This window comes from Caloenas nicobarica, chromosome 3 (genome assembly GCF_036013445.1).
Source record: "Caloenas nicobarica isolate bCalNic1 chromosome 3, bCalNic1.hap1, whole genome shotgun sequence".
Taxonomy (NCBI): Eukaryota; Metazoa; Chordata; class Aves; order Columbiformes; family Columbidae; genus Caloenas; species Caloenas nicobarica.
In genome coordinates, this window is record NC_088247.1 from 106,016,001 (window position 1) to 106,086,655 (window position 70,655).

General features: G+C 42.2%; 3 protein-coding genes across 11 annotated transcripts in view; 2 read left to right on the forward strand and 1 right to left on the reverse strand.

The window, feature by feature from the left end:
* Window positions 1-8,512: 8,512 nt before the first annotated feature.
* On the forward strand, window positions 8,513-35,815 carry STON1 (stonin 1). 9 transcript variants are annotated; one of them, XR_010605916.1, is made up of 5 exons: window positions 8,513-8,570; window positions 19,826-21,819; window positions 26,687-26,761; window positions 26,923-27,894; window positions 31,110-31,182. XR_010605916.1 is itself a non-coding variant. In XM_065630944.1 (5 exons), exons 2-4 carry the CDS (start codon window positions 19,875-19,877, stop codon window positions 31,760-31,762), a joined length of 2,223 nt encoding a protein of 740 aa, XP_065487016.1. In that variant the 5' UTR covers window positions 8,513-8,570; window positions 19,826-19,874; the 3' UTR covers window positions 31,763-31,794; window positions 34,006-35,815. The 9 variants fall into 9 exon arrangements, 8 of the variants coding, with proteins under 8 accessions (XP_065487016.1, XP_065487017.1, XP_065487013.1 ...); XM_065630944.1 differs by lacking the exons at window positions 26,687-26,761; window positions 26,923-27,894 and adding exons at window positions 31,688-31,794; window positions 34,006-35,815 and having other exon boundaries at window positions 31,110-31,312; XM_065630945.1 differs by lacking the exons at window positions 26,687-26,761; window positions 26,923-27,894 and adding exons at window positions 31,688-31,775; window positions 34,006-35,815 and having other exon boundaries at window positions 31,110-31,312.
* A 6,800-nt stretch (window positions 35,816-42,615) lies between these two features.
* On the forward strand, window positions 42,616-54,467 carry GTF2A1L (general transcription factor IIA subunit 1 like). Its single transcript, XM_065630950.1, has 9 exons — window positions 42,616-42,645; window positions 44,555-44,656; window positions 44,945-45,068; window positions 46,622-46,677; window positions 47,914-48,007; window positions 49,285-49,883; window positions 51,407-51,697; window positions 52,447-52,536; window positions 54,360-54,467. Exons 1-9 carry the CDS (start codon window positions 42,625-42,627, stop codon window positions 54,465-54,467), a joined length of 1,485 nt encoding a protein of 494 aa, XP_065487022.1. The 5' UTR covers window positions 42,616-42,624.
* A 5,998-nt stretch (window positions 54,468-60,465) lies between these two features.
* LHCGR (luteinizing hormone/choriogonadotropin receptor) overlaps window positions 60,466-70,655 on the reverse strand; it is a 25,051-nt gene continuing 14,861 nt past the window's right edge. The window contains exons 7-11 of the mRNA XM_065631831.1: window positions 69,036-69,104; window positions 68,298-68,372; window positions 66,924-67,109; window positions 64,270-64,350; window positions 60,466-61,714 (exon numbers count right to left, since the gene is read on the reverse strand). Of these exons, the coding sequence (XP_065487903.1) occupies window positions 60,466-61,714; window positions 64,270-64,350; window positions 66,924-67,109; window positions 68,298-68,372; window positions 69,036-69,104 (1,660 nt within the window). The remainder of the gene's footprint in view (window positions 61,715-64,269; window positions 64,351-66,923; window positions 67,110-68,297; window positions 68,373-69,035; window positions 69,105-70,655) is intronic.

A 70,655-nucleotide genomic window follows, 5' to 3' on the forward strand; every position in this document is an offset into this window, starting at 1 on the left:
TGTGTGCAAAGATGCCTTTTCTGAGGAATTTCATCTTGCAGTGAAGATACTATTTTATCTTGTTTTAATTCTCTGGATCAAATTGCTGAACTTTTTAGTGATGCCGCTTCTCATAGGTGTCTGCATTCAGAAAAAGGTTTTGCTTATGCCATTTTTGAAAGGCCCAAGTAAAAATATGCTTTGATGACTGAGTGTTTAAAAATGTGCACATAAAAAGTTAAATATATTTGTTGTCTCAAACTGTTTTTACAATAGAATATGCCTCCAACATAAAAACGGAAATTATTAGAGAATGTATATGCATTTAGGTACAATTGCAATGTATGTTAGTTTGTCAGCATTTTTTCCTTGCGGTATCTATTTGGAAATAAATTTGGGTGTCCCCTTCACCAATCAGCAGTAAACATGCTCAGGAAGAGGCAATTTTGAACACTCAAACTGCCTTCAGGTTTTCAAGGAAATGTTTTCAAGTAATTTCCAGGGAATTGTAAGCTATCAATACATAAAAATAGAATCTTGGAAAAAAAAAAACCCACAATGTTACTAGAACAGTAGCCAAAATACTGTGAAGGGGCAAAGTATATTACATTTAACTCGGTGGCATTAGAAACTGGAACAAGTGGAAAGGCCCAAGCAGCTTGTGCTTATCTGCTAACCAGGTGGTTCTGAATCAGTTCCTGAATATTTCAAGTGCTCTTAAATATCTGAATTTACTGAACAGTATAATGCTATGAAAAAGCTGAAAGCTGTCTTCAACATTGCAGTGAAGAATTCATCTTTTAGACAAAGTCTTCCAGAAGGAAGAATTTGAACTACTTTGTTTATATGAAATGTTTTCTGCAGACTATTATGGAATGCACAAAATCTGTGCAAAGAAATTGTACTGTTACTGGAATTAATGTTTGAAAATTCACAGTGTGAATACTCGACTTAGTTGATTAATCAGGACACTAATGACAAACTGTAAATTAGGAAAATCTTTAGAACAATAGAGTGTAAAACCAGGATTAAAGAAAAATCGTAATGCTAGTTACTTTTTTAATGGACAGTTCATTCTGACACACAAGTTTTTAAAGCATTTTTAGAGGGCTTCATTCATTTCTCCATAATGCTGGGCACCTCATGAATAATCTCATCTTAATAAATAACAGACTAATTCAGATAACAGCACTAGTTCCTATTAATGGTGTTAATAACTGGATCTTCAAAAATTCTTTCTGAACTTTGCTTTAAACCCATTCTAACACTTTCAAAGATTTCAAAATGTTCAGCTATCCTAGATTTCTGAAGATACATCTCCAGTAACTATTTTGCGTCTTCAAAATAAATATTTGCTATAAACAAGAATGAATTTAACTTCACAGAATCACAGAATGTTAGGGATTGGAAGGGACCTCAAAAGATGATCTAGTCCAATCCCCCCGCCGGAGCAGGAACACCCAGATGAGGTTACACAGGAGAATGTCTCCAGAGAAGGAGACTCCACAACCTCCCTGGGCAGCCTGTTCCAGTGCTCCAGCACCCTCACTGAGAAGAAGTTTCTTCTCATATTTAAGTGGAACCTCCTGTGTTCCAGCTTGAACCCATTATCCCTTGTCTTACTGTTGGTCGTCACTGAGAAGAGCCTGGCTCCATCCTCCTGACACTCACCCTTTACATATTTATAAACATGAATGAGGACACCCCTCAGTCTCCTCTTCTCCAAGCTAAAGAGACCCAGCTCCCTCAGCCTTTCCTCATAAGGGAGATGCTCCACTCCCTTCATCATCTTTGTTGCCCTGTGCTGGACTCTCTCCAGCAGTTCCCTGTCCTTCCTGAACTGAGGGGCCCAGAACTGGACACAATATTCCAGATGAGGTCTCACCAGGGCAGAGTAGAGGGGAAGGAGAACTTCTCTCGACCTACTAACCACAGCCCTTCTAATACACCCCAGGATGCCATTGGCCTTCTTGGCCACAAGGGCCCAGTGCTGGCTCATGGTCATCCTGCTGTCCAGCAGGACCCCCAGGTTCCTTTCCCCTACACTGCTCTCTAATAGGAACTTCAAGCCTCTGAAGAACTACTGCTGCATGAGTTTTGAAAGTACTGAAGAAGCACCAAGTATCTTGACTATCTTAAAAGGCCTTAAGGTCTTACAGGTCAGAGGTTTCCCTGCCTGAAAGATTAACTTCCTAAACAGGAGTCTTAGGCTCACATCGTCATAAGCTGCACAAGGATGTTATCTCATTGCTGTTTAAATAATGATGTGATTATTTTAAATTGTTACATACATAACTATACAACTGTGATTTAAATACTGATCATCTTAAGTGTTGACTTAAAAATGGTGGTGTTTGTGATGTCTTTTGCTAATTCCTTCGGATTAAATCTTAACTGGCTCAATATTTCAGCATCAACGCAGCATCAGCATCAAGCTGTAACACTTTGCTTTCCCACCTTTGTTGAAATGTATTGGCTATTTATACAGGGTATTTTCCCTTTTTTTACCAAGCCAGCTTCATTTCTAACTTGTAATCCTGTTGCCCTTTCTATTTTGCCTTCCATCACTGACAGATGAGTTGAATTTTTGGTGGGAAAGGCCTTTGGCACAGCCTGTTTACTTGATGCTGACCCTGTCACTTCAACAGTGCTCACTACAACCCCAAAGAACAGATTTGCTCAGACATGGCATCAGTTGCGAACAGGAAAGGAAATAAACTTTTTATCCACATATCATTAGACTGGAGAAGTTATTTACTGGTTTGGTCCAGCGATGTGAATGCTTTTTTAAAAAATATAAATCCAACGATATATTAAACTTTGGAGAATAATCTGGCCCTATAAACTGGGCAAACCTGTTGTTCTTACATACATACTGTATTAAAGGTAATTTGAGAGCACTGTCTTAGCAACAGTAGGGCCATAATAAAAATAAAGCTTATTGCAGTAAAAAACCTGTAATTGCTACCAGAGGTCTGATTGCTTCCTCCCACAAAGGCTAGATGCCACTCTATTAAGGATGTTTGTTCTGTCTTATTCTGCATTTTCTGCTGCTGTTACTACTTCCAGCATTACTCAGCAGTGAATTAAAAACATGTTTGTTTAGAAGAGGCCATGTTTGCCCTAATTCCCGAATATTTCCTTTAATCAGAGAGTTAGGAACTTGCTCTGTTGTGTCTGCGGAACTGCTGACTTGGTTACAGATGGGGGCAGAAGAGCTTTTGGGGACCTTTATAAACCAAGACCTGGCGGGGGCCATGAAATCCACTCCATGAAAACTTGCCTGGGGGCAGTTCTCATTGTCTGGCTCTGCTGTGCGCTTCAGCAGCTCCGACATGTCAGTGCTAATTCAGAATCATTTGACTTCTTACAGAAGCTTCCAGTGCAAATACTTGTATCGCTGCAGTACCCAGGTTACGCAGCTGAGCCACAAAATAAGAAGCACACGATTCTCATTGGGCTTAATTTGCATGGCAAGTGACTGTGCTAACAGCCCTGTAAAGATTCTACTTTCAACCTTTTTATACGTGAAGTTGTAGAGACAACAGTAGAAATCATACCTTTTCTGTACTGGTTTTAATTCTAATTCACCCTGTAACTCCGAAACTTTATAAACCAATGAGGTCTTAACTAATGAAGTAGCCTTTGAAATGCAAGCCTGCTGTGAAAACGATATTTATGGTCTCCCATAAGCAACACAGCTTGGTCCTGAGACGAGTTAAAACCACAGAATTAAAGAGTCCAGGTAGCTGATTTCCAGTCACTTTCAGCACTATGGATTTTTTTGTGAGTTAACTTGGAAGCTAGTCTGTGGTGGCACGTAGCATAACGTAGCATAACGCTAATTGCTTCTGAAATGAGTATGAGTGGACCTTAAATCTCTGCATACCCTCCTTTCTACTACAGAAAGAGTCGTCATCCTTGTCTGCCCTCCCACTAAAGCTTCAAGTTTCCTTCCCCTCGGACTTGGAAAGTCTCAACATGTGCTTGAATAGTAAATGCAGAACACTTTATTCAAGAAAGATTATTTTAATTAAGTTATAAGCTTGAAAAAGCCTGAACTGAGAACTCCAGTGCAGTTTCCTTAACTGCAGCCTTTGGCCTAAGGAGCAGCTGTAGTACTGGAATTGGTCCTGCACCCCTTAGGTGCCTTCTGCTTACTGACTTTCAAATGGCATTTACCATACGTGATGTTGGACACAGCAAATGTTGGCCTTGGGACAGGGGTAGTCAATTTTACCAAAAGCTCCTTTTGACATGTGGAAAGTCTGGGTTATTTGCAGTCCAAACAAGTTGACAAGGACAAGTTTCTTCTAGAGTATTAATCTAGCCCAGGAGGTCAAGACAATTTGAAGCCAGCAAGCACTCAATCTCTCACAAAAAGAGCATGAGTGTGCTAAATTTCTATAATCAATTTATATGTAGTGAATGTACAGTACTTAAATAGTGAATATACTTAATTAGTGAGGGGTTTTTTTAAACAGCAGTAGTACTGAGTGAAGAAATGAATTTATTAAATGAGAGGGAGAGAAGAATTTGACTCTTCTGCATTTGGGTTTGAATTCTCAGTTAAGACAGACTTTTGCAGAAATTTGTTGCTAAAATAAAAGGTAAAGGGGTAGAGCAAAGAGTTAAAATAGGTCTAGAAATGAGTGCTCCTCTGTCTCCAATTCAGAATATTTCGTTCTAGTGAGAGATGAACTGACAGGCTTAACTTTTGACAAAATACTCATGAACAGTAAACATTTTATAAGAAGGGTAATATACTGCAAATCATATTGAGATCAGCATAAACATAGTCAGCAATGTAAACTGACTTTGTTAGCATTGTAAAATGTTGAATGAGCTTAATAATTGCCTGTAGCAATAAATAATACTGTATGTAAAATACTCTTCAAACTGTATTTACAGTAGAAATAATTTTAATAGTTCTAATTTGTTCTGCATATCCTATTCATTAAAGTCAAATTATATTAAGGGCTTTTAAATTTCAGTATCATCTTTTTATTTTTTTTTTCTCTGCTGCTAGAGTTTATATTGCACTGAATTATTTTCAAGGAAGAGAAAATTATAGCAGAATTTACTGGAGAAGAGTCTTCTCTTGAAAATGTATACACTTGTCTCAGCAAAGGAAAAATCTGATCTAGTTTTAGACAAATGCTGACCTTGATAAGGAGATAAGAGAAATTAATACCTCTCCCACTTAAAAACCATTAGACAGGACTAATGTAGAAGCTAACAGGGGAAAAGACTTGTGGAATGTTGTGCAGGAGTATATGAGTGTCTGAAGGACCCATTTTGGAGTATGTAGAAAATATTAGAAATTGGAAAGTATTTCTTATGTCCTGGTATTTTGACGAAACAGAAGGTATTGATCCTCTGGCCTGCTCTGCCAAGAGGCTGAGTGTGCCCTGGGAGAAGGCACAAGACTCCCTAGGGTGGAATTCCAGAGAGAAGAGGTTGGGATCAGGTTCTGGCACCTCCAGGGTACCTGCTGGGCTGAGGGCGGCACACGGAGCTCCCGACCCCCTGCTGCCAGTGCTGTGGCTCGGCCATCCCGGCCCAGAGGCCTCAGGTTGGCAGCACTGGAGAAACACATTTAAAGAAAGAAAAATGGAAATTTAACAATTCACTGGCTTGTAAGTTACAGAATAAATGATGGTGAAAAAATTCTAGGCTATCAGAAGAAAAGACCGCTATCCTTTCTTTCCCCTCTCCTGTCTGTGTAGGAGATCCTCAGATCCTTCATGTGTGAGCTGTTGCTGTCCCTTATGTCACACTGAAAAGGAAATATGAACAACAGCAGTATTCTGTCAGAAGCTGGTAGGTAGCCCTCAGGTTAAATTATGTGTTATCAATGTAAAATTCATTGGGAGCATAATTTTAACAACCAGTATCTTACCTGGTTTGAAATGATAAACACTCATGAACAAAGACCTGGCTAAGTATATTAGGCACTGAATTTTTTCTTTTTAATTAAGATGATAAAAATGGAATCTTTTAAACCAAGAATTAGTAATGTTTTTTTTCCTAGTGAAATTCTTGTAATGGCATTAAGCTTACAGAGGAATTTATTTCTGTGAAACCTCTACTGAACATTTCTATTGCAAACGCAGACAGCCACAGCCTGAATAATATTTCCCATGCATAGGGCAAAGAAGTAGGATTGCTTAATTTTCAGAGAAAACCTGAGGAAACATTTCGGAGATGTTAAGTAGGACAAAAGAAAGCAATTTATGAAAGCACATCCCTTCTTATGCTCTTCAAAATACAAGGGAAAGTTCAACACCACAGAAAAGCAGTGGAGCTAAAATGGACAGGTGATGCCTTACGAAGGATTTTGGAGGTGTTAGACAAGAAATGGGAGCTCACCACTGTAAGTGAGCTGTCACCACTATCAATAGCTTCTCATATGGGCAATTAGAGTACATGCAGTCCCTGGCAGCTCTGGTCCATGCCCCTGGGAACGCTCTGGAGGGTCTGATAGGTGGTTTTGCCCTCTTCCTCTTCATCCTACCTGTGTGTTCTGTCCTTTTGGGAGCAGACTTTCTGTGTGGTCCTTGCCATCTCCCGTAGGTGCCCTCTCGTGTAACAGATAAGAATGAATTTCTGTTACTTAAGATAATGTGACTGTGTCGTCCTGTTGGTAATTAAGCCATTTTCCAAGCCTTGTGCTGTGTTTATTTTAAGGAATTACTCTTGCCAGAGGAACTCTGAAGCAGGAGATAACCTGTCCCATCTTGGAGCTGGGAGGTGTTTGCTCTGAGAGGGCTCTGCAGAGGGTGAGCAGTGGGTGAGACCTGACCTGGACTTGGTCATCCCACATTGCAGCTTGGTCTGTCCATAGATCTGCTGGTTTTTTAGGAAGCCTTGGCAATTTTGGTGGCCTACCTTGAAGAAAAAGAAGTGATGCTTTACAGAGATCTGTAGGGTTTTGTCGGAAATGCTGTTCTTCAGCGTTGACAGAAATCTTTGCCGTCTTGTGCTTTTCAGGGCCGCTGCTGATCCCAGCTTACACCACTGAATTTACTGGAGCCTGCCTCTACTCAACTTCCAGAAAAGCCTGTCTGCTTTGGCATGACTTTCTGACAGCATAAGAACTTGTAAAACAGTCTCGCCAGCTTCTCACCCCATAAAAAATCAGCCTTGGCTTACCTCAGTCATGTGGCAGTGTCTTCTATCCTCACTGGAGGATGCCCACCTGCTTCTTCCAAGCGTGTTCCCCAAGAGGTCCCCATCTCCATAAAACAGTGGTAGTTTACCTCTAAGTGGCCTACTCTTTCAGTAGGTTGCCCTTCCTCACCCCTCTGTGCCTGCAGCTCATATTCTCTTACTCTTGAGGACAACAGTAACAGATTTTTCTGGCTGGTCTTCTACCCATAAACTTCTTTCCCGGGGCTGAGTCTCATCTTCATTAAAGCACGGGTACTTTTTTCTTCGTTGAAACGTGCCTTTCCTGGAGCATGAACATACACTTTGGACACCAAGAAATCCTTTGCCCTTTTTTTGACAGTGCGTGCCCTTTTGGAGATAGGAACGTTGACACTGCAGAGAAGGAAATGGCTATTCTTACACAACTTAAAAGATCACCCTGGCTTAAGATTTTCAAAGAAACCAGCAGCTTTATATGTCTGATATAAACTAAATGGCTGTGGAGCTTTACTCAGGCTTTCCAGCCAGCACAGTGCTAGCAGAGAGACATCTAGGAAGGGTGCACAACTGAAGAGAGATGCTGGAGTCCTTGTCCTCATTAGAGTCGTGAGGCTCCTCCAGAGGAAACTTTTGAAGGAGAAGTCAGCTTAGGAAGGAATGAATTGAAGCTTTTCCCAGGAACAGCTGTCCTTTGAGCTCTGTGCCCATCAGTCATTGCCAATTGCTGCTTTTGTCCATCTTGGTTTGTTCAGCCTGGAGAAGAGGAGACTGAGGGGAGGCCTCATGGCGGCTGCAGCTGCCTCACAAGGGGAGGAGGAGGGGCAGGCGCTGATCTGTTCTCTTTAGTCACCAATGACAGGACCCAAGGGAATGGCAGGAAGATGTGCGAGGTGAGGTTCAGGTTGGACATGAGGAAAAGGTTCTTCACCCAGAGGGTGCTGGAGCACTGGAACAGGCTCCCCAGGGAGGTGTCCCGGCCCCAGGCCTGACAGTGTTCAAGAAGAGACTGGACAACACCCTCAGACACACGGTGTGAACCGTGGGGCTGTCCTGTGCAGGGACAGGAGTTGGACCCGATGATCCGTGTGGTCCCTTCCAGCTCAGGACGTTCTCTGATCTTTGCTCCCGCACCTCTTGGCTGGTTGAGGGACGAGCTCCGCCCTCTCCTGACCTGCGGAAAGGCAGGGCGGGCCTCTTGCTTCCCTGTGGACATAGTTACGACCACACGCACACACGAAGCAGCCTTAACTATAAGTACGAGCAAGACACTTCGCTGCCGTAGCTCCCGTTGCCGCCCCTCGAAACTCGCCCCTCGAAACTCGCCCCTCCGCCGCCTTGCTGCCACAGCGCCACGGCGGGGGCGGGGCTTCATTCCCGCCCCGCCAGCGCCCCCTGGCGGGCCGGCGGCGGGCGGCGCTCATGGCGGCGGCGAGCGGCCGGTAAGCAGCGCGCCCGGGAGGGTGGCGGCGGGCGGCGGGCGGCGGGCCGGCCGTGCCCCCGGGGGAGGCCGCTCCGCGGTCCGGAGCGATGCAGCGGGTCCCCGGGGCGCGGGGGGGGCTCGGGCAAAAGTGGAGTTTTCCCGGTAGTTGGGGCGCAGACTGAAGTCCTGGCGTGAAATGGGCCGGTGGATGGGGCTGCTTTGTTTTGATTAAGAAAGGGTTTCTAAAAAGTATATATTTAGCTCTTTTTTTTATTATTATTCTCTTTTTCCTTTTTTTTCCCTGTTCTTTCCCCCTTCCCCTTCTTTTTCCTCTTTTTCTTTTTTTTTTCCCCTTTCCCTTCTTTTTCATCTCTTTCTTTTTTACCTTTTTCCTTAAAAAAAAAAAAAATAAATTGAAGTAGAAGTGGTGAAAAGGGGATGGCCTTGCACGGGATACCCGGAGCTCTGAACCGCTGCGGAAACTGGTGGGGTTTGGGTGACGGGCATCCCGCAGGATCCAGCTCCCACGTCTTTTGCCTTGTTAGGGAGGAAACCGAGGCGGGTGAGAAGTTTTTTCATTTAGTCCTTGGAGTTAAATGAATTCCTGGAGCCTTTCTCATGTTTTCTAGTGGTTCAGCTGATGTTAAAGTGTGTGTTGTCTCACGGTGTTTGCAATGACCGCTGCAGAAATCCCTCCCGTACATACAGCGGGGCGCAGGGCTTTGGGAAAACAACTGGGGCGGATGCAGAAGGATGTGCCTCACGGTGCTGAAATGATTAGACCACACTTAACCACATACACCCTTAGTGCAAACTCTGGAGATGTTTTTGTCAGGCATATTGTAGGCAAGAAGGAAGAGTTTTCACTTTCTAGTTTTAAACAAGTACTCATTGAAGGAATGACTTTCCGTGAGTGTGGTGGGGGTTTTTTTGTGTGGTCTTTTTTTTTTTTTTTTTTTAAAGTTGCAGATGTTCTGGTATTTCTGGCAAATAAGAGCACTGCTGAAATGCGCTAGGAAAAATGCTGACCAGGGTATTTTGTAGCAGCCCAGCAAAATTCAAGTTACAGAAGTCTACACTTACCTTCCCCAGCAGGAATGTTTTTCCTCTGAGGTGGAGCACGCCAGAAACTCTTGCCGATTTCTCTGCAAACTGGACTTGGCTTCTTTTTGGGCGAGTTCTAATGACTGTCTAGGGAGGAGGGAACAGAAGTTTTGGAGCCTGAGGCTCTTTAATATGAACTATTCATTTTGCCGTTAACTCGCTTTTCCCTGTCTGGAAGCTGAGACTTTTCTATGTGTGTAAAACAAGAGGGGAAAAAAGGTAGCTGAAGACAAAATATTGAGTTGCGTGGTTTGGTGTTAGGAGGAAAGATCAGCTGCCTTCCTGAGGATGTGTGTGAGCAGAGGAGAGCTCAGCACTGCTCTGTAACTAGCGGTAGTTGAGCACTGGTGAAGTTTGTGCCACAGGAGTGTGGCTGGAGGTCAGAGCTGTAAATCACAGCACTGGGAAATGCTGCCCGAAGGCAGGTACCAGGTCCTTGTTTCATGCTCAAATTTCGTTATTCTCCTTCTCCCCATCTTCTCCTGCACAAATAATGTTATTTTCCCTCGCTTTAAAAATTATTGGGATTTGTAACTGTAATGGCCCGGCTTTTTGATATCGCTGCCCAAATCCAGATCTCTAAATAGCAAATTACTTCTAAGTTTTTCTGTATGTGAATGTTAACTCTAACATGAAATGCACCCAATTACATGAATAGTGATGCACTATCATGGACAGTGTCGTACTTCATGTTTTGGTAAACAAAGTTCCTCTAGTCCACCACTCCTTATGTTTTTGATTGGTGTAAATATGAGCTGGAGTGTCTTGCTTCAGAAAGCCAGGCTGCCCACACATCTGTCTTAAAAAGCTTTTGGAGAAGAACTCAAGTGAGGCTTTTTTGGGCATTATGAGTTATACTTTCTCATGCAACTGTCATCAGTTGCTATTAAAAATACCTCACTCCAAATAAACAAAGGAGGATTAATAGTGACCCTCCTTCTCGTTGGTGCTGGTATTCTTATAAGGCTTTAAGGCAGGGAGAAGGGGAGTAACTGCAGTTAAGAGAGTTGGTCTGGGAGAAAACATTACTAATAGCTGTCAGGCAGCACTTCACATGTCCAGAAGAGCTTTGCAAATTTTACGTTGCGTGTTGGTCTCCAGGAAGGTACTAGTGATGTTTACTGGGCACTGAAGCATGAGGCAGATTTAAATGAGGATTTAAAAACTGTTTCTGAACAACAAAAAAAGTGTATTGTGTTGTGCAGTGAAAATTCTAAAGCTACTATTTCCATTAGCTTCCCTGCTTTTTATTATTCACTGTTGAGATTCATGGCAAGAGTTTTTGAAGTGTACTGTTGCGTTGTGTGTTCTTTGTGGCATTTCATCCATCGCTTTCCTTGGACACTGCAAGCACAGGCAGAAGGCCAGGTTTAAATTTATTTCTGACCATGACCAGTGTAGTATTTTGACATGATCTGTGTTCCAAAACGGTCAGGCCTTTTTTCTTTTTTTTTTTTTTTTTTCATCCAGAGGGCTGCTTAATCCTAAAAAAAAATTAAAAGGCTGTTGATTTTACAGAAGTGGAACAGCCACCCGTAACTGCATTTCTGCTGCGTGGTGGCATAAATCTCTGCCTCTGGTCAGGGGGAGGGGAGAAGGAGGGGTTTGGGATGTTAAACTCCTTGCCAGAGCCCTCTGCAGTGCTGCCATGACCAGAGAACTTTTGTGGGATGTTTGTGCATTCCTAATAATAACATGTTTCCTAAACATGGTTAAAAATTGCTTCAGTAGATGCAGTAACATTCCATTAACTTAGTGACCTGCGGAAGTACTTTAAATAAAAACAGATTCATTTTCCTGTCTCTTCCAGGCCAGAGCACTATGCTGAGGGCTTGTTGTTTGGTTTTTGGTTTGGTTTGTTTGTTTGTTTTAATTTAAAAAAAACCCCAAACCTTCTGTACGGTAAAATGCCAGCTAGTGTCAATAGTTTACAGGAGACTCTTCTGTGACTGTCCATTCGGTCTCCGAAATCTGCCTGCGGAGCGTAAGTTATGCAGTCACTATGGTGATGCTGAAGAGGAGCGCGACTCGGGATAAAGCAGGACTGGCCGAGCACACTGAATGGCAGCGGGAACAGAAGCGCCTTTCAGGGGTGCACCCGCGCTGCTCCCCGCAGCCCCACAGCCCAGCAACCTCCTCCTTGCCCCGTCCATCTCCTGACCGGGGGTTTCGTTTGCAGGGAGAAGGGCCCCGTGGAGAGGTGTGTTGTGTGCGTGAGAGAAACATGCGTATGCGTGGAGAAGTGGATTAAAAATGATTTCTACAAACCATTTAAGGATCACAGGCTTGAAACCAGCACTTTCTAACATCACCCCCCAAAAAAAGTTTTCCCAATACACAGCTACATGTAACTATTTTGTTTTGAGAAGGTGAAATCACATCTTGCACACAAGTGGTGTATCTGAAAAGGCACTGTGATATCCAGGAAAGCAGAAAATAAAAACACTGCGTAGTTAATATTGATTTGATAATGTTTTTAATTATTTCTTCCAAGCAATGTGAGTTTACTTCTGATAAAGGTGTTCAGTATAACATTTTGTGGTTTAATTTGAGCTGGTAGAAATGCTCCTACTGCCTCTGATAGCAGATTCAAGTGCTCTCGAGGTTTTTCCTGACCATCCCGTGTGCCAACAAATGGAGCACAACGGTGGGTACAGCCCGTCCTGCCTGCTCAGTCGCCAGCCTGGCAGCCAAAGATGCGCAGGAGCACATGCTACCAGGCACACGTTACTTAGACCTGGCACAGCCTGTCACATTCCAAGATAGGAAATCCAGCTGTGGACAGGAAAATACTGGACAATTGAGATGAGTCTCTTCCAGAGGAACTAACTGAGAAGTTAGAATCGATGGACTCAAGAAACATGGTTAGACTTGTGTCGAGTACTGGTGTTCGCCTTTCTTGTGGTTAGACCTGGTGATATACCAGAGATAAGCGCATTTTGTTGTCACTTTTGTTACATTTAAAAACAAACAAAAAAAACCCCCAACCATAACAGGTTATAACTGTACCTGTTTCTGGTACCACCATAATTATCCAGAGTTGGTGGTGTGGTGCAAGATGCAATTGCATCTTCTTGAAACAAAATAGCTACATGTAGCTGTGGATTGGGAAAACTTTATATATATATATATATATATTAGAAAGTGTGCATTTCAAGCCTGTGCTCCTTAGATGGTTTGTAGCTGGAAATTGGCTTTTGATTGACTTCTCCGTGCTGTTGCCCTCATTGATTCATGTGCTTTGTAATGTGCCTGCATACTGAACTATGTCACAGCAAGCAGTATAGGAATTGCTGCAAGTAACTTTATAATTCCCCTCCCGTGAGCAAGGTGGCCCCAGGGTAAGAGGTCTACTATTGTTTTTTGCAGCTCAGTGCTTGGCTGCGTGCACTGATGGAGAGACTCTTGAGTGACTTCCAAGAGCAGCTTCTGGTCTCCATTACAGTATCTTTCCCAATGACACTTAAATTAGCTGCCTATATGCTTATTTTATCTCCTTCTGAAAGTTCCATTTGTGATAATGATCTCTGCAAAAAAGCCTGGAGAGGGATGGTGGTGCAGATCCCAGGTGACTGTGTTGGAGTGATTTATGAGAATCTCTTAGTTCCTGTAGAAAGCATATTTGGCATGTCCCTGTAAAATCCTACAGGCGCTTCCAGTAAAATGTTGTCACTAAGCTTTCCTGCCTTGATTTCTGTTCCCAGCTAAGAAAACACTGAAGGAGCAAGCTGGACTGACTCACCCGTGGTGGTGTGAGCGCTGGAGCGGCGCGAGGGAGGGTGTGGGAATCGGTGCTTGCAGTACATGGGGAGATGGGTTGAAGCTGATCGTGTTACACACAAGACCGGTCATGCATGAGGTTTTGTTGTCTTTTTGAGGCAGCTTTGAAATGACCTCACATCTGAGTAACTTTGGGGAAGGTCTCTTAGAATGGATGTAGACATGAAAAGGAGTTTAATTACAGTGCATAGCAGCTGAGGTTTGGGTGATTATTCCATGGCAAAAACGGGAATTTTTTTGAATAGCCATGCTAAATTTTCATATAAACTGGAAGGTCTTCACTGTCTAGCCTCCTTCTGTTGTGAATAAGAGCTACTTCTTTGGGGAAGACCCACTTCAACCACAGCCCAGCAGGCTAGAATCTGGCAGCGCTGCTGCTTTTCTTTATTTTCTTTTGAGACCTTCCTGTAGGTTTTCCCTCCTGTGTGAATCTCCCATCTGCTGCAGCCTTTGAAGCATGAGAAGTGTCTCTGAGAGGCAGGGGAGCTGGCGTTTCTTCAGACCTCCTTGGTCAGGCGCCTCTGTGTAGCATCCCTCCGGCGTGCAAACCGCGTCGCTGCTGTGGCCCTTGGGACTTGCCCTTGTGGTGGGTAGTCCCCATATCCCAAACTGTGTGACACCATCCTCTCCAGAGGCTGTTTCAGCCTCTGCCGTATCCTTTTCCCCAGAGAGGAAAGGAGGTGTTTTCTCTGCTTGGGAATGTATTGTGAAGTGTTTTGTTGGTGCCCTTAAAAAAGTTAGTTTTTTTCATGCATGCAAGTACCAACCAGCTTATTTGTAAAATCCCCTTTGATTCAAGGCAGACTCGGGTAATAGCGAGAGGTGTTTGCATGAGTTACATCTGCCTTTACTCTGCGGACGTGCACGCTGTCAAAAGCTCAAAGCTTTTAATTCCTCCAGCTCTTGGGACCAGAAGTAAGGAATTCCAAATTAAACAGATCAGCTGCGGGCTCTGAACTTCTCCCAGCTGTGCCTGTGTCCCAGAGAGCATGCAATGTAAATATAAGTTCACGTTACACTTTGAAGTCAGTGTATATTTTTTGACTGTTACACCAGTTCCTTATTTTCTAAAAGTAATGAAATGAGTAATGCAGTGGGAGAATTACTCTCTGCATATATCCCAAATACTAGCGAAAGCCAAGAAATTCCTATTTCCTGACATTTGTGCCTTTTGCTTGTGTTTCTTTCAGAGGTATAGGTTGGAGAACTTTATTTTTCGGTCTAGGAGACATCAAGTAGAGTTAAACAAAAGTGCAGCCATATGTAGTCTCAAAATAAAATTTGAGGCAAATCAACATAAATCAAGCAGTATTTTATGTATAAGGTATTCTTCAAGTTTTTTGCATAGTTAAGTAATAAAAAAAGAATATGACTGTAAAATACAGAGATAGATCTACCATATTTTACTTAGATATCTCAAGGGCTCACAAATGTTTAGGTTATTTTATATACCATATGTGCTTTATTACTTAAACTGTGGAGAATTTGTGCTTTCCTGTGAGACTATTGCGCTTTATGGCAAAATGCTTAAAGAATTGTCTACATAGCTGTACAAGAAACAGTAACAACTCATATGGTATAGTTAGGGGACAGCTTCACTGCAACATTTATGCACGGTTTTGCGTTAAATTTCTGTTTAGCCTATGCACAATGGTTGATGTTGTTCCTGGAAGTATAATGTGTAGTAGCATATGGGGTGCATAGACATTCTGGAAGGGTGGAAATAGAACAGCCAGGTGTTGTCCACAAATGGAGTAGCTCGTGCGAAGAGCTCAGCTTATTTTGAAGGGATTATTTAACTGTTTTGTCACACTGTGTGTAGGTAAACCTGCTTTTTTTTTTTGAGCTTGAAACAATTTGTGAGGTTGATATTTGCCCAATAAGACCTCACCATGGAAGTGGCACATGTAAGATACGTGCTCAAGTGTTACGAAGAGAATTTATCCAGAGGACGTATAGCTTAGTAGGTTTGAAGCCACAATGGCCTCTCTAGTTAGAGGGCCAACAAGGAACGCGTTTACAAAATTATGTTTTTCTGTGTATTCTGGAATGTGAGTATTGTCCATTAAACATTACATTCACTTGCTTTATGCTTTGCAGAAGGGAGGTCTTTCCCTGCTACTCCCCGTGAACCGACCCCATGCTCCTCCAGTATTTAAAAAAAAGGACCTTTGTGTTTAAATCCACAAGGATGTGCTGGGGGGTTTTAGCTGGTGCCAAACGTTGGGGAAGATCCTGGTAGTGGGATGCTCAGGGGGTTCAGTCACACACTGAGCTGGTTCAGATGCTGCTGCTTCCCTGCGTGGAGGAGGCGACACAAGGCCACGCTGTCAGGGACATTGCTGGGTGACAACTCAGCATCCTCAGCTGGCTGATGACCAGGCTGTACCTGGATTAAGTGTACCAAAGTCGATTCCTTGAATTGCACCTTGGAGCAAGTAGGAAGTTATTATGACTGTTTGACCATACGAAGAGATAACAATACTCCCCAGCAAGGCACAAAAGTTGAGCAGTATTTTCGCTGCAGATTTGATCTGGGATTTTTGGAGCAACAAAGGACTCAGTAATAGCTACAGCCTATAAAATCTCTCAATAATAGGGTAGGATTTCTCTTGCTTACATCCTCAAGGTATTAAAATGAAGAAATTAAGCTGCAACTACTGTTCATTAGATGCTTAGGGACTGAGTTAATCTGATAAATGGGAAGACTGTTTTCAGGAAGAAGATTAATTGAGATGAGTCGCAGCTTTCGGGTTCACTGGAATAGATGGATTTAGGATCAACTGGTATTTCAGCCAGCCTTTTTGTTTGCAGTTTCCATATTCTAAAAATGGTATTTCCTGTCGCATATCTGAACAAGATATCACACGTGCTTGTAATTTAGATGTTATGGGCTGCATAACATATGTGGTAATAGAGAGCCTCTTACCCAAAACGTTTGGGTTACATTTACGTGGGTCCCATGGGAGCTTTTTGGAGTCAAAACACATCCATCCTAAAGTCTGAGGTTACTGCCATTTCGAGGAAGAATTCTTGAGGAGGAATTTAGGAGCACTTTTTAGAACAAAAAAGAACTTGAGAGAAAAGACTAATTTATGGTGTTGTGCACATGTAAAAGCAGCAGGGAACAAACTACATAAAGTAGCATAAGACTTTTTTTTTTCTTTAATACTAGATGAATGGTGCTGTCCATAACACATGAGAGAGTGCATTTCCTTTTATTAGCATGACATTATAAAAACAGCTTTTAAAGATCCGTTTGGATTTTTTTCCTCCATTCCTAGCAATCTGTTTGAGGGATCAGTGAGCAATAACAGGGGAACTGCTCTTTGTTTCAACACTAACTTTTTGCATGTACGTTTTTGTTAGCATCAGTATCATAAAAAAGCAAACAAAAAACAAACCAACCCCCCCAAAAAAAACCAAAACTACACACACAAAAAACCCAAACCAACCAACCAACCAAACCCAAAACAACACATTTCTGGAAAAGCAATGAAAGGTGAAAGCTGCAGCCTCTGACAGGTATGCAAAGGGTATTGTAACTGCAGATGAGAGCTCCATCTGCCAAAGTGGTTTGCTTCATAGACATTTATTGGCTGAAGTTAAATATTTGGCAGGTGAATTTCAAACATCTTTTTGTTTTGTAACAGGAAAAAAAGCCTGGCAAATAATCTGTAACATCACGTTTTAAAAAGTGAATAGCAACAGACATTGGGGGGGTGGGGGGGGGGGAAGTCAACATCTGGAAATAATAAAGGATGCTGAAAAACTTCATTTTTAGCAAGAAAAGGAAACAGGCTGTGGAATGTGTTCTTTACTATGAACAACATTTGTATTTACTTACATTTACTTACATTCCCATTTAATGTTTTCTTTTTCACTGGCACATCTCAGTGTTTTGTGATTTGCCCCTGCAGCCTAGCTGTGGTCGTACCGAATGGCTGCGGAGCCTCACGCCGAACCCCTGCATCGCCCCGCAGCCCCTCCGGGGAGAAAGGTGTCCCCTGCCCCGGCTCAGCACGGTTTTCTCTCTCGCTGGTGGTCCCTTCTTTCTTGCAAATGCCGGAGGTTTTAGTCGCAGCCTTTGAGGCCGCTTCCTACTGCTCTCTATTTGCAGAGTGCCCCGCGGCCCTGGCTGTTAGAGAAAAAGCCGCGTTCCAAGTTCGCATTGCATAAGCTGTCATTAACGCACGGGGCTTGTTAAGATGAAGCAAGATCTGACAACTTTGAAACTTCCCGATGTAGAAGTAATCCATATATACTGCTGAAGGAGCAGTGCCAGCAACCAGAGGGAAAGGATGAGCAGGATGGAATGGGAGGAAAAAATGATAACCAAGTCAGAGACCAAATAGCTGTGATTTCTCCTTGCATTGCTACGCTTTATTTCGATGAAGTGATTGTGTGGGTGAAGGATACACTGGTAGTTGTGTGTGTCTGAGCTATGGTAGTCGTAACTTGTTTGCTCCTTTTCTCTCTCTCTGTAAGTGGAGAGGAGAGTGCTTATAAAATAACTAGCATAGTACAAATATTTTCACTGAACAAAAAGGTCAAGGGCTCAAAAAATAATGAAGGACCAGAGCCCTTCTGTGTGTGAGCTCTTGCTTGCTCGGCCACAGAGTGCGCGGGCTGTGCCAGGGTTATGGTACTTTCTTAACAGCTATAAACTGTACAAGAAATAATGGGGAAATGGTAAAAATAATGACTCGTAGCATAAGATTTCCCTTGGCTGAACTTCAGCATCTCTACAAACAAACTGTTCTCTAAACACTACAGATAAACAGGGGCTTTTGTGGTTATGCGATTATATGCTGTACTGCCATGCAATTAATAAATAGGCAAACTATGGCTGTCTGTGCCTGAAGGGGAATGGCTTTAAGTCATTGTTACCTAACCTTAATTAACGGAATAATGTATGTGCAGGTGGTTTTGTCCGCATGAACTCTGCCTGCCTTGTGCTTTCAGGCAAATGTGAATGTGTTCCGACATAACAAGAATAACTTTTTTCAAATGAACGATGTTTATCTGTGCCCTGTGGTGCTTCATTGTACTCAATTCCTCCTCCGTTGTTAGCAATTTACTGCTCGCTTCCTCATCAGTCAGGAGCAGTGGGGAGGAATAACTTCAGGGATGACATATCCTACATGAGGATACAGTGAGCGTTTACGTATCAGTGCATGATTTAAAACCACAAAGGCACAATTATTTACTGTTTGCAGGCCTGTTTAGTGGACATCTAGCCGAGCCCTTTACCAAAGATACTTTATTTGATGAAGTGTAGTTTATTAATTTCTTTAAAGTCCTGTACTTTTTCCAGGCCACCAGCCAGTTCAATGCTTAGCAGATGTGTTTGTTGTTACTTGGCCTTGACTTGAGTTTCACCAGTGTTTTATCTCTGGTGTTCACTTGTAGTCTATACCCTTCAACGGGGATGTATCACTCCTTAGGGCTAACTTTTTCTTGTTTGTAAATAAAGTCTAAAGCTTTTCCAGCCCCTCTCTAACTTTACTCTGAGGTGTCCATTCCCTAAAAGCGTAGGCCAGGGTTCAAGGAACTGACATGAAGTTATTCCTGCCCAGGTCTGGAAGGCATCTGGGACCAGTCTGCGCATCCCGCTGCTGGCAGGAGGCACCTCAGATGGCAGCATGGAGCAGGTTACGAGTTGTGAGCAAGTTCTGGTGGCTACAATACACCCCCTGCTGCCTTTCACCTGGGGATGCTCATGCAACTGCCCCATCGCCTGTGCCTGTTGCAGGAGGAGAGTGTCTGCCTTGGAGAGACCTCAGGAGCTGGCCCCTCAGTGGCACGTTATCTCTGTGGGCTGGTGTTGCCCTGATGACTGTAGCATGTGTACCTTTGCCATCAGCACTGAGCGGCTACAGCTTTTCAACAACAAAAACAAAATCCCCCCTCATCCTCCTAATTTTGCTCTTGGAAACAGCTGCACCATTCATAGTAAAACACTGTTTTGTTTAATGGTGGGGTGGAGGGGAAACCTCACCTGGAGCAGAGGCCTAGTATGAAATAGCTCTCTATATTACAAGCTACAGATAAGCCGTATAGTAGAAAGTATTACACAAGCGGTCCTGTACCGCTGGGGGACTTTCTGCTCTCTCTGATCCAGAGGCTTCAAACATCAGGTGCTCTGAACAGCCCACAAAGCTTAGCTCTCCCTTGGATCCCCAACCCAGGACAGCAGCAGGGATTCATGGGCAGTTTCTGTTGTTTCTACACGGCTGTCTGAGATTATACATGTAAAATACAAAGTACTCTGGATTTGTGAACTGCATGCATGTTTTAAGCTTTTTGTGGTTTGAATCTTTAAGGGTTGGGTGTCTTTGTTTTGTCTTTCAAGAAAATTTAATTTGACTGTCTGTTGTTTCTTCATAGATAATTTGCGGGTGATACATGTGCAAGTGCCTCATGTTTCTCCTACAAGATGTGTTCCACAAATCCGGCAAACTGGGTTACCTTCGATGATGAGCCGCTCTTCCAGTCACCTCAGAAATTGGTTGATAATCAGAGTAGCTGTAAAGCCAATGGCCTTAAACTCAATCTCTCTAGCATGCATGAGTCTTCAAGTAGATCATCTTCTACAGGCAGCACTCCACTCTCGTCTCCTGTTGTTGACTTCTACCTAAGCCCTGGACCCCCAAGCAACTCTCCACTTACTACACCTACCAGAGAATACCCAGCAAGTCCATGCATCCCAAAACCTGGGATTCACATCCTTTATCCCATCTCTGAATGGCCTTCAAACGCTAACCATCTTCCATCACCCGTGACTTGCTCATCCCTAACCCCACAGAAACCCAGCAGCCTTCCTTTGAACACCTCACCCAAGGACCATCCAGTTAAGACTTTGGTTTCCAAATCAACAGATGAAGGAAGCCCTAACCCACCAGGAAGCTGCGAGGAGTCAGAAGAGTTGTCCTCAGCACCCGGGCGCTTCCCGTACTTCCAGAGTGACTATGCTTTTTCCAGTCCTTTTTGGAAGGAAGGAGGCTCACTCAGCACATCACCAGCTAATGTTAGCACGCACAGGAAGGACAAAGCACTCGACAAGAGCATCTGCTGCCCTAAAGACAAAGAAACTTGCCACGATCAGAAAAGCCTTAACCAGGGCTCCTTCAGCTACATCTGCGAGAGGCTTGAACACCTGCAAGCTGACAGCTGCGACGCCACGGGAAGCCCACCTGAACCCAGCGCTCATGCGTGGCACAAGCCCTCCCCTGCCGTCCCACACAGCCTCTTCAGGAGCCAGAGAGTGAGTGGGTGGCCGTTCATGCTGAGGATTCCCGAAAAGAAGAACATGATGTCATCTCGGCAATGGGGCCCTATTTACCTTAGTGTCCTAGCTGGAGGTGTGTTGCAGATGTATTATGAAAAGGGCCTGGAGAAACCTTTCAAGGAATTCCAGCTGCAGCCGCACTGCAAGCTGTCCGAACCCAAATTAGAGAGCTATAATGTCTCAGGAAAAATCCATACTGTGAAGATTGAGTGCGTGTCTTACACAGAGAAAAGGAGGTATCATCCCAAAGTAGAAGTGACCCATGAACCAGAGGTTGAGCAGATGTTAAAGCTGGGTACCACAGATTATAATGACTTCATTGATTTCCTCGTAACGGTTGAGGAAGAGCTGATGAAACTTCCTACCATTTCTAGACAAAAGAGGAATTATGAGGAGCAGGAAATGACTCTGGAGATAGTAGATAACTTTTGGGGGAAAGTCACTAAGGTGGACGGAAAACTCGTAGAAAGTGCCGTCATCACACACATTTACTGCTTGTGTTTCGTGAATGGAAATGCCGACTGCTTTCTAACCCTGAACGACCTGGAGCTCCAGAAAAGGGACGAGCGTTACTTTGAGAAGGAGGAGGAGAAGAAATGGATCGATATTCTTGATTGCCATTTCCATAACTGTGTCAAAGTGCAGGAATTTGAGCAATCGCGAATTATTAAGTTTACGCCCCCGGATGCCTGTAGGCTGGAACTGATGCGTTTCAGGACACGGTATAATGGGCAAGACCTTCCCTTTTCTGTGAAGGCTTTGGTAGTTGTTCAGGGGGCATGCGTTGAACTTCAGGCTTTTATAAACATGTCTTCAACCGCTCTGATTCCAACACGTTTACCCTCTGCGAAATACTGTGAAAACGTTATGATACGCTTTCCCGTTCCCACACAGTGGGTCAAAGCACTTTGGACCATGAACCTCCAACGGCAGAAGTCCTTAAAAGCAAAAATGAATAGGAGAGCATGCCTTGGCTCCTTACATGAGATTGAATCTGATCCTGTAATACAAGTCTCGGTTGGAACAGCAAAATACGAGAGTGCCTACAGGGCTGTTGTGTGGAAGATAGACAGGCTTCCAGATAAAAACTCAAGTAAATAATTTGCGCTATAAAATGATGGGCTTGGGTGCACGTCTTCACTGTTTTTATGGTTGTGTAACTCCATCAGCTTCTGTAGTTTGGATTTTTATCTGGGCGGTAGTATTGGTAGAAGCTGGAGTAACTTTTTGGGAAAAAGAAAATACAGCTTTATTTATTTATTTATTTATTTTAAAGCACATTTTCCTAACTTACTTGATGGGGGCAGATGTATTATTTTCAGTAATTGTAAGGATGCAGTATCATGGAAGTGGATCTCCTTGTTCTAAGTAAACCTCAAATCCATGGTAAGAAAGAGGGAAGGGTTTATGCTTCATATGTACCAGCTGGGTAACGGTGGGATGGGAAGCAAATGCCAGTAGCCACCCAATGTTGCAGAGTTGATAGAAACGGTGGTATTGTAACTGCTGCGTCTTGGCTTTCTAGCACTTCTTAAGAAACGGTAGGTATGATACATAACTAGATACGTAACTAGAAGGTGTTGTGGTCAAACTCCCTGTAACAAGTTGAGTGTGCTTTGCAAAGGCTGTTATCGATTACCTCCTTTATGAGTTTGTGCATTGAGATTGTACGTTTATGGCAATAACTGCACTGACAAAAAATGCCTCTTTCTCTCTGATGGTGGTACCTCACTGAAAACCTGCAGCACTAAAACCACCTAAGTTCATAGTAGTACAAGTGGGAGTTAATTTCTCACTAAGTAGTTCATTTTCCTTAATTTAATGGAGAAAATATGATTTTTGGGGGGAAAGAAAATGTAAATATGTGGTTTTAAAGTTCCAGTTTTCAGTCACGATACCAAAGTAATAGCCCTATATAGTACTTTTTAAAGGTATAAAAATTCTTGAGGAATATATTGTTCTGCTTCAGGTTCTGTAGAGTGAAGGCATTTGGATATGCATTATGTGTATTTGAGGCTTTGAGGATTTGTGTAAGACAAGGGCATCTATTAAAGCATTTTGCCTAAAATATCCGTAAAATCTGTGCTTTTAAGAAGGGACTAAGTGTGCAGTATGGATTGGCCTAGTCTTGAAGTATCCTAGCAGTCTGGACTAGCCACCTCTTTGAAATGTATAGAAAAGATATAAGCTCCTTAAGTCCTGGTTTCAGGTATGCCAGCACTATATTGATGTATCCACTCACTGGTTCTGACAGCTAGATGTGTGTCCATGCAAGAGTTCTCTTTCAAAACTATTAAAAAAACCAGTAAAGGCAAAAAAACTCCTGAGGATATTTTTTTCTTATTTTTATCTAATTGTGAATTTTAATTGATGTGATCTGTTGTTTAGGTAATTATGACTGGTTTGTTTTTACAGTTTGATATTTGAATATTTCTCACTGATATTTCAGTGACAAAAGTAACAGGTCAACAGAAAAATTGAGGCAGGAGCAAATGAAAAGGGAGTATTATCCTGAGCCTAAATATGAATTAGATTAGTTTTGGTATTAAAAGAGCATTTGAAAGCATCCTCATCAACATGCTAATGTGGCAGTTCTGAGAGAATCGATAATTGTGTGGCTCCTGGTATTTTTATTAATGATGTTGTATGGAAATGCTGGTGGCTTTTGCACATAGACTGGGTCTTGCTTGAGCCATGAGGTCTCTCAAACCTTGAGCAATTCTGCATTTTCAATTTCTATCGATGCGCGCCGCAGGAGGAACAGCACAAATGCCGCTACGGTCAGATTCAGAAATGACGTCACGTTAGTGCCATCTCATTTTTTCCCCTTCGTTTGTTTTGGAAGAAGCTGTGGTCGGCTTGGACCTGTGGCTAATGCCATCTGGTTGCTCCTGAGCTGGCTGAGCCCCACGTCGTGCTCGCTGCCGGGATATCTCGCGCTCTGCTGGGACAGGACGCTGGTGGCTGCCAAGCGATGGGCAGCGGGAGAGCGGAGGAGACGCAGCATCGGCCAACACAGGGCAGGCAGCCAAGCCAGAATGAATGGTGTGGGGAGGGAGATGACAGAGAGAGGGAAGATAAGGGGAGGCAGTAACGGAGGGGTTGGGTAGACTGGAAAATGGACAGGGAGGGCAGAGGAGCTGATGGAGAGATGTAGGAGAACCGGTGGACCGAAGAAGATTCTTCAGGTCTTCAAAATCTGTACGTATGTGGAAAGGCTGAGGGAGCTGGGTCTCTTTAGCCTGGAGAAGAGGAGACTGAGGGGTGACCTCATTCATGTTTATAAATATGTAAAGGGTGAGTGTCATGAGGATGGAGCCAGGCTCTTCTCGGTGACAACCAATGATAGGACAAGGGGCAATGGGTACAAACTGGAACACAGGAGGTTCCACTTAAATATGAGAAGAAACTTCTTCACGGTGAGGGTGCCAGAGCACTGGAACAGGCTGCCCAGGGAGGTTGTGGAGTCTCCTTCTCTGGAGACATTCAAACCCGCCTGGACGCCTTCCTGTGTAACCTCATCTGGATGTTCCTGCTCCGGCGGGGGGATTGGGCTGGATGAGCTTTTGAGGTCCCTTCCAATCCCTGACATTCTGTGATTCTGTGATGTGTGTCTTGCACTCCAGGCTCCAAGAATTTGCACTGTGCTGCTGTGGCCCGTGTGTCTTCCCAAGGCTTATGGGACTGACTGTTTGGGTGGCTTTTAATATTCTTTGCTATTTAATGTAGGTTTGCTTCTGCAAAATAAGTCAGCAATTTAGTCAGGCAATTTTAAAGAGGATTATAAGTCTTCCGAAGTCTTTAATTCCCCACAGTTCATTCACCTTAAGATTTGATGTGCACAATTAACTTCAGATTTATGTTATTTGAAAGTAAGAACCTTCTTTTTTTTTTTTTTTCATGGCATTCTACAGCTTTACATTATTTTTGACCAGTAGCCTAAACTTTTGACATTTGAATAATTCCCCTGGCTGAGATCTGCAAAATCATTTGTATCCTTGAAACGTTCATGCATTCGAAAAAATATTTTTGTAGTAATACTGACCAGTCAAATTTTAAACCTCACTATCAAGTTTTCTGTATGCAGTTAAGAGTTTAAAAATAGAGTTGTCCCAAGGCATGCCAAAAATCTGGAGACAGTCAAACTCATAGAAATATGTAAACTTTCATAATACATTTATTACAGGAAGAAAAATATGCTGAGACTTTTGCTTTCAAAAAGCCTTTGTCCAAGGCTTAAAAAAAAAGAAAAAAGGAAAGGAAAAGAAAGGAGAGGAGAGGAAAGGAAAGGAAAGGAGAGGAAGGAAAGGAGGAATGGAAAGTTTGCCTGTGGTTACATTTTAACTCATTTATAGACATCAAACTATGTTAGTATCATCTAGATTGTACTAAAGTGCTCCTTTGGAAGAGTGTTGATCAAGTGAAGTTGATGTGAGCTGCAAGATAGCCCAGATTTTTAAAAGCTGCCTCAGATATATAAATGGAGAGTTTGGAGCCAGTGTTAGCATTATTTAAAAAACAAAAAAAAAAAGTTAAAAAGCCATAGACTTTGAAGAGTTGATCCAATGAAATTTCCGCAGATTGAATCTACATTTGTGAAATCAGGGCATCATATAAGAAAATGTAGACCATGTTATGATTTCATCACAGTTACTGGGGCCATGGGGCCAGTCTTTGCACTGGATAAACTGTATGTATTGCCGTTGTGTAAAGCAACAGTTCTTCAGCTGATTATTTCTCCTTTTCTTCTGCATGTTGGAGCCACAGTGAGGAAGCCGTGGTTAAGCAACACAGAGAAATGGAGCCAGGGGAGCTGGTGGCTGCTGGCAGCCTCCAGCATCAGAGCGTGGACTCAAGTGTGGGAGGTGATCTGCCTCCCAGTAATCTTCATCTGCTGCTTTTCTTGTTTGCTAAACTGCCTGGGTGGAAACGCCAAGCCATGACTTTGTTATGTGGGCTCCATCCCTGCCCAGCACCTCCTTCTGGCACCAGCACCGCTGCAAACTGCTCCTTGGCTGTGGTACCCTCCCACTCCCCTATTTCCTATGCATTTCTCCCAGAAAGCTGGATCAATGCACCCCTTGTTAACTTCTAACAATGTAAATTCATTCTTAGCAATTGTTGATGTTTTCATATTCAAAATAAGACTTAGAACTGAACCAATTTCAGCAAAAATAGAATTACTACTTAACTAAAATAACTAGCACTTTATTTTTGCCTAAATTGCTTGGCTTCATGAGCCTTTCTCAGATCAAGGTTGCTTGAATGCTACTCATACAGGTGAATAAAGGATAAATAGTGTGAGTAAATGCAGCAAACTTAGATTATAAATTGTTTGTGAAGTGCAACCTGCTAAATGACAGTTTGAATCTAGTTTCATAGTTTTACTGATGTGTTTGTTTTGGCTTGGATCACTTTTAGGAAATAAGAGCTAAATTTTCAAGTCTTAATGAGCTGCCTAGACACCTAAACCCCAGGGCTTCTGTGTCCTGAGTTAGCTAGTAAAAGCTCAGTTATCTCCCCAAATAATCTGGTTGCCTTTCAGGAGTGATTTCATTCCATCAGGCCAGATGGTCATGTCTCCATGATGCCTGGTGGGCCACATTTTGGATAGCTGGGCTTGCATCTGAATATGTTGTCTTAGCTTCCACTGGGCAGCTGTACAGACTTAGACCATGCCTGCTTCATTCACCATGTATTTTAACAGCACTACCTTTCCTCTTTTCTGGCTTATTCAGCATTACAGGTTTGTTGTTGTTTTTTTTTTGTTTTTTTTTTTTTTGCAAAAGGATCTTGTACATGCAGCCGTTCTTCCTTCTTCTAACCACAGGGTAATACAAGGTTTGGGAAACAGCAGTTTAACAGAGCAGAGATGACAAGGACTGGCCAGTTTTAGGTGAAAACTAAGGCAATGTTCACTGTCTTCCAAAGTGTTGGTTGATCACTTTATTGTCTGACAGCCGATGGGAAGAAGTTGCTCCACGCTCCTACCACAACCCAGCAGTGGGCAGAGGAACTTCTCCTCAAGTGAAATGGTGAGTATCTCCTTCTGACATTGACATTGGTACAGGAGATAGATGCGCGGGGGGAACCCTCTGTTTTGGGAGTAGGCAAAAGGGTCCAGTGGAGGCTGTTCCAGAGGACCCAGGGCAGTAGCCTTACCCAGATCCTCAAACTATCATCTCTACCTTTGCAGATTACCACCTAGGGGAAAGAAAGGACCCCAGAACTCATTGGATCCCAACACCAAGGCCACCTCATGGGTGTCGATTAGCTGGAATACAAGACCAGAGATGCTATATGGAACTGAACCACATCTGTACCACGTCTAACACAAGAGCCCGAAGCAGCAGGCCAGGAGGAATGGCCCATTTATGCCTGGGCTCAAGCAGACATCTATCAGCCAACATTTACCATCAGATAACCTGTCCAGGAAAATTTCAAGCAGTGCTTATTTCTGGATTCCCTTTCTCAGAAGACAAAACAATTCTCCAGACAATTCCCATTGCTACTTGTTTCTACATGGACCTCCCCCACAACAGGAAGATGCTGAACTTGATCTCCAAAAGCCCTTAGATCTGTACCCTTTTCCTACTACCACAAATGGACTCCAAGTAAGATGCTACTGCTCTTTGACAAATCCTTTCTCCTCAGATCCTTGGTCAACCATAGCCCCAGAGGCAGAGCACGCCACTTTACAGGCTTGATGTGCCAGCTTAGCGTTGCAACTGCTGCTGTGAAGGACCCTTCACTTGTTGCTGCACATCCCAACCCAACAAACCGGACAAAGACCAGGTCAAATAAGTGTGTTGCCAGGCTGCATCCCAGCATCACCACCGGAGAGTGGAGCAGGTCCCGGAATCCAAGAGGAGCACAGCTTGAGTGGGTTGTGGTACCACAAGCGGGATGATGTCTCTCAGTTTGGCTGTGGAATGAGGTGCTGCTTCTGGTCACCATTATCCTGGTGGTGCTGTCACCACAGGTGTTGCTGGGATGGTGGCAGATTCAAGGATGGAGAGGCCAACCCCCACAAAGGGCTCATTCCACCATGTCCAAGAAGTCTGGAAGAGGGACTGTGGACCAAGAGAGTGCTAGTGCAGGAGCAGTGGGCTTGGACACAGGAAGACATGGCCAGCAGCAGATTGTGGACAAGGCTTATGTCACAGAGGTATACAGATCTGCCTGTCACTGTGTACATGAGTGACGAAGTGCCATCTCCTCCTTACACTTGTTCAGTCCTCCTCCAACTTCCTTTTCTAGGAGCTGGCAGGTGTTTGTAATGTTTGTTTCTGACCTTGTTCCCTCCTCTATTTCAGTAATAAACTCCTTAATGTTATGGTTTCACCTGTCTCTGTTTATTGTATTATTGTCCTGAGAACTTTAGCCACGCGCCACGTACCCCTGGCATTGCATGCCTTTGGCTAAGACCTTCACGAGGTTGCAAGCTTGGGTATCTTTGTGCTTTAGTGCCTTGAAGGACCCCATCCTGTAGTGTGCTCTGCGCTGTGAGTAATGTCTTGCACACGCTGGGAGCGCGGTGTTAGCACAAATCACAGCCGGTACCTCCTACTCCACCCCCATACCAGCCTTGCCATGTATCTGTGTGGCTGACTCTGAGCCTGATTCATGTGCAAGTGAACTAAGCCATAGGCTTTTACATAAAAAGGAGGTGACAGTACTGCTGCTTTTGGTCATAGGCCATGGTTTGGGTGGTGGTGGTCATTTAACTGTAAAGCATTGTGCTCTGGCTGGTGCGGCAGGTAGGTTGCAAAGTCTGCAAGGAGGGGTAAGGTTTTCTATCTGATCTTTCCAGCTGTCCTGCTTCGTTAGTTTTCCTTCCTTCGGTGCTGGCGATTGCTGGGCACCTACTTCTTCCCAATCACCTTAAAGGCACTATTGTACTGGACATATTTAGGGGAAGCTTCATTCCCAAAACTCAGGACCTGCATATTTTTTTGTTGTTGTGATCCTTACCAGTCCCTTTTATAGATTTGCCCTTGCATTTATAAGTGCAAGCTGTATTACCTCTTCCTATGATTTCTGTAACCAGTTCCTGATGAGCATGTATTAGAGCCGTGCTTTGCTAGAAAGAAGCAGCTAGTCCCGTGTGGGGAATGGCTGCTGGCTCTCCATGTGATACATGTTTCTTGAAAGATGCCTGGGAGATTTGGTGGCCAGAGGCTGATACTCCACCATGGTGCAGGACTCTAGCTGGTGTGTATATAGCATTATTTTCTGAAATCCAGTTCAGGTCATCTATGAACGTCACAAGTAGTTATGTAAAGAAGCAGCATTTTGGATAAGGAGGGAATGCAATGTACTGCTGGAAGCAAGCCTGCAGGGGATGCTTGTAAATCAGCCTCTTAGGGATTCCAGCTGGTGGAGGAATGTACTTGGCCAGTGATGTGCCCCTTGTCCAACACAGTGGCTGTAAATGCTGCTGTGTTTCTGTGTGCGTGCCTTTGGGGTCAACCAAACAGACTGAGGAACACTTGCAGTCAGCAACCAGCTTTTTAAGCTACTGGTTGTTGTTGTGCGTAAACATGGAAAAAAGAAAAGGGGAGAAAAAAAGTTGGAGACCTCCCACATCTGAACTTCAGGGGCTGATAATCTGAAGGACGCTTCCTTTCTCCCATCCCTCAGCATTTTTTCCAGGTAATCAAGTTTTAACTCTGCCACTGAGTGTAACAGCATGGAAGAGGGAGGGAATTATTAATTATACTAATTATATAATTAGTCAAAAGGAAAACAAAATGTTAAAAGTTTAAATGAGTATGATTAAGGCAAACATGAATTTCATGCTCTTTAAGCCTTGATTTTTAGGGAAATCTGTAGGTCAGTTTGTTGAATTAGACTTCGTTCTGGTGAAGTCGGAGACACGTGTGTTTGACAGAACTCTGCCCATCAAACTGCTCGAATGCAAATTATCTCCTAAAATGAGAACTGGCTTGTGCAGGCTGTGAGGCAGGTTGCAGAGAAAACCTGCGGCACAGACCAGAGGATGCACCCAGCCCAAGGCTCCCAGGAGCAGCGGAGATGTAGCTTTTTAAATTTATTTTTGCCTTGCGAAATGCCTGTGAGCCTATGGAAGTGGAATGTTATAGCAATTTTTCCCATGGGATGGATAAAACTTGGCATATGTTAACTCCATCTTCAATATATTCTTCATTCTGATATGCAATTGATTCCTGCCACTGGAGAAAGTGAGTGCGTAAAGAATGGGACATTTTTGTCTGAACTTTGAGATGCTGTTAGTATAATGGATGAAAACTAAATATACACTGCCAGGCTTGCTTCTGACAAAATACGGCCAATCCTTTCTCTGAATTTTTCCTGCCTGCAGCCAAGTGGTAGCTAGCTGTCTATGCTGATGCTTAAAATCCTGGAGAGGAGGGGAAACAGAGAATTACTGCTTTTTGCCTTGAAGAATTCGGAGAGGCAGCTGTGACATAAATGATTCTTTTCATTATGTTATACTGCTTTCATGCACATAGTGAGCCTGCGGACCTCAGTTTCTTTGGAAAACAGGCTTTCTACCCCAGTGTTCCTGTATGCCAGGAGGAGTAGAAATGCTTTCCCTTACCGTTGCCAGATAAAAAAAATGCTAAAGCAAGCGATCCCTAGAATCTAAGGCTGGATTAGAGTAATTTAGGATATGCTGCAGTACATGGGCAGTCCTTCAGGACTCTGCTTTGTAACATGACAGTTACTTTAGTAATACTTTTTTTGGAAGAAATGGGGTATGTTCTTCTCCCATCAAGCTAGAAAGGGAGTCCAGGTATCCCTTATCCTGGCAGCTGGGAGTTATCTTGTTTGAGCAGCACTCTGAGCTGTACCTTTATCTTCCTGCCATAGACACACTGTAATAAATGATGATACACAAGATAGCTGTAGTACTTGAAATAAACACTCCAGTAAAATTCCTACAGCAGACAGCTCTGGAAAGGGTGGTTGTTGGACACAGGGAGGCATCTCTGCCTTGGCTAAGTTTGGGCCGTCCAGTTTTTGTTTTCCTACAAGAGTAAGCAATGTATTTTTAAGTGAAAACTGAGATTCTTCACTAATAGTCTGAATTTAGCAACCAATCTCAAAGTTTGTAATACTCTTCTCTTAATCAGAAGCTGTGAGGATCTGGTAAATCTTGTGCAAATTTATTTGTAAAACTGCAATGATTGTGAAAAATGTGCTGAAGCAGAGAAAAAATGAGTAAGGGGCCACCTTATGCCCAAATAGTAGGAGATTACAGATAGAATAATCTTGTGTCATAACAGCTTTGCATTAATAAAAGATAAAGCTGTGCTCTCTTGCTAGCAGCTTAACCTTGCACTGTAAACAAAGAAAAGATAATTGACTCATGATGCTTTTTTTTCTTTCTTTTCCAAGGTTCAGATCATCCGCACAGCCTGTCTTACAAACTAGAACTCGGATCAGACCAGGAAATCCCATCTGACTGGTATCCATTTGCTACTGTCCAGTTTGTCATTCACGATACCTGTGCCTCAGGAACAGAAGTCAAGTCACTGGGGATAGAGAGCGATGTGCAGCCCCAGAAACACGTGGTTCAGAAAGCTTTTTACAATTGCCAGGTATTTTCAGGGCTATGTTTTTTGTGTGTTCCTCCTCTTCTTCCTCCCCACTCCCTCCACACAGTATTTGCAAGGCGAATGTGCTTTGTATTCTAACCATATCTTGCATGCACTTGTGATAATGACTGTGAGCAAAAGAATCATTAAAAAATAATTCCTTGTCAGATCAAAGATGATGCTGAAAAACAGAACTGCAAATGCAACATTGTTTTTCCTCAGTTGAACGATTTTTGGGAGTAGTGGTTTTGAAGTCTGTTGGGTCTGGAAACGTTTTGATTCTGTGTCAAAGCTTTTATTCCTGCAGTTGCTTCAGTTCACACTTTCAGTGCCCAATTATTTGCTAATTCTACCTGTTTTTTTGTTTTGTGACTACAGGTGGAAATTGAAAAGAAGTGGATTAGGCTTGATGGAGAAGATCCAGATAAGGCTGGCAACTGCCTGATGCAGTAACAGAGGACAGGAGGCATGGTCACAGGATATTAGTAGGAATCAATTTACATAGGAAATTCTATTGTTAGAACAAGTACAGTGACCTAGTTTAGGATAAACGTGGTCATAGAATTTTTCTGGTTTTTTCTGGTGCTTTTGGGTTTGATTCTGCAAACCAGTACTGGTTTGACTGGCCTGCGTTCAAGTAAACTTCCTGTCATGGGAATAGTGGTATGAGTAAGGTCTCCTTGTAAAGAGTTGCAAGATGTGGGCACTTAATTGACTGATTGTAATATATTATTTTCCTCTTGCATATCTATGACTTAGGAATGATCTCATACTCCGTATTGAAACCTAATGGTACTACTCAAAGACTTCATGTCACTTGGACATATAATATTCAGCAATAAAAACTGCCAGAGTGCTTACGTGCACACCAGCATCTGTCCAGCAGGAACAATTAGATTTTTTAGTGGTGTTTGAAAACTGAAGTCCCCCGTGTTTCTGCTCCCCTCGATATTTATGAATGGAACAAGCTGTAATATTATTTTCTACAAGAGCCTCAGTTAATGAATTGGGAACTGGGTGGTTTCATTGGTAAAATGGGAAAAGTCTCTCTGCAATAATATTCTTCATTTTTCTGTGGCTGCAAGTATTTCCTTCCCAGCACTTTATAAGTTGACTCAAAGTAATCTCTTGGGTGAAAAAACATATGCAGATGTGATTGAAGTTTCTGTGCCAGCATTAGACAAATCTTTTCTCACTACTGCAGCAAGTGAGACAAAGGGACAAATCCCCAGCAAGTGTAAATCAGTCCAGGCCCATTTCATTTGATGAAGCTTTGAGAGTTTACACCAGCGGTGGGTTTTCCCCACAAACTGAAGAAATGGCTGGTTGCTGCCATTTGCTGTGGGTCTCTCTTCAGGATGCAAGTTTCAGATGTTGGTTTGGAAGGTGCAGGAGCTGTTGCTTTGAGTAGCTTTTAAGACAGAGGTCATGTCTTTCCATGCAGCCATGCTGCTGGCTCTGAAGGCAGCATTTTCCATGGGGAAACAAAGCAGGAATAGACTATCGCAAGGGAGGGGAAGCTGTGATGCCTCAGCAGGCAGCTTGAGCTGCTCTCCCCATATCAATGTGTTAACTATGTTTTCCACAAATTATTGGCATTTAGGGAAAGGTTTTTTCCCCTCAGCCACTATCCCCTTCGTCATTTTCTGCAGGCTGTAATTCCAGGTCTGAAAAAATCTGATAAATTAAAAAAATGCTCCTGATACTTTTTTTTTTTTTCCTGCTGCAGTTTTCCTAAAATTATCCTTACTTCAAACTGAAATTAGTGGAGAACAAAAATATAGTAATGCACTAAAGCTCACTTTATATTTTGTCACAGCTTGTAACTGTTTATGTGAACACTGTGTAAAAATACAGATAAATGTTATTCCCCAAAAGTAGAAATATGTGGGATATGTGCTGAGAAAATTACCAGTCTGAGGAAACAGAAGGCCATAATATGAACCTAGTTCATCACAATAAACTTTTCCCCCCATTTGGAAGCTGAGAATGAAATGGGTAATAGATCCTATAGTAAGTCCTGAGGGCAGGTTTTTTATGGGTATTGCATTGCCAAAGCCCCAAATAGACTATTATGGTATTTTGGCTTCTCTATATATCCCTTTTTATTAGCACATTATACTATTATAAATCTAAGCAAGTGTTTGAGTGTTGTTGTGATCCAAATATGTCTCAGCTATTCTATCCTCCATGCGTGTTTTGACTTGAGAAGCCATTAGCACCTTCAAACCTTTGGTTTGTTTTATTCATATTTAATTTTGGTTTATGTACTTCTCAGCTGAACTAAGGGGCACAGTGTGTGCTAGGGTGAAGTGTTTATACTTACCATCACAGCAGAGCTCCGCAGCTCGCTGAAGTCCATGGTTATACGAGAGCTACAGTATCTATTAACCTCTTTGCTCGGTAAGGTAGAGGAAGCAAAATATGTGTTGCAGATACCTGCAGTAACCTTTGTCTGAGGCTGACTTGTTTTGATTGACATTAACACAGCTAATTCAATAACTCGGTTAGCAGTGGTTATTGTCCAAAGCCTGTCTTGCCCAGCTGGCCCCTATTTTTCTGTTGTGAAGAAGGAGGGACAGCCAGGCTGTTCTGTGACCCTTTCACCTGAGGGTCCCCATTGGTAGCACCCATCTCCTGGGCACTGGGTGGTGTTACAAGTCCCGCAGAACCAACGGCTGCTTTTCTTCTGTCAGGTGTCTGCTGTGTCTCAGGATGTGTTCAAGAAGCCCATGTAGCGCTGACCCCTCAAGATATGAGCTGTTATTTTGAATGGCCTAAGTGATGAAGAGCCCCATTACAAGTCATGCTTCCTGCTAGTGAGTGTGTATTATATCTGGTGTCGTGCAAATGATCGTTCAGCCTTACTGAACTTGTTGACGGAAAAAGGTCAAGCTACAGCTTTATCTATGTTGTAGACTCTTGGATTTCCATCAGAGGCCTGCAAGACTCACCATTAACTTTAATCGGAATTGGATCAGGATCACAGGGAATTGATTCCACAGAAATATTGCCACACTGAAAGAAAGTTACTCTGTTTCATGCATGACTTTCAGTTTAAACCTGACAATTAGTGCAGCCTAAGGCTGAGTAATTACCCTGTTCAGTCTCAAACTGATGTTTATATGCCTTGCTGTCAGAATATTTTAAAATAGGCTGCAGTTTAATTAAAGAAAGTTTGGGTTGTCTGGCTTTTTTTTCCCCCATCAACTTCTAACTTCCTATTCTATTGCAGCACGCCAACACAGAAACACAGAGGCTTGCTCTTTCTTCTGCATTGTCTGATGTCCTTGGGTGTAACCTACTGAACAAAAATTCTGAATGTTTAAGACTCATTTGCTAACATTTCCTACAAATGCTACAGCAGGTGATAGTGGGTAAACATGCTGGCTTTGACTCTTTAGATATCTGGGCTATAAGGAGTCTAACTGAATTTTGGGAGGGCAATGGAGAAGAGGTACATTTGCTGTGAGCTGTTGTGATGCTCAGTGTCCAGCCAGCAGAAGGACTGGAGCTTTTTGCACCTGCCATTGCTGAAATGCTTCCAACTCTGTGGGTCGCTTACAATGCTGACACTTGGCTGACATTTACTACAGGGCAGTATTTCAATATTACCTGTGTTTCCTTCACAACGGACCAGCAGGGTTTGGGATATTTTATATTTTAAACAGAAATTAATGAGAACAGCTATTTTTGTAGTGTGTTTGCCTTATTTGCAAAGCGTTGTATTTGCTGAAACCGACAAACTTTATATTTGCCTTCATCTTTGTCATACTAATTGTATTACTGTAGGTAAATGGTACTTGATGTAATTTTGGATTCAAACACCCATTGAAGTCAATGGAAGTCTTTTAACTGACAAAATGGGATCTGCATCAAAGTCTCTAAGAATAAAGGAGAGGCAAAAAAAAAAAGAAGAAAGGAATAGTGGTAATGGGCAGGAAAAAAACCCAACACCAATGCTAGTAAGTAAGCAAGCTGCTGTGCTTGCTTATTCCAACCAGAAAAGAGCACAAAAGAGAGGAAAAGAGTTGTTATAGGGTGCCAAAACTGAAGCTTTGCAGTGATTGGGAATGATGGTTCAGCTGCCCCTGTGTAGCAGCTCTGGAGAAGTAAGGATGATGCTGCATTCCATTGAACATCATGCCCAGCTGCTGTCATCCTTATGCTCCTTGCTTTTTTTTTTCCTCTAGATTCCATATTAATTGTCCAAAAGTACTTTACATCTGAAATCATGTTTTCACATGTTGCTTTCAGTTGCATTTGTTTTACTTGATGGACTTCTTCACTGCAGTGTTGGTGTCCACACCTCTATTTTACATTTATTTGTCTTTTTGTTGACTCAACGTAGTAACTAACTGCTGCAGTTAGTAGTTCTTAGCCATAATTTTGATAACTCTGAAGCAGTGCTGTTATTCTTAATGGAAAATATAATTTTATTTGGGTCTTTTGTCAGTGTAAGCATAAACAGATCATGCTGATAATCTTGTAATAACATTTTGTAGATTGCATATTGATTAAAAAAATAAAGTTGTATTTCAAACTAGCAGTTTCTTGTCCCCTCACTAGAAATTTATCAAGCTTGTTTTACATTTACTGTAATTAACTGTTTGATCTTGTATCATCAGGTATTGCAGTTTATTAGAAAGAGCAGTTCTGCTGTGTGTGGGGGACACACCGCTCCTCATCTAAAGCTAGTTGCAGAAAGCTGAACGGTGCACTATATTCCATTAATGATCATTTATGGCAGGCCCTTTCCCTGCTCTATTTGCATAACAATAGTAAGCCAAAGGATAACCGTGTTTTTTCCTATTGAGTACTTCCTCCGATCTCTCTGGAATATTTGAATATAATGTAGTGAAAACTGTTTAAGACTTTGACAAATTTCAAAGTCTGTTCCTGAAATGAACTGTTACTAGGGGGATAGTGAAACATCTGTGGGGAAGTATGGGAATAAGGCAAAGGTTTATGGGGCAGCATCCAGAGAAGGGGCTTCGAGTATAAAATAACTATGCCACTTGTGCTGTGCTGCTGTCATTGTAGCAAACCAGTCAGCTATTCTGGGAGACACTGGGAAATACAGTTAACATTCATTTTCACTTCATTGCTGTTCTTTCCTTCATTGAGCACTGCAAATGGAAAGCAGGTGTCAAGAAAAAGTACAGTCCCCTTCCACAGATTAAACATTCTGCAATGTTTAAAAGTATCAGTGAACAACATGATTCAGGTACATGAAAAAGTGAGATAGTATATTTTTAGAACACAAGCAAATTCACGAAAACTTATTTTGGGGACAGTTTCCTAGTATGTGCTACTTTATAGCCCTGTTCTTTCCTTAGTAAAAACAACCTGTAATTTTTTACAATAACAATCATAGCATGTTTTAAGTGATGTTGATGCTCCCTGCTCAGTCCTTACTGACAAAAAGAAAAAGCATTGGCTCAAACTCTGCTTTGCTATCCCACAAAACCCAGTGTGATTAGATATTTCTGGTTGTAGGTAGGTACAGTCTAGCATTATGTTGCATTGTGATGGCCTTTTTGGTTTAACAGAATAACTTTCACTTCCATTTCCATATTCAACAATAAAAGTCTGAGGGGAAAAGTCAGAAGTGGGGACATGTTGGGAGTGCAAAGGACCCACCCCCGAGTGGCAGGGGGTAGGGGTAAGAGGGGGGAGGCAGGGAGTGAGCAGGAGTTGGCAGAAGGAAAGGGCACCGGGCAGAGCTTGTTTGCAAGGGCTAAGGAGAACTGCAGCCTCTCTAAGCCAAGTGAAAAGGTTTAGCTGTAAAGGGGATTGGAATATTATAGATAAGTGGTGAGGAACCCATGCAGAGAAGGGCCTTCAAGGGAAGCTTTTGAAAAGGAAGTTGCAAGTAGCTGCAGGGGGGGAATGAACTGAATGTTCTTCTAGGGTGGGGAAGAGGAGAAGTCAGGAGCAGCTGAAGAAGAGGGGACATGGGCAGAGCCACCAGAGGCAAGATGTGGGACTGATGGGGCACGGTGAGAGGTGCCCTACCTGAACACGCTGAGCTGGTGCCTGCTCATGGCGTCCCAAAGGGCAGCACTGTGCCCCGCAGCTCTCCCTGCTTTCATGTAGTATGTGCTGCCATTACACTCCAAGCAGAACAACTCAATCCATCTTAGGCATCCCTGCATCACAGCTGTACAGCTGTTAGTAATGGTAATTTACCTTCCTGGACAGGAAGGTCTTGCTCATGCAAGGAACCAATGACACAGTTGTGCTATAGGAGATGCAATGAAAATATCAAATAAAACCCAGCAGTGGGACACAGAGGATTTACAGCAAGAATTTTGGCATTAGCCTGACGATACCCAGAGGTAAGCTACTGTTATAACCTTGTTGGATTGCTCTCTAGGGAAGGACCTTCATCTGCCAAGTCATCTGCAATGTTGAGTAGATTTTACTGTCTAAGTACTGACACCAAGATTTAGATGACTGCTCATCTGAGACACAGGGATCCATCTACTGCATGAGGAGAAAAGATGAAAGGCTGTTTTAGTCCCCTTTTTGGAAAGCTACAGCATGCAGATGGAAAGTGTTTCCACCCAGCCATGGGAATGAGTTACTGAATAGTTTTGCTGCTAATTGTATGGTTAATATTGGCAAAAAGGGTGTGTAGTAGATCCTCTCCAAAGTAGAGTTGGGGGGCGGGGGGAAGAGTAAAAAGGTGTGTACAGTCAAGTATTAGGACAGGATGAGTCCCATCACGTTTGCTCAGAAAGAGAAGCTCAGGAAGATGAGCTTGAGCAAATACTGTGATCCTCACATAAATGCTTTCAAGACCCAATACAGTAACGCAGCTTAGTTTCCATATGTCTGAGTTATTCTTTAGTAGAGTTAAACTGGTATCAATTAGGCAGTAAAAGGGAGAACCTGACTGCTAAGCTGTGCTCAAACCTGTCTCTCTAAGTCACTTGCTGGATGATTTCAGCGATGTGGGTGGTGCTACAAAACCCACTGCTGGTGAAAGGGGCTGCTGTGGTTGCTCAGCTTTACTCCTCTCCAAATTACCCAATGCAAAGTTAGAGCAAATTGGCCTTGACCAAACCATGCTGCTCTGCTCTTATTTAACTTGACACTAAAGCTGCTGGACTTCAGCCATCATCTGCTCGACCATGAGCTTCCAGCAGCTAATTCAGTTGAGGAGGAATGATGTTTCTGGCATTTACCCTTGCGCTGCACCCGGCCTCTGCGTGGTTCTGCACACCCCTGCAGCCGGTCCCTCTGCACTGGAGCCCAGGAGCAGGTAAGCGGCAATTACAGACAGGTGAGGAGGGGACAGATTTCAGCCACTGATGAAGAGGGGGGTGTCTTGGTGGCACAGGGCAGAGGTTGAGGTCTCTCTGGGGAAAGAAGGTGCTGTAAACATCTGTATGTCATGCACAAGGGAACAAGGCAGACAGCAAAGGAGGTGAGGGGACATGAGAGGAGCGCTGAGCTGGGCACCAGCAGGACTGTGAAGAAAGCAGCGATGAGAGTAAGGACAGTGAAGTGGCTGGAGGCTGCTAGTTCCCTTTGAGGCTCTTTCTCCACCTAAGGCATATGTATCACGGTGTGTATTTAGGAGAGGCAAGGCTTATTTAATCCTTAATTAGACTTACTCATACCACGCAAGTCTCTGGGTTTATCGAGGAGCTGAGATTTCACAGTACCGTTCAGTGTATTCAATCCATCAGGTCTTGCCATTTTTATATAGCACTATGTACAGGTCAGAGCCCTTCTTATGGCACTCTGTCCTGAAAATTTGTCATTAAATTGAATTAAGGGACAATTCTTTCTACAGTTCCTCTGACAAAGTGGTTTAAATCAGGTAAAAAAGGAAGGGCCCTTGAAAAAACAGGAGTCACACATGATAAATGAAAGAGGAACAAATCACGGGTCCCAGTGTTATCTGTCTCAGAACTCTGATGGAAATGATCGAGCTTATAACAAAATCACGCTGTTAATAAAATTGGTTATGAGACTAAATCGCCATATATCTGTGAGTCAACAGCTGGAAACAAAGGGAGTATGTTAGAGAATATCTTTAAAATGAAATTACAGTTCTGCCCGTGTCAAGGCATCTCCATGATAACTGCCTGGATTCTGCAACCACTTCCTCCTAAGGATTATTTTCACTTGGAAGGAAGGGGATGATGGTATTTGTAAAATGTGCCTGGAGAAAGAATTCTGCAGTCCTGCGGTTGAGTAGGTGTGTTCCTCTACAGCAGCAATGCTGGGTTTAAACAGAAGAGGGCATTCATTACCAAGCAAATGAGTTTGCTGAGGGCTCTCCATTTCTAGAAGAAAGGCATTTGAAAACGGGTTTGTTTGTTGTTGTTGTTTTTTGTTTGCTTGTTTGTGGTTTTTTAATGATTAATAAAGGTTCATAATAAAAAAATAAATCTCTAGACATCATGTACCAAGAGAAGTATAATTAGAAATTAAAACCTGTCCAGTAAACGAATGTTTGAGATGCCCTTAAGCAGCACTATCTCAAATACTGAGAAAACCCTGAAAAAATCAGGAGGGTTCGAACAGCATGCTAATCTTTTCAACAGTCTGACTTCTAATACTCATGTGTGCTGTTAAAGAGACCACAATGGGGAGAGCTGGATCAGAAGCTGAACCAAGACTGACAAAACCTGGATGCTGTTCCTGACTGCCATTTGTGAGCCTGGGCAAGATTATCTGGTGTGTCTGTGCTTCAGTTTCTTCTCTTAAAATTAGGCTTAAATGTTAACAAATCCATAAGCATGAAAAACATGACAGGTTTGCACTTTATATTGCTGGACACTGACACTAGGTTAAGATCACCAATATCAAAGCTAGCCAGTCAGTATGAGTAATGTTATTCACAGATATTTTCATATTTTTTTTCTTGCTCAGAGAAGACTGGATTTTTTCACTGTATACCAGGCTTTCTCATGCTGTTCAGCTGACACTGCTTGCAGTGCCTGGATGAAAAGACATATTCTCTAGGAATTTTTAAAATAAACTCATATATAAATTATGTTGCTAGACCTCAGATGAACGCGTAGGTGCCCTGGTTAGCAGGAAGCGCCCTCTGCAACCACCCTGTGCAGTGTGGAAAGCCGTATTCCCATTCCCAGTCTCCACTTCCTCCGCAGCAATACCTGTGCTATCAGGAGGCTTCCTCTGCTGTCCCTGGCATGAAGGAAGCTGATGTATTGACCTCGGTGATGGAGCCTTGGTATTTACTAGCAACACACAGGGTATAATTTACAACACATGGGGGACACCCGCAGTGCCTTGTGCTGGTGGGATGTGCTACATATGGGCACACACAGACACACGCTGTCAACTTGCAGCACAGGTGAAGACCATTTGCTTTGGCCTGCACAGCTGAAGTAACCTGAGCACCATCTGAGACAGCTGAGAAATTCTTTGGTATCAAGCTCCCCAGCCTTCCTCTCTTTTTGAAGTTAAGCATACAAATTGTTCAAATTTCAAGGCACTTCATAATCCCTAAATGAAAAAATGTCTGTAGAAAGGAGGGGGCTACTTTGTAAATGTTCTTTTTGCACTTTCGCCTTCTAAAACTGCTGTACAGTACACTGGCAGATAGATGGCTCTGCATCAGGTTTATTTGTCTCATGAATGAGTCACAGCCAGCTGCAGGATCCTCATCCACAACCTTCAGGGCCTGGTGAGATCCTAAAGGCTGCAACTTCTTCCTGCTGTCTCTGCTAACACGACAAGACTAACAGACAAGAGAAGAATAATGATGCTCCTGGTATGCACTATCCCTGACAGTTTCAAATGAGCACTGTGCTTTAAAAAAAAAAGTTTTATTATTTATATTATTCTATATACAAAGCAACATGGCTTGCCTTTTCCTCGTGATGATGCGGGGCATACAGAACAGCTGAATATGCAATTGTTGTTTAATTCAAGACCCACACAGTGTCATTAAACATATTCTGTTGCAGAGCAAAATTACTTCAATAGCAAATTCCATTTGTCTCGCTTGCGAAAATGCAACTTACAGTATTATTATGGATGCTGGTTTTTTTTCTTGTTGTAGGTGTTGGTTTAGCTATATAATTAAGGGTCTGTCAGTATTTTCATTAAAATCTTTTCATTCTTCACAGTGTGTAAGTCAGCCTTAAAAATTAAAGCTTAATGAGTGAATCTTCCCTTTACAAGCCAAATAGCGCTGTAACTACGATAGCTACCTAAATATGGAAAAAGAAAGGAAGAAGGAAAATAAGATTGTTTCCAGGTTCTTAGAATGATCAGGGTAGCACTGACCCGTATGCAGACAGAAGGTGTATAAAGATCAAAGTATATACTCTCCTGCACACATGAGATTAACGAATATTTTTCCAGATGAGTATCTGCTAAATTGGTAAATCTCTGTATTAACGTATGAACAGATTGCTGCAAATATAAGCAATAATTTGAGTAGTTGTACCAGATTGCTGCTACTTAACTGGTAACTTCAACTATCTCCCTGTTTATGAGGTAATAATGACTTCGGAGTTTGTTAGAGCAAAATAATATGCTTCTGTAGGCAGCTTTCCCAGGTATATTTTTGCACTCAGGAACAACCGTGGTTCTCACTCCCCCTGTTCACCAGACAAAGTCGCCTGCCCTTCATCACAGAATGTCAGGGGTTGGAAGGGACCTCGAAAGATCATCCAGCCCAATCCCCCCGCCAGAGCAGGAACACCCAGATGAGGTTACACAGGAAGGTGTCCAGGTGGGTTTGAATGTCTCCAGAGGAGACTCCACAACCTCCCTGGGCAGCCTATTCCAGTGCTCTGGCACCCTCACCATGAAGAAGTTTCTTCTCATATTTAAGTGGAACCTCCTGTGTTCCAGTTTGTACCCATTGCCCCTTGTCCTATCATTGGTTGTCACCGAGAAGAGCCTGGCTCCATCCTTGTGACACTCACCCTTTACATATTTACAAACATGAATGAGGTCTCCCCTCAGTCTCCTCCAAGCTAAAGAGCCCCAGCTCCCTCAGCCTTTCCTCATAAGTGACAGAAGCTGAAGTTTCAGGCGAGAGCTCAGGGTGTGAACTGCAAACCCTGCGCTTCGTGCAGCCACTGGTCCCTCTTTCTGGGCTGAGCAGCTGAAAGAAGAAATCCCGGTTTAGTAGCCAGCGCTCCGCTACGCCCAAGCGTTCCCCCCTGCCTGGGGCGTTTCAGGGTTAGGGAAGCAAACCGGGAGCCGCGGGGAAACGGCAGAGCGGGGCCGGGGCGGGGCCGGCGGCGGGCCGTCCGCGCCGCGGCGACAACGGCGCCTTAAGGCGGGAGGGCGGGGTGCTGGCGGCCGCCGTCATGGCTCACGCGTATCCCCTGGTGAGGGGCTGCGGCGGCGAGGCGATTCCCGGCCCCGCGGCGCGTAGCCGGGCTTGGAAGCTGCGAGCGGCCCCTCCGGGCGGGAGAGAGGGGCCGGGGACGTCGCCTCCCTGGGCCCGGCGGGAGGTGGTGCCGCCCCGCAGGATACCTGGGGCCGCCGGCCGCTCCCTGGCGCGGGGAGCGGGGGGGCGACCTGCGAGCCGTTATTTTTGGTGTGGGGGGGTTGGTGTGAGGCGCCGGGCAGCCCCAGGCTGGGGAGGGATCCCCTGCGAGCTCCGCGGTGCCCGGCGCAGGGCGGCGGCTGCTGTGCCCTCGGGTCCCGTCTGCCGCTGCCTCGCCTCATGCGGGGCTTAAAATGGCCCTTCGGCTGGCAGCGGTGCCAGGGGAGCCTCGGAGGCTTCCCCTTAAGGCTTGTTTTTGGCTTTGCTGGAATGGGGTGTTGATAGGTGCCACCCCACCGTGTGACAAATAAAACTGATTCGTGGCACCGGTGGGTCCCAGCGTGGATGGCCCAGTCATGGCAAAGGGCTGCCTGCGTGCAAAGGGGGAGAACCAGGGCACGGCAGCGCCTGCGCTGCAACCGTTCTTCTTTGATTTGAAAACACGCAGTAGTTGAGTTTTACAGTTGCTGTGTGCAGTTTTTATGTAGCATAATAAATATTCGTACTTACTATAGCTTGGCAATCCTGGGGAGAGTAATAGGCCTGTTGAAAGATTTAAATTCAGTTTCTCTTCTGGATTAGCAATGACGGCAAAGCATTCGACATACGGGCTAGTCAACATCTCTTAGTGTAGCGGTACAAGATTAAATTTTTTTTTCTTCGCATATTCCTAGTATCCTGAAATGTGCTGGGGGAATTCTTGGAGATCTCTACCCTCCCATAAGAAATCATACATGAGTATGGTTATTTTAAAGTAGTGCTATGTTGTGCTGACAGCCTTTTGCAAAAAGCATAATTTGTTACTTTTTAATAACCGCCAGGGTTTTTTTTAAACACGTTGTTCGTCGTCTGCAGTTTAGAACAACTTTAGAGCAGTAGCATATAATTTGATGTTAAGTTAGAGAAATGTAAATTAATATTTTGCAATCTTAACTTCTAAGGTTTCCTAAAAATTTCAGCTACGTCTTTCACCTTGTGTAGGCTATTTTGCTGGTAATGATAATCAAGATTAATAAGCTTTAAACTGCTAAAAGCTTATTATGTAACATTTGTATCTGAGTGGATGAATCTTGAAGCTCATGTGTGTCTGTTGTCCAGGTCTGACTGGAGAATTAGGATTTAATCACTGACATGGACAGAAGAAGGAATCCAATGTTGCATTGGAGTCCTATTGTAATATAGGATGAATTATATGTATTGATAACTGTACTATTAACATTTCCATAGCTAAACTACTGTACGGCATCAGACCACAAATAAAAAAGTTATTGCTTGCAGGTTACTTACATTTTATGTATATTCCGATAGAATTGGCACATCTCATTTTTAGTAGCTTGTATTGTTGGTTGGTCTTTAAGTTAGGAGCAATGACACTATAATGATACTAAGTGGTAAATGTCAGTTTTAAACTGACTTTTTTTACATGCTTGTTTGAAAATATAGCACAACAGTTGTTTTTCTAACATTTCTAAGATTTTCCTAAGCATTTCATAGCCTGCAGAAAGCAATAATTTGAGGCTTGAATCCAATTTTTTTCCAGGGATGTCTGTTCCTGGAGATGTCATATTGAAAAGAACGAGTGGACTTGCAGACCTCTGCACTTGACAAGAGTATTCAGTTTGCTACACTGATCTGTTTATGCTGTTCAGTTTGTAACAGTAGTTTATGCAGTGAGATTAGACGTTGTGCTATCATTTCAAATGGCTTAATGCTCATCTTAACTTGAAAATATTTATTTATTTATGTAGCCTAAACTATACAAGTCCATTATTGAAGATGTGATTGAAGGTGTGCGGGAACTCTTTGCAGAAGAGGGTTTAGAGGAACAGGTTCTGAAAGAATTGAAACAGGTTTGTTTGGTTCCCCTGCATTAAGAGTTGTTGTTTATTTTTTTTCCTTTGAGATGATGTACCTGTCCATTTCTTTGCCCTCCAAAACATGCAAAATTTTGCCCTTAGAGTTTCAATGTGGATGATGTCTTGGGCTGCTGGAAGCTGAAATTCTGTAGTGATTGTTACCATCTTTATTGGATAGAATCAATTTACTCTTGTAAAAACTAGGAATACCTGATTATAATTTTAAATGTGGTTTATTTTTAAAGCTGGTGTCTGTTGACCTTAATAATAATCTTTCTGCAGCTTTGGGAAACCAAGGTGGTGCAGTCTAAAGCAACAGAAGGCTTCTTCAGACATAACCACCATTCTCCACAGTTTACCCTGCAATTGCCGCACAATTTTCACCGTGTTCTGCAGGCTTCAGCAGGTCAGGTGTTGTTGAACACAACAGATGCAATTCAAGAATAGCTCAGTGATTCAAGAATCTTTTTAGAATACTTGAAGGTGCTGCAATAATCTTGGTTTGCAATACTTATGTATATATCTAGGATGATGGGGAACAGCAATTATTTGAAAATGGAATTTGACCAATAAAGGATTAATTAAACTTTGATAAAGCAATGCAGTTATGGCTATGTGCTCTTGATATACTGCTTAGTTCCAGTAATGAAACGTGAAGAGAATTTTAGCCGCCTTTTCTGCGGTTCAGAAGTGTAGCCGTTCACTTGCAAATTTACCAGAAGGGGTAAGGTTTTACTTGCCCTTTTAATGTGTGGCATAATGTGTACAGAGGTTATATGGCATGTTCGTGCCATGCAGCTTGGCTGTCATGTTGGATTTTAATCTGGTTCTGCACTTGTGAAAATGTAATCCCTTGCTCAAACAGCAGAGTGGGAGTTTTTGGGGAGGTTTTTTGTTTGTCTTTCAGTTAGTTTTCCTAAAAGCAGCATTCCTGTCACAGAGAAGTACTTGACTTTCACAGAGGCTTTGACATCAGGACCTGTTCTTCTCAATTAAGTGCAGCTGACCACTGTGGTAGTGTTATGGCAGAGTATTATGCTCAGCTGAGGCTTCTCCCAGTGTGAGAGGCCATGAGGACCTTTCCCCATTAAGGACAAAAAACATATGATTTAATGAAAATCTGTGTCATAGTGCTCTTCACAGTTGGGCAGGCACTCTTCATCTGTTTTTTTTGAGTCTTCATAGTTGAATGGGCTGGTTTTGGAAACAGGTATTTTATTTATTCCATGTGGTTAAAGGGAGTATACTTTTGGGTTTGTTTGCTATTGGAGGCTTTATATTTAATGAGCTTTACCTTGTTACTCCTAAATTTTGGAAGGGTAGTACTAAGGCAAAACAATCTGTTGAAGCCAGTGAGGTTTGTTTTTTGTTTGGGGTTTTTTTTTTTTTAAATGTTAAATGGTATTTGAACTGTCCTGTGGCTAGAAATTTTCAAAGTAGTTAGGACTACCTAAATTGTTTGCTTGTTGAAGCCTGGGAGAGTTTTCCCTTTGGCTTATCTTCTCTCACTGAAGTCAGTACTGAGTGCTTTTGAAAATCCCACCCTACTGTTCCTTCTATGAGCAACACTGGATTTTCTGTGGTGCAGAAAAATAGTTGCATATCTTCCTTATGTTGACAAGGCAATACATTTTACATATATGTTCTTGGTCATGTTCAAATAGTAGCATTGCACATCCATCCTTCTAGTTGATGTAATAGATAGAAATGGCATGCTTAATTTTTACAGTGCAACTTAAATGGATCAAATAGTTAAATAGAAATATTTTTAAAACAAACAAAACATCTCCAAGACCAGCTTTTAGCAAAATGTAAGTTTTATAAATTTGGGTGTAACCTCTCCCTGCTGAGTACAGCATAAGCTTGAAGCAACATAAAGGGAAGTATATTCAAGGGCCTCAACTATGTCCAAGAAAGTAATGTTTTTTGTAAAGTGTCTTTTTTTTTTTTTTTTAATAGCTTCTTTAGTCATCCCAGCTGGCAGAGGTTTTCAGCATTTGACAGCAGCAGATCTGGTATGTAGCTGTAGTGGTATCTTATTTCAGTTTTGATTATTCTGAATTCCAAATAATTATGTTTGTCAGTTGTTAGTAGGCTTAACAGGAGGCAAGTATTAAATATTTTCCATGTATAGATGCTTTAGGACAGCATTTAGGGACTGAAAAAGTACCATTTCCCATGACAATTTCAATTGTCCAATATGGTATAGTAGGTAAGGGAGCATGAGTCCTGCTGAGAGAGAATCAACAGCTGAAGAAACTCAGTGTTGTTACTTCTAGCCCTTTTATTTTATTTTTTTAAGGAAAACTATACAAAAATTAATAGTCTGCAAAGGGAGAGCTGTAACTCTTTTCACTGCTCAAACAGAAGGAGCAATGATGGGGACCTACCTGTTGGTTTTGCAAGCAGTGCAGCGAGAAGCGTGTTGGAGGACCCAGCTGTATTTAGCCCATAAGATGGAAGTCTAGTAGAAATGCACATCTACAGATCCCCCAGATTCCGCCCCCCCTTTTTTGTTTTTGGTTACTGGGTATGAAATTAATGCATGGCTGGGAAATGCTAAGCAGTAGTGACGCTGGGAGGAGCATTAGCTGCAAGGCATAGAAATCATCCAGAAGAAAATGAGTGTTTTTAGAGTTGACAGATTCTGAACTCTGGGCATGTCAAAATTTGTTTGGAGTGGGGCTATTAATTATCAAAGCTTAATGAATTTATTGAGTTCCTCCTAAGCATCAAGGTAACTAGCTTGCCAAGCTCAAGTATAACATGGGGAAGGTGTTTGTATAACATGCAAGTTTCCTGATTGAAAGTCTGGATTTGTCTGGAACAGTCAGTTCAAAAGGGAGCCATATATCTAACTCTTTGCTTTTCAGGAGAAAAAGAGAATGTGAAGTGACTTCATAGGTCCAGGCAAGGAGTCTGTGCTGCGTGGAGTAATGCATAAGCTTAGGTAGAAGTGGCTCTGAGTGGAAAAATACCTTTCTGAATTGTGTGCATGTTGAGGGGGTACAGAAAAGTGTTCTGTTTATGAAAAGGGGATAACTGGAAAACAGGAAACAGGGCAAGTGGTTATCATGTCAGTACAGAATACTGTTTATCTGTCTAAATCCCAAAAGTCTGAAGCAACTCCTCAGTAAAGATCATCACAAAAAGGCCCTCGTTCATGTTTTGTCTGGGTATGTTAGTGTGACGTGCTGGGGCCTAGGAGATAAAGTATGCACTGTTTCTTACTAAAGCTCTTGTGTATCTAGGGTGCTCCACAAGCAGGTGCAACTCTTACTCTCCCTACGGGTATTGCTTATCCTATACATGTACCAGCTGGAGTGACGCTACAGACAGCATCTGGTAAGATTAAAGAGGAGATGTAAAATGTTACAGTGCATTGACTGTATGTGGATATTGAAAGATGGTTCCAAGTACAGTAGATAAAACAAATGTGAAGTTAAAGTATAGAGGGGGTAGAGCCATTTATCCTCCTCTTCCTTTGTAGTTTGTGTTTGTAATTGCTGCGTGGGGGAAGTAATTACATTGATTAGTTAGTGTGTCAGTTGTGTACACTTGCAAGATCAGTTAACATGGGCTGCCAGGTGATGCCATTTTTTTGTTTTACAAGTGCTTACAAATGCGTTCTTTTGTCACTTCAGACATGGGTATATCCTTCCCCTATATGAGGAATATCTTCCATGTTTTTAAAAGGCAAAGACATTCTGGTGCTTCAGAATTGAATTGACTTCTCATTCAAATAAAATCCAATCATCCATAAACCTTTTTGCTCCCACTCTTTGCTGACAAAACTGCCTGTACTGCTTGTACAAAAATGTGCTAGTACTGCTTAGGGTGTGATGAGTGGAAGGCTTATTTCAGTCACTGATTGACTTTTTCCTCAAACAGCTGTTCTTTGAGAACTAATGTCACTAGATCTCTATTTCAGGTATAATTCCTAAGGTTTTGAGACCTATAGGCTGGTATCAGTGACTCTGTCTGTAAGCTTGTGTGTGGGGAAAAGAATAATTAAATGACATTATAAGCTTAGCTCTGGCTCAGCTTCTAACACTGATAATAATAATCTTTAAGAAGTCAGCAGTTGGAGTGGTTTTCATATAATGAGAGGACAGATAAACTAGGAGTTGTTTTGTTTTTTTTAAAATAGGCAGTTTTTTAGAAGGGATACCTGAAGGTCCTTAAAAGAGTGAACTGCTCCTGTAGGTACGGAATAGTTTACCATTTTATCTTGTATTCCTTCGTTTCTGAAATGATGGGGAAACAAATGCAAAACAGGATTATTTTTTTGTTGATGTGTGGTCCATTTTTTATTTTATTTTTTTTAATCCAGCATGTAATTAAATTCTTGAACTGACTGCCACAAGGTATTGTGGAGGCCAAAACCAGAAAGGGATATTAAACATGATGGTCTGGATGGAAGCTCTGACTGAAACAGCCTCTGAACACTTAATTTTCAAAGGCTGCAATTGTGCTTAGAGAAAGTACTGCTTTGTAACTGTCCTGTTTCTCACAGTCTGCCTGAGTGTTTGCTATTGGTTATTAGTGGTAACAGGAGAGTGGCCAGGATAAACCCTCTAAGCTTAACCCGCTGAAGCACTTTTAAACTTTTCTCTTTGTAGGGCAGCTTTATAAGGTAAATGTGCCTGTGATGGTTACACAGGCCCCAGGAGGTGCAAGTATTTTCCATCACCCTGTTCAGCAGATGTTTCAGCCCCTTGAGAAGCCTTCAGTTCTGCAAGCCAACGTTGCCAGTGTTGCACAGGTGAATGCATCTTCTGCCCAGGCAGCTGCTGAAATGTTACAACCCCAGGAGACTGCTGTCCAACAGACCATGGTATTTCCACCAAATGTCGTGGAACAAAACCACCTGGAGAACTCTGCCAATACTACATTGGTCCAGCAGCCTTCTCTGTGTCAGCAGCCACTTGCATCTAATGCAGCGTTGAATCAGTGTGCAGACTCAACAGAAAAATCCCAGCACGGCAGTCTTCACACAGCTGTGTTTACTCCAGAAGCCTCTGGAGGGTTTTCTCCCACAGAGTCCTTGGCAAACAACTCCAGCAGTGTCCTGCTGGATGTGGAGGGGCAGTTTGACACTGAGCCTCAGCAGTCCGTGCAACAGCAGGTGTCTGATATCATTGACCTGATTATCATGGGCAAAAGTTTGGATGATAATGCTGTTCTGAAGGATCACGACAGCATTGCTTCCTCTGACAAGGTAAGGCCTTTTATTTCTTAGCTGGTGAAAATACATCTGTCGGAGATGGTTGTTTGGAGTATCAGAACAGATGTGATCAAACACATCTGTAAGTTACAATTAGCACCTCTAAATTATAATAAGAAAAATTATTATAATTTTAAAGTTCATTCTTGAGCTTGTTTTGAATAGCAGTAGCTGTTTGCTTAGTTTTACATTAAGAATTTCTCACAAATACTGCTGAAATACTGTTATTGAAGAGAATGTCAATCTAAAAAAATGCTCAAAGTGTAATGCATAGATATAGTGTATTCTTAGACTTACTGACAATTTTGGGGCATAATAGTTTGTGGGTTTTTTTGACTGAACAGACATAAATGACCCTTTGAGAACTTCCATGTCATTGTGACAGTGAATCTGCCTGTGGATAATGGCCAGCTGTGGGCAAATTGCTTTTGCAATGTCAGCTGGGGTTAGTTTTAACTTGTACTGTGCGAAGAGTATTTAACTTGCATTGCGAATGCATGTTGAGTATGAAAAGTCAGATTTGATAAGTGAAAATCTGCTGGAAGGAAATGTATTTCCTTGGTAAAAAATACTGAACAAACTAGAATTCAGCTAGAGCTGTGTGGAAGACTTGAATGATTTTAATTAGGAAGCCACTTTCCTGACCTCATCTAATTTTTGTTCCAGAAATTATTTGCAGATGTTTTTAAGTTCAGGCCGGCTTGTTGACTTTGAGTTGTAGTGCTTATATGTGATTGAGGCAAATTTACTAAATGCAAATTTAATGACAGTAATGACAAATGACTGTAAATAGAAGGCATGTTATGTTACTCATCTGAACTTTTTGATGGCAGGATGTCTTACTACTGTCAGTAGTAATAATAGAAGGTCAAAACAAAGTGTTGTTTTCTTGAACTAGAAAGAGTATGTGGATGTGAATTAAGTGCTACAATAAAGATTTAATGAGAAACTGAAGATGGCTGAAAGCTTAAAGCGCTTTTATGCTCCTATGAACACTCAGTTTAGGAATTCTAGCACTTTTATGAACGGTAACTTGAAGTACTGAAATAGTTACTGTCTCAGCTTTTTAGATGTTTTTGAAACAAATAATTTTGATTGAATTGAGGGAGAAGGATGAGTTAATCTTGACTCATTTCAAAAATGAAAAATGCTATTTTTGGGGGCAGGGGAGTAGCTTGTTTCCCTTTTTTTGTTTTGGAGTTTTATTTGCAGTAGAAATTCTAACGGCCCAGTGGATTGTCTTTTTCTTGAAGTTGGTTTGGTACAACTTAAAGAAAAGTCTAAGAAAATGTCTTTTTGTATTGCTGAGGAATATTTGGCATGGATTCTGTTTAAGTGTAAGAGCAAGATTTGCAAATGTAGTCAGGGTTTACAAGTAGTCCAAGACTTGAAACTCTCATTTTAGTGCCCCAATCTTTTTACTTTATTAAACAAAGATCTCAGGCTTTGTACTGGAGAATGAAGGCTCTGCGGTGTTAATTCACAAGCTGTCTCTGGTCTCTTTTTATTCCTGTCAGATGGAACCTACTGAGCAGATGGAATCTAATTTACGATCAGAGAAGGATATCTGCAGTGACATTGAAGACATAATTCAGCTAGATGGTACTGGTGATGTTTCTCCCAAGGAAGAAATACCACATACAAAATATAGGGAAGAGAATGAATTCATTGGTATTATTGAATCAGAGGATCTAAAAGTTCTGGAGGATGAGGAAGATGATGATGAAGAATGTGACAGTATTACAAGCACTGAGTCTAGCAGCAGTGGTGGTGATAATGAAGAGCCCCAAATAGATATAGTTGAGGAGGTAATTTACTTTTAAGCCTTGTGAAACACATGACAATAGTGTATTTATCTTGACTGTTGAATTGTTGGACCCAGAACAATTCCTGGCAAGTTTAATGCAGAGAATGCATAGTTAAATTATATACCTCTTGAGACAGGAGGTACTGTTGAGAAATTACTTGAGAGCTCAGTATGAGGAGCGTGGACAAATGAAAGAGATGTTGAGAAGTCATTTGTTTATTGGATGAATTAAAATACTTCATTACCAGAATTAAATTTCTATGGTAAAACTCTGGCCTCAGTGGAATGGAGTTTTGCTTTTTATTTAAATAAGATCAATATACAAATCTAGGTGTCTGTTCCTTCTGAAGGACTGCAGGGGTTTAGACAGAAGAGAACAATGTGATACAAGTACATATGTTTCCTAGGAACAGGCTTTTCTTAAAGAAGTGCATTCTTGTATCCTAGAGATTCACAAGAGAATCAACTCATAGCATCTGGACTTCAAATGAATACCAGTTGATTAGTATTCTAGTTACTGGGGTCAGCTTTATCAGTTAGCAGTTCTGCTTTTTGACCTGTGTTTTTGTTTGTTTTTGAGAACGTAAGCATGTGAAGATGGTTACAAATGAGCTTTGTGCAACATGATCTTCATAGCTTCTAGGTCTTGATTTTTGCAGTGGCAACCTTTTATTGTTCTAGGTGTGTTTCATGTCAAGTATTTTCAATGCTATTCTGAAAGAATGTGTAAAATACAACTTTAATCTCTAGGACCCCTTAAATTCTGGCGATGATGTCAGTGAACAGGACACTCCAGACTTGTTTGACACCGACAATGTGATAGTTTGTCAGTATGACAAGGTACAGTATATAGTTGTATCTTTGTTCCTTAATCATTCTAAATAATACATTCAGCAAATCCATATCTGGTCATCTGTCAGTGCCTTTTAAAGAAAATCTCATGCTGTTATAATTGAGTGTTTAAATTAGGTCTTTAGCTGACAATAGTCTGAAGATTTACCTGCTGTTTTCTGAAATGAGAATAATCAATGGGTTCATAATAGCCTGTTAAAGGAAGAGGAAAGGAGACCAGATTTGTAAAGCTGCGAAAGCTTATGCATTTCCTTAACTTCTAAGTAATATCAACAACTCCATGGATGTATGTATGAATTTTCAGCCATGAATTAAGATTTTTGAAATGGGTAACAGAAAGGGGAGCACGTGTACTTTCTTTTACACTTTTTGTCTTTTGAAGTGCTTACTGAGTGATTATCCTACTAGAATTCTGTTGTGTCTGAAAAAACCCCAGTTGTTAAGAGCAATTTTGTCGTCCTTCTTTTTAATGTTTAAAATTCAACCTTATTTTGAACTCTTGAAGATCAAATTAAGTATTTCTAACTCTGGTATGGTTTCGGACACATGTCAGTAGTTTAAGAGCTGAACATAACAAAGTGCATGTTTTCTTTTGAAGCAAATATGGGAAAATGCATCTAGAGTTTGCCTAAGAATGTGCCTTAGCTTTTATTTTTTCAGAAGTGACTAGTGATAATTTTTTGTGTGTGTTCAGTTAGGCCTGCCTTAATGCTGTGTTTTAGCAAATGGTGAGCTGGTAAGAAAATTGTCTTTCCTAAAGTGTAACAGATTGTGTGTTTCTGAAACTAGATATTTTGGAAAATGTATCTGAAATTAAGCCACAGTGTCTGTGTTGCATTGAAAAAGTACATTGTTTAATGTTACAGAGGCTATAGGTAGTGTATATTGTTATCTACTGCAAGTTTTGTCTGTAATAAGCTGAAAAACTGGTTGAAAATGTTTAAAAAGTGATAAGAAATTCAGTATTGGACATGTCTTATAGGAAATTTAAGATCAGATGTTATTAGAAATTAACAGTTACAGAAGTTGGGGGAAGATGTTGGTAGCTTTCCCCTTTCCTATATAGATTTCATAAAACATGTAGGCCTAGCAGAAAGTAGATTCAAACAGCTATCTGTTAAATTACCTTGTTACCTGTAGAAGAATGCTGTTTGCAAAATTACTATCCCATTTCATTTTTTCCCTCTTTTTTCTTTCTAGACTTGAAAATAGACTGATGCTTAAAATCCAAGAAATTTTCCAGAGATGTTTGAAATTCATTCTTATAGTATTAAAAACCAAAACCAAACAAACCCCCAGCTTTCCACAGTACAGATAATTTTGCAGGCCTTTAAAAGGAAACAGAATATGCAGATTATTTTTTTTTTTGTATGGCAGAGTTTGCTTTTAAGCAAAGTTTTCATGCTTTTAGCCTTATCCTAAAGCCTCTATGCATGCAATATTGCTTTGCAATGTGTATGGGAGAAGGAGATGGCTGCATTTCAGTGGTTAAGCCATACTCGTTTGCAAGATGCAGTATATTTTGGGGCTGATACGCTCATGAAGCTGCTCCATTATTGAGATTCAGGAGGTTGTTCTCTTGAAGAGGGCAGGGAATTCATTATAAACAACTGAAATCTACTGTCTATATTGAATACTTGTGGTGTGTTCAGTGGCAGTGTGTCACATGTTCTGGGCTAACAGGATTTTAAAAGAAAAATGAGGTTTGTAAACCAAGTTGTGCTTAAAAAACCTTTCTTTTTAAATGGATGGTCTAAAATATTTTTGGGGGTGTGGGGCATTGATTTTTTTTTTTTTTTTTAATTCATCAGATACATCGAAGTAAGAACAAATGGAAGTTCTACTTAAAAGATGGAGTGATGTCCTTTGAGGGTAAAGACCATGTTTTTGCAAAAGCTGTTGGCGATGCAGAGTGGTGAAACCTCACTGAAGTATGTACTTTAAGACTGTGGCATTATTCTCTTATAGACCTTCTGTGAAACAACTAGACTTTCTATTGTTTTGCCATTAAAAAACCCAGACCAACAAAACAACAAATCAGTGACAAAAATATGAAAAACCAGTTTTGTTAATCCATGCAAACTAAACCACTGTATTGTTAGCTACTCAGCTTTCTTTGCTGTTTTCTGATTATTTCATTACTGTTGTACCCAAGAAATGTTATTGGCATGAATAGCTTTAAAGACTGAAATATTGAATCTGTTAGTAATTCAAGAAAGGAATGGAATATTAAGTGACTAAGTAAATTTCAGTTCTGTTGGTTTTGTTTCCATTTTTTAAACTAAAGTATGACTTGAAATATAAAACTCTATAGGTGTTGGTGATACTATATATTTCTTTCCAAAGGCTGTCAAGTTTAAAAAAGGAGAGGAAAAAAAAGAGACAACAACAACAACAAACCTACCAACATCTGTGCAAGTCTGAAATTTGTGACTTTCAGCTGTGCAGTTCTTTCTTGCCTTTCCTTCCTCCGTTGCTTTTTTTGTTGTTGCTTTGTGGGTTTTTGTTCAGCTTAAAGGCAGGCACTTTAGATGTATGTCAGGAACGCGGGTGGAAGACCCTTGAGCTCTCAATATATGAGAATTATTGTTTATTCTATACCCTATGTGTCTACTGAGATGCAATGAATAGTGTGATTTTAATATTAAAATGTGATTTATTTTCACTGTCAATGCAAATTCATTTAAGTTTGCTTCTGTACATATCCACTACATTCTAGGACTACAGACCAGTAAGCTGTAAATGATACAAATTGTGCATAATAATAAAATGTCATCTCATATACCTTTCTAGCAGAGAGTTGGTTTTGTTCCCTAAATATAAACTTTGCTTACAGAAACGCATACAAGCCATGCATGTGACAGTTAATTCACCCTGCCATGAGAACTGCATTCCCAGCAGTCCTCAATATTATCTTTTTGTTTGTTCCTCTAGAAACAGAGGTCAAAAAGAAGGTCTGTGCCCATAGGTCTGGGCCCTGGCTCTTCAGAGCTGCAGCTTGCCCCTGGCTAGCTCCTGTTCCTTGTAGGGCAATCCTGGCAACTAAATGGCTAAGGCCTCAGCCAGGCTGACTCACAAGAGGATGATCCTGCTGGAAGGACAGTGTTACACCTAAGGGTATTGGCACCCCTCGCTCGTGGCTGCTGCTTTTAGGCCTGCTGAAAGATGACATGGTGAGACATTGCGTTATCTGTGCTCCCTGGGAGGGCACAGAGGCCTTGAGAAGGGAAATAAAGGAGGGAGTTAGAGAGAGAAGGAATATAGAGAAGAAATGGGTGGAAAAAAACAACCCTTGTTCCTAATGGTACAAACCCTTGTGCTGATGGCATAAACAATAGAGGTGCTTCCCTCAGGAGGCAGGTTTTTAAAAACTATTGAGTTCCTTGCATGTGGGTTTGGTTTTTTTTTTTGACATATGTGCTGCTGTCCAGTATCAAAGACAGGACACTGAACGAGAAGGGCTGACCTGAGTGTGGCATTTCTTTTGTCTTTTATAGATACTGTTGCTGGGATGTGGAGAACTGTGTATTCAGCGACAGTTAAAATATTACAGTGTATGATTTCTTTTTCCCCATTCAGCTGACTTGTAGCTGCACCGATGCCACACTTCAGACCCATAAGCGCACAAGAAATGCAGCTCTTACCAAATGACAGATGCTTTTAGATTTCAGCCCTCTCTCACAGCCTCTGAGGTGTTCACGCTCCATAAATGTGTACATTAGGAACTATGGAACTATCTTCAACTTGGGCAGCAGAGCAATGCTTCAGAAAAGACTGGAAGCAGAGGTGGTGTAGCACAGGAATCCATGGGACATGACTGGGTATGCACCATTTGCTAAGCATCACACAGTTTCTGAATGTTGCTTCTGAAAACAGGATCTGCTTTCAGTAGTCACTATAAAATGAAGTGCCTAAAGAGTACCTAATTTTAGCTAGTTTTAAAGATAAGCAGCTTTTTCCTCTATGTTCCCTGTACATGAAGGTGAGGAGTCAGAGCTCTGAGCATCCTTATGACTGCCCAGCTCCTCTCCCTGTCTCTTCTCAGACCTTGTTTGTCTGTGACTAGATGCCCAGATGTGTGAGATAAAAGTACTAGCGCAGGAATTCCCATCTCTTGTCAGCTTTACCAATTAATACTTATTGCATAGTTCTACCTCTTAGCCTTGTCTGCTTGTTTATTCCATCCTTGAAAGACTTATGTTTAATGTTGTGCAAGTTAATTTTTATGACAGCTTGCTGTGACCTCTGTGCAGCCCAAGTATGACAATGATGATATAGGCTGCCCCTTGGGAATCTGAAGTATTTTTTAATACTGGCCTCTTCTCAAACTTCTTGCAAGATTTATGGGTTGGGCATTTGCGACATTTTAAATTCTCTTTGGCTTTTCACAAAATCACCTGCACTACCAGCAATTAAAATCTCAAAGCACTGTTTGCCATCTTTCCTCCTGAAGCTTTGCTGACAGTACACATAGTGGCTGTTACTCCTTGTCAAAGCTGACCTGCATCAAAAGGGATGCTCAAGATGGCTTCGCTACATCATCAAGTATACCCTGGGTTTTCATTTAGTTGCATTTCCTAACCCAGCACCTTCTTGATATGAAGGAACCTTAATGTGAGCTCCATCCAGTGCCTTCCTGAGCTACCCAACGTAGAAACTTTAGGGATTGGAGTCTTGCTCTAGCTATCTCAATCCCTCTCATACTGGGGAAAATGGCTACCAAATTAATAATGCTGCAGATCTTCTGGCTCCCTCCAAACTACACTGCAGATACTCCCTGGGAGTGCTTGCAGTGGATATTTGGACTCCTGCAGTAGGACTGACTCATTTTCTTCTGTCTAAGCATACAAGAATTGCCCTACATTTTGTTTGCACCATTCTTGAAGGAACATTGGCAAAGACTTACAGCTTTGAATAAGACATTTACAACTAAAAATATCTGAAGTCAGGAATATTTATACTGGGAAAAAAAAAAGTTTCTTATTAAAATGCAAGCTCAGCTAGCTAACTGCTATAGCCTATGGCTTGAGCAGTAATCGGATGAGAATGTTTTTGATCTGAATGGTTTAGTGTAGTAATGCATTTGATTGCTGCTACCTACATGTTGCTGCAGATGTGATAGGAAGAGGTGTGTAGTACCAGTTATGGCCATTGAAGATACTTCAGTAAATGGCCATCTAAAACTCTACACCAGAAAGAAGGCAAGTTTACCAAAATAATGATATAGAATAGAAAGTGTAACTTAGATCCATGCTAGAGCTTCTCATACAAGTCTTTATTAAAGTGTTGCTTTTACTTATTTGCTCGCTTTTGTGTGTAGAAAATACTGAAGTATATAAATTATGTTGTTTGTGGGTTTTTTTCCTTAAAACCGAAACAAATGGACAAAACCCAACAGCAATTATTTTCTAAATGGTAGATTTCACTCAGCTTATAGTAAGTACAAAAACAAAAAAATGCCCCACAGCTCCTACTTCTTTGCTGTTACCTAAGCAGCATTGTAAGGCAGGCAATTTCAGTTCTCACTATTTTTAACTTATTTCTCTTGCATGTAGTTTCCTGATAATGTTATGTGGTAGGTGGACAGGAAAGGGGTGCTTTCAGGCTCCTTGTTTTGCTGTGTCCTAAATTGTGTGCAGGACTCTTCCATGGTCTGTCTGAAGAAACAAGTCTCGAAAATCAGTTTTGAGGTAGGTGATAGAGACGCCTTAGACCAGGTAGGTTTTTTCCCACCAGTGTCTTTAGTTCCCATTACAGTTAAATATCCTATAGTAGTTCCATTTGCTCATCTACTAAGCTCAGGAGCTGGTGTGTATAAAGAGGTGCATCAGATGGAATTTTTACTGATTGCTAATCTGTAGAGTTTTAACAGTCTCCTCTATTCTCAGTCCTGCTTTGTTCCCCACGTGTGCAAACTGCTCATGAGTACAGCTATGCTTGCGTACAGAGGTTTTATACTGATTGACATCATGGCATTAAGCTGAAGGTAAGAGAGGGTCAGAGATGTTATTTCTAATTAACACAATTATAAGCTAATGATAAACCAGTCACTAGTACAAAGAATCACTTTTGTTAACGCGAAGCAAATTTAATTTGCAGTGCAGTGTTTTGGCAACAAGAGGTGTGCTTTGGAATGCAGATTTTTACCCTGTTGCTGTCATAGACTTGAAAGCAAAGGACTCAGTTGAGAAGGAAAATGTACGAGGTTTAAAGAGATTGCAGTAATAACATTTTCTTATGTATCAGAGCCTGCACTTTCGGTGGCCAGCAAGAACTGTTAGGCTGTGACTCTTCTGGGGTAAGCACTATCTTACACAGCTGCACAGTTCTGCTGAGTGCAGGGCAGGTTCGTATTATACCAGATGAGGATCTGGCTTCAGATAGCTTATCACCTACAGAATGGGATCGAAGATGCTGAAACTTTGACTACAAGCCCAAATAAAATGTATTTGCTTTACCCTCTGTGGACCATAAACTGCCATGTGTAGGTCTCATGCTACCATATTGGTTTGAAATGTGAGCACTCGTCTTCCTCCCATCAGAGGCAATGTAACCAACCTGCCAAGAATAAGCCACCTAAGAGGCTTGATCTGCAGTCTGCAGCTTTTGCATCTCTTTTTGCCCACAGGACTGTGAAATTTCCAATAACTAAGCCTCTCATTTTCAGAAGACCAGGCAGTACAGAGCATGGCCTCCTCAAGATGTGCCTGGGACAGACCCCTGCAGGGCATCCAGTGCAACCTGCAGCTTGGCTCTCAGGACGGATTGTTTGACCCGTATGATGCAGGTAAGAGCTCAACATCTGAACCTCCAGCTTCAGCACAGCGTCGTGTTGGTTCACGGCAAGTGAACTGCATAAGGGCGACAGCTTATTTGCCATGAACAGTCTAAGTATGCTGCAATAATGAAGGGATGCTCCATTCTTACGTAAATTAGGAATGTGGCCACAAATCTGGATCTCCTTAGCATCAGGCAATGCATAGTGAAAGAAAATATAGATTTTTATGGGAAAACAGAGTCACTAAAAAGTAACTATTCTGCTTCATCAGCTGGGAATGGAGTCGGACTGTGAGTGCATCCTGAATGCCACTGGCAGTGGTGATGCTGGAGAGTGGGCAGCTGAAAATAATTCATGAGATTGTGCCTGAAGAGAAAACAAAGCATTGCTTATTTACCTGTGCAGGCAGCAGCTTTCCTGCTGCTCAGAGGGAGCTGTTACAGCTTCTGTGATTTGTGCATGCACACTGTGATACACAAAATACAGTCATGTGCGCAGCAGGTGGGGTTTTATAGCTGTTGCATCTCTTGTGATTTCCAGATCATATGTGGTTGTGTGTGGGTTAATATTTTTTAAGTAAATTACCTACCAGCTCAGACCGAGATCTAATGTAAATTTTGAAATTGCTAGTAACAAATGTTCAGCAGGTCAACTTTTCTCCTTGGTGACATCTGTGCAACCTAACGCTTGAACACTGTGTAGGTTGCTGCGTAATTGGAAGTTTCTGTTGATGAAATGAAGGGAGGCATCCAGTTTAGTGCCACTTTCCTTAACCCAGCGGTGCCACTGCAGCTGACAGGAGTGGAAAAAGAGAGCATGAAAGGTAGCAGACAGGCTTTAAATACCCCCAGGGAGAGAAAGGAGCCAGACTGCAATCACTGCGGTACCTGTTAACTTCAAGAGCACCTTGACTACTCCTGGGCTCCACTGGTTTCCCCCCAAAGAAGAGTTTTGCCTCTCATCACAAAAGAAGAAAGGGGAAATACCACTTTGGACCTTGGAACAGTTATGTTGCATAAGAATGACTGATTGGCATTTTTATTTATTGTGAAATGTTCGAGATAGTGTAAAATAATTCCTAGTCACTAGAATGATTACAGGCTGGCCTTGCAAAGCGCTGCATCTATTGGTGCTCTGGTTTAATTTTCATTGCAAGGTGTCTTGTCCCGTACTGCAGGATACGGCTTCTCTAACGCCGACAAGAGCAGCAGCACTTGCGAGGCTTTGCTGGGGCCTGGGGCCGAGCTGCCGTTCTTGCAGTTCGAGGTATAAGCAGAGAAATAGTTCATCCTGTAAAGCTCTGCTCGGCTCTTACAGCAACCAAGCTTGCTCATCAGCAGAAAGAAATCCCTTCGAAATGCTTTGGTGAAAATTGCGTAGAGAAATGGATTTGCGCAGGAATTGACAGGGTAAAATAAAACCAGCAAAATCTTGGAGTTTGTCACTGTGATGAGAGGTACTTTAAAGGCAGCGGATATGGCAAAAAAGGAGATGGGGGCCATGCAGGTAAAATCTGTGAAGATCAGAATTGCCATTCTCTTGGCCACCTTGGTATCTTTATTGGCAGCTACCAGCTCTGGGTTCTGAACAGCTATGTAAATCTTAATGTAGCAAGCACAAATGACAATGAAGGCGACAACGTTGAGCACTAAGATCAGCAATATGTAGGCTTGGGAGATATTTGTTTCGATATCCATGGGTAAACAAATGCTGACCTTCATGTAACTGCTGACCCCGAGGAGAGGCAGCGCCGCTATGAATATGGAGAAGACCCAGCCGCCGAGCATGATCGGCACGGCGTGCCGCAGCCGCAGCTTCCGATCCAGCTGCATGGCGTAGGTGATGGTGTGCCACCTCTCGATAGTGATCACCGTCAGCGTGTACACCGAGAGCTCGCTGGCAAAGACGGTGAAAAAGCCGGCAGTGCTGCAGCCGCTGCCTGTCTGCCAGTCTATTGCGTGATTGTAGTACTGGCCGCTCGTCTGGGCGTCGACAGAAGCAATGAGCAGCAGGTAAAGTCCCATGCAAAAATCGGCAAAGGAGAGGTTGCACATGAGGAAGCGAGGAACGGTGAGCTTGTAATGGCTCGTTATGAGAACGAGGAGTACGGTGAAATTGCCAGCAATGGCAAGGATGTTTATAAACCAGATCAGGACTCTGAGAAAGCTGTATCCCAGGATGTCTTCGCAGGGATTAAATGCATCTGGTTCCGGAGTGCACGTGAGTATTTTAGGCTGACAAAAGTCATACTCGAAGTCAAAGCCAGTCATTTCACTGTCATCGAAAATGGCCGAGTAGCTATAAGGAGAGGTTTCTTCATCTGTTGTGAACGGGTAAATGCTCTTTTCTGCTGACCACAGCGATGTGTTGTAAGAGTCATCCCTGTAACTATTTAAAAAAACACCCACAAATAGAAGTGAACTATTTGTTACATGCTGCTTGCACTCTTTTGTAAAATACAACGGATAACACTTGTTTTAAAACAGTTACTTCCTGCATGTGTTTCTACAGGGTGTTGACATATAATGAAGCATTGTAAGGATGCTTTTTGTTTGGGTAGCAACCTTGGAGAGCAGCAGAAGTCATAATCACATCCACAGAAATGCTTTCTTATACAACTTATTTGTAAGTATTTCATCTTGATTGCTTTGGAAGCGAGCCATCTTTCTCATGCTGCTAGTACACTGTTCAAACTGCAATAACACTTGAATTGATGGATTATAGGCTTGATGTATATAGGTCTATCAGAAAGTTATAGAGGCCAAACTAAAATAACCTAAGGACTTTAACTGTGCACCCTTACCTCCCCCAGGAAATGAACTTATCAAAGTCCTGAGACTATGTATGACTTGGGAAGCGATGAGGAATTTTATATTCACAGTATTATAAAATGAGGAGTAGAAGTGCACAGTTAACTAATGTCAATGGCTAGGAATATATTAAGTTTAGACTGGACCCAATGCCTAATTATAAATATTTCTACATGTTTAAAACAGATCTCTCTAATCTCCAGGTCATCAGTAGTGTGGGCATAAGCCTAACAAAGAAGACCCATTTTATAAACAAGCACTGTTCCTTCAGATTCCCTGCCAGAACAGGTACCTATTTGCAGAACTATCCATCCCAACTGTGTTTAGGCAAACACTCAATCTGCAGTGTGAGACCTGGAAAACATCTCCATGGAGGACAACTCTTCAGAAAACGGGCAGCTGTGGGATAACTTAAATACATGATGAAATTTCCGCATCTACTGAAGCATATATATTAAACTATTTTTCTGGAGCAGGGTCTTAATTGTCAAATGAAGCTGAGCTGCTTTTCAGCTATTCCTGTTGGGCAAATAACTTTCCAGTCTTGTTATCCTAACTTTTCTCCCTGTACATGAAAGTCTGCCCAATGTCTTCCTGCTTCTTGCCTGGGTTAAACTGGTAGAGCACGGAATATATTTAACTCTATTTACTAATAAAAAACGATTGTGGCTTTCTGTGAGGCCATGCAAACATGCTGCCATGTGCAAGCTGTTTTTTTTTTTCTTCTAATAAGAGCTCAGGACTTTCAGCCGATTTCTGCTATGGTTCCCAAACTTTGCAACTTGCAGCCTTTCAGCCCATGAATCATGACCTTACTTTCATTTTCTTAATATAATGTCTGCTTGGAGAATTGCTGGTATGGGGACTTACCAAAGCAAAAAGCTTCAGGAGCCAATAGACTGGGCAGACTATTTAATGCACAGTAGGAGTGCAACAGATGCTAATCCAAAGCAGGCAGTTACCCTGGTGTAGGCACTGGTGATTTGTGTGATCATATTTCTCACTGGGATGTCACTTCACTTGCCTTTATAGTGAGATCTAATGTTCTGTATTTACCTACTTGCCTCATCTTGCTTCTCCCCACAGCCACCTTTGATGGAAGCAATATATTCTTGGTCTTGTTGGCTGCCTGGACTTCACCTTTTGTAGTCCTGAGGTGCTTCAGTTTTGCAGTTAGGAGTGGAGCAGACAGGACTAAGTGAGGCGCTCAAACATGCTGCAGGCAGGCAGTGAATGAGAAGAGGTGCCAAGAGAATCAAGGCAGCTGTTGCTTTACACAAGGTCGAATAAAACTAAACAGCAAGTGTAGGAGACCTCACGAATCAACCAACAAGATAATGTCCAAGGAAGTCACTATCCCAGTGCATCAATCACACGTGGCTGTATTTAGCTGTTGGAATTTTGTGACCATAACCTTTTTTTTCCTAGGCTTTGCAATGCTCTGACCTCACCTCGTGGCTGAAGAGAAGTCCCAAGGTCTCCCATTTACCTTTAGAGGGATGGATAGCTGTAGAGCCTCAAACTTCTCTTTTAAATACTGGCTTAGAGCCTGTGTCATCCAGCATGGCCAACACCAACAATTTTGATTTTAGCCTTTCTCATTGTCCTACTGAACACTGTCAAACAGAACTGTGATGATATGGAAAGACGGATTTAGAAGAGGTAAACCAATTGCATAGGGTCATCAAACCTCTAACTCAGGGGCTCTATTTCTACCATCGAAAACTGCTGACATACAGACTTCTAATTATCCTTTCTATAGGCAAAAAAAACCCCCACAGTAGCAGCTCTTTGAATCACACAAGCAACTGCAATTATCTCAGGGCATGAAAAGCCTCCATGTAGGACATTAACTTTCTTAAATATTTAATCACGGCTTTGAAAGTCTTTCAAGAATTCAGAAGAGAAGCTGGAGTGAGTAAAGCTTATGAAATTGTTTTTTCTCCTCTTCCCTTTTGAACATCAAAAATCACAAATCTTGGTTTAATGATAATAAAATTGCCACTGTGCAACTTGTAAGGGTGAGTAAATTGGCAGCAAAAGACATGCTTTTCTGGAAAAAAACACATGAACAACAGGAGGGCAAGGTCCATATTTGCTACTTCCAGCATCTGTAAGCAGAGAGGTACTTACAATATTTCATTTGTTGGTTTCCTCATGGTGCTTTCACACACTTTGGAGAAGTTGTCAAAAATAGAAAGCAAGGAATTTTGTCTGAAAGAAGGATGAAAAGAAAGTTGAATTTCAGTCTGGATTTTGGCCAAATTCTCATCTTCTCTGCAAGTGATCTTCACAGACACATAAGGTAAGCCAGAGGTGGCCTCACAGTGGTGTGAACATTCACGTAGAGCTCTAGAAGTGGGGAGGAGAAGGCTTCAAATACTGTGGCAGTAGGCAGTACCTCATGGGGGGATATAAGGATGGTCTTTCAGCTTGGTTATTGTTTATGATGTATTTTTGTAGTGAAATAACTTGAGCTGAACTAAAAGGTATGTTTTGCCTCGTGAAATATTGTATTGAAGTGGGCCAGATTCTCTACCGGCACGAATGTTAGCAGTTATGCTGGCTTTTAGAGCAAGAGCTGGGAAGCTCGCCTGATACTCCCTTTTCAAAAACCGTTTGGGATCTGGAGGTAGACCTTACATGCTGGAAGAAAAGCAATTTGAAAAGTACAAATTGAAAGATGACATATTTGGGAAAATCTCTGGTTCTGAGGCTTTGAAAGGATGAGCCAGGTACTCTACCAGGGTGAATGGAAATGGCTTTCTGTGACCTCATTGCAACAGCAGAAAGAGCTGGCAAAACCACTAAGCTCTTTTGTGTACTCCTAAGAGAAAAAGACACTTGGAAGCTTACAGTAAGTTTTATGTATAATGAGAGAAATAAGGTTTTAAGATGCCAATCTAAGCCCCTATGTGATGCTTATAAATAATGGGATGGCAACAGAAGTAGGCGTTTTTTTTGGAATTTTTTTGAAGATGTGGTATAACCTGCTTCTCCTGCCCCCTTGCCCCCACCCTCCCATTCAGACCAGTGGAAGAAAGTCTTGGGGACTGAATTCCACCTTCCACCTCTCTTACGTGGCTGAGGGAATGAGCACACCACAATTGTACCCCAGAAATCTCAAGAGTATTTGGTCTAACGACTATCATTTCCCTAATGTCTGTGATGCTGACTTAAGTGGCCCTGCTTGCCCGGTGAGATACATGTAAGACCTTGTCCCTGTATCTCACTGATCAGAGAGTGCCGTCCATAGGTACTAAGGAATGAGATATGGGGCAAGGGTAGTAAAGACTATGTGGGATGACTGTATATAGAGTACAGGGCAACAGAACAGGCTAGGAGACAGAAACAGGCTGCAGCTGGGTAACCATGAGAATACATAACCACACAAAGACTTCCCTGTGTAACCTAGGAAGGTCTTGGGAGGTCTCAGTCTCTGCGTCCTTCTGCTGTCATCAGTAGATGACAAGGAAAACAGCCAGAGATCTGCCTCTTGTTCCTCTGCAGTAGCTGGCCACATAGAAGATAACAGCCTGTGACTTGTACAGGTTTTTGCAGCAGCCGGGGCTGTGCAGATGGGTAACGTGTCAGCACTGGTCTGAATCCTGCTGTGCCCCACTTAGGAGGGCAGCCTAGTTTCCTGATTTGCAGTTCTTTTTTTCCTTTCTACTAAAAAACCAGTCACTAATTATAAGAAAGTGACTAACTAAAGCTTCCCTGTTTTTATAGAGTATGATCATGTTGCAAACTGAAGCACCTGAAATTAATATCAGAAAAGTAGTTGTCTTCATCAGAATGAATAAAACTTTGGTGGTTTTTTTGGTCCCAGAGTTGCTTCTGCATTGAATATGCTCAGAGACTTGATCTGGGACTGAATCAGAGTTTAGTAGCAATGGAAACCCTTGACTGTAGGATCTTCGCTCTACTCTTGCTGAAGCAGGAACCACTTAGGAAAATGATGTATGCTGAGAAAGCATAGCATCACCCCTAATTTTACCCTAAAGAACTGAAATCTACTCCTGCCTTTGCAATGCAGTCCTGATGTGATGGCATACAAGGTGCACAGATTGGGCTTCCCATAAATGACTGCTCAGTACGTCTTTGCTGTAGCCTTCATTTGAGACAGACGGGAAGCAAGGCATCCTCATAGCCTCAACTAAACTCATTTGGAGTTACTTTGGCTGCCTAAAGCCAACTGAGGGTTGATTTCTTTGAATAAAAAATGCTGAAAAATTGGTTCCACTTATCTGAGATTGACTGCCCTGAATTAGCAGATAAAAATCTCTCTCTGTGCCATGGTTCCAATAGTGGGGAAACCAATACTGTCTATTGTTATCTGAAATGACAGGGACTAAACCAAATAACCTCTATCTGCAGGATTCCTAATTTCGGTGTGTAATTGAAAGCCTGCCTTTTCTACTAGGCCATCATATCACCTGCATTAAATAAGCTACATAGCTAAAGGCTATTGATGGACATCTATCTTCCAAGTAGGATTTTTAATTGAGATACCAAGAAAAATGTAAGCTTTAAGCAAACTCAGAATAATGTTCCTGCTGGCAGATCCTGGGCACAGGATGGGATCCATTTCTGTTCTAAAATAAATGGAGGTAATTTTCCTGGCTTTAGCAGAGATCTGTTGTTTTGTGTGAGGCCTTGCTATGTACCACAGCTTCCTTGTAACCGGAATAAGGGTAATCAAACCTTGTGAGCTGAATAAAGCAGAACTGCCATTTTGGAGCTTCTGAAGTATTGCAATACAATAATGTGCTATTCGGACTTACTTTTCTGTCCTTAGATTTCGAAAAGCACAGCAGTGGCTGGGATATGTTAGAACAGCTTCCAGGAGATTTCTGAATTTATCCAGTGGTGGCAGTCTCTTTAATGAGTAAGATGACGTCGCACTTAAGACTTGAACGGCCTCGAGCCCGTAACTGGGCAGGGACTCCAGCGCCGTGTAAGAAACATCCCTGTGAAATAAAGAAAGCATTATTTTTTCACACGTATAAGAACACCGCCAAAGTGTTGAGGATAGGGAACCGCAACTCGGTTTTTGACAAAGGCCTAAATCTGTAAAGCCACTTCAGCACCTGATACCCAGCTCAGAAACACAAGAGCAATGGGGTAAGAGCATCCCCGTGGCCCAGGAGCCCCAGTGAAGCAAGGAGCTCACTTTGTCCTGGGGAAACCAAACCCCGTTGTTCCAGGGGCTGTCCCTGACTTCTCTGTTTGAAAGCCACCAAGCATGGAGCAAGGGATGGCTCTTTAGGCCAGAGAAAGCGGGTGAATGTGGCTCTCCAGCCAGCTAACAGGTAGGATGCCCTCGTGGCTCTCTGCTTGGCTCCGAAGGGCTGTTCTAGGTGTTTTAATTAAATGGTTATTAATTAAAACGCATAAAATAATCCATCATTCTTGCCAAGAAAAACTTAAGTGGTTTGGCTTTGAGTAACTTTAGAAGAGTGTTTTTCAAGTTGGGTGTGGAAAGGCCATCAACATGACTAAGGATTTTCAGAGTCAGCCTGTTAAACGGGAAAAAAAAGGCTACAATTGTGAAAGCGATATTAGTAATGCCATGTACTGTAATGCAGCAATAAAAGGAACAAAATGGCACGTGCAGCTCGTAGTGCTATTTACGGAACCACCCACTGCGTTTTATTGCACAGAGGTACAGCCAGTCCAGCCCTCCAATAAGTACTTGATTAATAAAGCATGGCGATGATAATAATGTGTTTTATTCAGCACAGGCTAATAGTATGCGATCAGCTAGTTCAGCTTTATGACCAAATTCTAAAATAATATATTGTAAAAACATACTCATCCTACCAAAGAGAAGTTAGTTTGCAATGTCAGAACGTAAGGCACAGGAATAGAATCAGGAGGATGTGACACAAAGTAAATGCCAACACATCTAAGAGGCAGAGGTCAATGCCAGCGCTAGAACTGGCTGATAAACATTTGTCACGGTGCAAACTGAGCCTTCCACCCTGTAATTTCATGGCATCTCATTGACATGTTTCCATTTTACAAGCAGAGGGTAAGAGACGATGCTTTCTTCCAGACCCAGAGCCCGTGTTTGCTGAGATGACGCAGCCCATGTAGCACAGCCCGGTTCCCGCGGGACACCTAAAAACCCAGGTAACGGAGCGGTGGGTACTTACAGGACATCTGGCCCTATGGCCCCTCTCAGGGCGTCGTTGTGTATCCACCTGAGGTTCTTATTGTCCTTCAGGATTCTGTGGAATCGAACATTAAGCCTCTTTACATCCGTATTTTAAAATAACCCTTTTTTGTTTTCTTCTTTCTGTCTATTTCAATCCTTTCTCCCACCGTAGCGGTTGTTGTTGCAATATCTGGCCTGGGAGCGCTTGAGTTTCTCATGAGACCTTTCCTTCTGCTGATGCCACCAGATCACTATCATCTACACTTAATTCTGATAATTTCCAGTTTCTTCTGACTTAAACCAGGAACCAATCTGGTTCCTTCACTCCAGTAGCAGCGTATAATAATGCAGCAAAAGTTTTGTCTAAACCAAGAGGCTAGTCCCAGAGTCTGTGAGAGTGATTTAGAAACTGTTGATGTTTCCAGATGTAAAATGTAGATTTGGGCTACGGTTTCAAGATTTCCACTATTGCTGCTAAGTTTAAGAATGTATTAAATTTTATTAAAAATTGAGCTTTTTAAATTAAAAAACTGCAGTATTCTAAGGGATAGTGTTTCAGGAAAAGCAGTAAGCACTGCAGGATTAACAACTGAGTTGCAATGACACTGAAACGTGCAGTTTTCTAATGGGTATCAGAAAATGCAAGATGCAGCCCGTTAAGCTGAAGGAAGAGCCTCTGACTATATTTGAACTACTTACTGTTTAAAAAAATAGGGAGGAGGGGAAGTGTACTCACAATTGGTTCAGCTTTGTCCCATTGAAGGCATGGCTGTGGATGTCTTCAAATCCATTTTTGTATAATTTCCTGGGGATTAAAAAAAAACACGCAAGGAAAAAACGTGGAAAAGATGAGATTATGTTAGGTACTACTGGTTTAAAATTTTAATGCTGCATTCATTTTAATGAAGAGAGGATCTCGCTTATAGAGAACATAGGTAACTATTGCATGATTTATGTTAACTCTAAAATGAAGATAAAATTGCAGCTTAAATTCCCTAAGCACCTTCCTGTTTAGCTGTTGAAGAGAACTTCTGCTTACGTACAGATCCTCCCTCCTCCGAGGAGCTCACCTGTGCCTGCCTTGGGCTCAGATCCAGAAACAACACAGTATTCCAAGTAGGCAGACAACAACCTGGAGGCAGAAGACCTGGACTTTGTGGTCTCAGCACGTGCAAATGGAAGGCTGCCACGGCTGGAGAAGTGTCAGGTGGAAAGCAACTCTAAAACAAGAGGGTGCTGGTGGATTGCAGGTCCTCTGCAGACAAATCTTCCAGCAGCCCAAGAGAGAGCTCTGCAGAGAGGCAGGGGTGAGTTGTGCATCGTCCAGGGGTCAGGGAGCTACCAGCTCCTCCAAAGCAGGGCTGCTAAGCTGGGTTTGTGCTGCAGAAGCCTTGCTGTCCCCTGCGCTGCACCACGGACGCTTGGTGCCATGTTGAGTTCTCGATTCTCCACCCTGGGACCAGATGGCTGGGCTCTGCTGCACCTGAGGTCCAGCTCTCCTTTGTTAGGAGATCTAACCTATGAGTCTGATTTCCCTGAGAAAAATCCATTTCTGATATTAAGTTCATGTTTCCAATATAATTAAATAATCATTATATATATATTATATATAATATTAATACATTAAATAATCATATAATCATTAGTATATAGTACTTTTTCTTTACTATTAAGCCCTAATGGAAAATGTGGTGAAGTTTATAAATTACACAAAATCTCTGTTGCTTTTCCACTTGTTTTTGGGAGAGCAGAATCTGGGGCTATGAAACGTGCTCCCAAGAAAAGTTGCAAGTATGGGCTCCAGAGCGCCTGGCTACAATTGATGCGAGAAGGTATCTGTCTCGGCACAATGCTGAAATTAGTTATTTCCTTAAAAAAACACGAGGATATGCAGGATCAGCTTCCCCATCCACGTGAAACTCTAACTGTTTGAAAGACTGAATTAGCTATTTGTAGTGCACAGTATTACTTCAGGTTGACTTTACACCTTCATACATGGATGACTTGTGTTTCACTAGACCGTGCTGCAACAACCAGAATTATTTCAGCTAATTACAGTTAACCACATGGGGTGGAGTTAACATGTAGCTCTACAATTAGGAAGCTGCTGATAAGGTAATTATTTTCTTCTTGTGGTGAGCTCCCTATCATGAAAGGATGGGAGAAAAATGATCATTAGCTGTTTCCAGACTGAGCTTGACTCCCATTTAATACACTTTAGGGTTACAGTAAAAATTTTAAGGACCTTTCTCCATCTCATGCACATTCATTTGCTTGCACCACTAACGGAATCATAATTTTGCTGAAGTTATTTAGAGAACTTGTTGGTAGGAAAGAGGCATATAGGATGAAATTA

What these genes read in the sequence shown, in the direction of transcription:
- STON1 (XM_065630941.1), top strand. Translation starts at nt 19,875, where the DNA reads ATGTGTTCCACAAATCCGGCAAACTGGGTTACCTTCGATGATGAGCCG. An exon ending in GCTTCCAGATAAAAACTCAA is followed by an intron (nt 21,820 to 31,109) that starts GTAAATAATTTG and finishes TTCTTTTCCAAG; the next exon opens with GTTCAGATCATCCGCACAGC. An exon ending in AAGCTTTTTACAATTGCCAG is followed by an intron (nt 31,313 to 31,687) that starts GTATTTTCAGGG and finishes TTGTGACTACAG; the next exon opens with GTGGAAATTGAAAAGAAGTG.
- GTF2A1L (XM_065630950.1), top strand. Translation starts at nt 42,625, where the DNA reads ATGGCTCACGCGTATCCCCTG. An exon ending in TTCTGAAAGAATTGAAACAG is followed by an intron (nt 44,657 to 44,944) that starts GTTTGTTTGGTT and finishes ATCTTTCTGCAG; the next exon opens with CTTTGGGAAACCAAGGTGGT. An exon ending in ATTTGACAGCAGCAGATCTG is followed by an intron (nt 46,678 to 47,913) that starts GTATGTAGCTGT and finishes TTGTGTATCTAG; the next exon opens with GGTGCTCCACAAGCAGGTGC.